Source organism: Hetaerina americana, unplaced genomic scaffold, assembly GCF_022747635.1.
Source record: "Hetaerina americana unplaced genomic scaffold, ioHetAmer1.1.p SCAF_1, whole genome shotgun sequence".
NCBI lineage: Eukaryota > Metazoa > Arthropoda > Insecta > Odonata > Calopterygidae > Hetaerina > Hetaerina americana.
The window spans coordinates 33,752,001-33,824,089 of NW_027286069.1; positions in this window are offsets into that span (position 1 = coordinate 33,752,001).

The following is a 72,089-nucleotide window of genomic DNA, read 5'->3' on the forward strand; positions in this document are numbered from 1 at the left end:
AATCTGGAATTAACTCATTCCTTTTTATAAATAATACACATACACACGCACGCATACATATGTTCACATACGAGAGTGTACAAGTCCGTGCGAACAGAAAAAGAGGACCGGAAAAGCTCTCTTTGCTGTATGCTCCGCGAACGAATGCCGAGGCCCACACGCTGAGCCGTGGCGTGCTCGAGGGCGAGGTTTCCGCGCGTGTCAAACAATCTCCTTCCCCCAAACCAACCTCCATCCCGACCAACCCCCCCCCAAACCAACCTCCAAACCAACCCCCCCCATCCCGAGTTTCTCGCGGCGCGACCCTCATTCCTTCCCCTCGCTCTCTTGATTTCCGCCGTCCTCCCTACAGCGAAGCAGTGTCGGGAGGAGCGGCCGGGGGGTTGCGAGTGGTCGTCGCGGAGGGTTCATCTTTCGCAATACCCTCCCTTTGTCCCTCTGCTCCACAAATCCTCATGATAAAATTTAACACATCTAGGTACTAGATCAATTAAATACCCGTAATGCCATCACTTTGTCAAAGTTGGTGAATCAAAATAACAGTTTACGTTTGCCATTTGTTAATCTTTACTTTTCAATCCATTTTCGCCTTATATTATCCTCAAATTACAATGTATTGAACAAGTTAGTCGATTAGTTTCCATGTATGTGCTATCAAATCAATAACAATTTATAACTATCTCCTCATTCTCGATTCACATGCAAATTATGATATTCTATTTTTCTCTTCGTATTTTTCATTTATTTCGTATCTTTTCTTGAACTTAATAATTTCCACTTGCTTTTTCCCTCTTGCTTGATGTGAATTTCTTTAATGAATTTTCTTCATCGTTCTTTTGCTTCTTGTTGTGTGTTTATTAAACAAACGATTAAGTTCAAGACCTTATAGTAAAACAGAGATGGCGGTTGGGAGATATTTGAAGAAGGAGCCGTCGGTCCGTGGGCCGCCGATCGTCGTAAGCCGCCTGCAGACCAGCGGGAAAAATGCCGATTCTCCCACCCAAGCACGCTGCGTTTGCGCGTGCATTCTGTCGATTGGCCGCGTAGTACTGCTTCGCCCTCCCGGTCAGTTCTCTCTAGGCACTCGTGGAGTCCGTGGGCCGATTCTTATCCCTGAACGCCCTGAGATTCCTCGAACATAACTAGGGAGAAATAAGCTTACAGAAATTCTATCCTACAATTCACAGGAAAATGTACACATTTTCATTACAGGGCTGGATTATTTCTGCAGGAGGGAGCATGCGGATAATTTGTCCTCAAGAAGTAATATACGATTGTCTCAAACCTCCAGAAGCTTCTAAACCGATTTATTTCAATGAATCAACGATTTCCACGCTATATTCTTCACACTGGTATTAGCCAATTATTGATTCGTCGCGCTACTCGAGCAAATTTTCATCAAATGGAAGGTAAAAAACTGCCAAAGGTTAAAATAGATACAAATCAGTAGGATTAACCCAGATTTGATCAGCATTTTACGTGGAAACATGAGGATTTTGTACTGCAAAAGATTTGATTTTTTTAAATACGATAATCTTTTTTCGCTGACTAGTGAATGCATCCATATCAACCATTACGATTTTTGCTAGGGAATAAGTCATTTCCCGATTAAAAATGTAGTGATATAAATTCTATTCAAATAAAACTGCCGACCTCAAAAAGTATCTCACTCTGCGTACATTCAAAATTTTCTACACTCGTGCTGCGGTCATCGCTGGTCAGTTCATGTACTGCACCCATGTGATTACGGAAAAAATTATACTGTCCACGAGTTAAACCATTTTTTTGACATCATTTCCGGTTACTCTAAATTTACTCAGGTTTGTTATACATTTTTTCTGGGAATTCAAATTATAACCATGCCCTCTTTCACTAGCGAAGCAAGAAATGAATAACTCTTTCAATGAAATGTCCACCGAAACATCTCCACGGGCTTCTCAGCGGGGAGGCCGACTAAAAATGAGGAAACAAAATCCCGCTAATGACCACCCCATGAAAGCAAATCAAAACTGCACAAACTAAAAAAAAAAGAAATCCCGAGTGGAGAATGAATGGGAGATTTATGCGTAAAGCAGGTATTACAAATTGAATCGCAAGGGAATTATGATGGAAGGAAAGAAAAATATTAATAGGAGCGAAATTAGAAAATGTAAATAGAAGAATTCTCAACGTAATCTCCATGATTACTTTCTGTCTAAAAAGGAGATATAAATACTGAGAGTCATAATAGTATTCCAACAGTCATAGTAGTATCCGAGTTCGTGATGAATTTATTGAATATACTCTGATTTTGCATGAGATTTCTTCTGCTAAATACCGAATCTTTCGATTTTTATGATTAAAAGCACGCAATTTTCAATGCGCATGAGAAGCCCTAAAAGAAGTTTGTTTGTGTATCACGTGATCCACGGATGAACTTGTATTAAATACGGGTTCAAAACCTTTATCACGTAGCAAACTAGGAAATCATGCCGCAAAGGAATCATCTACGACTCTCAGACAAAAATGCTAAGAAAGCATTTAAGTACAAAAGGCTTAGCTCGACAAGCCCCAATAGTCTAATTAACTGATCAAACGACGATTCACGCGGAATATTCAGATATCTTATTCTCCTGGCACCATCAACCTCACGGATTCTTTGAGGAAAATTTTCAAAACGAAATGTTGAATATTCACGCGTTTCACTTCGAGGGCACGCAAGTAGCGTTAACGTCGTGCGATCGAGTGGAATGAATTCCAGAGGGAATTAGAAGCGGACGCACGGAAGAAAAGGAAGGGAAATGATGCACAGATGGAATATAGAGAGACATTGGCAAAGTTAAAAAGTATAAAGATGGGGCAGGGGAGTGGCGATAGATTTGGAAGGCGAAAAATGAAAGGTGAGGCGGGGAGCGACTAGGAGGGATGGAGACGGAGAGATGAGCATCAAAGCGTTAAACGAAGAGTGTAATGTGGGAAAGCATCGTGGGCAGCAGCCATGGCTAACCCTATCTCTCGGTTGTTTTCCGCTGTTGTCTCGGGTGGGGGGAAGGGTAGCTGGACGAGGGTAGGAGGTGGTTGTGCGTGGGGAGGGAAAGGAGAGAGCAAGAGGGGAGACGTTGAACGGTTCGCCTCAGCATAACCAGGAGGGAATGCGTTTCTGCGTGTGGGGTTACGGGGGGAATGGGTGAATGGAAAGTCGAAGACAATCGAGACCGAGGAGGATTACCGTGAAGAAGAGGACATGCTGGTGCAATTAGACTGCGGAGAACGACCGCGACACATCTCAGGCAAATTCCGATTCCATAGATTCTCAGGAAGCAATTAAGCAGCTCGAAAAATAAAATGCCTATTCAGTGCACGGTCTAGCTGAACAAGGATCAAATGGCAAAGCAACCTAATGCAAAGAAAGCAATTGGAGCTCGTAGAATTAAATCCTTGATCTCAAACACTCGCACTTTTTTATGCACAGTGTTTCATTTGATCAAAAATGTTCTCTTAATTAGCATATAGCTTCAGTCGAGTATTCGCCTATGCACGTGAAAGGAACCGCGGAATCGGTTAATGTGACGGCTTACTCTGAAAAAACCAACGGCGCAATCAGCAATTGTTATGTGGAATATGGTAAAATGTAATCCTACGGGTGAAATGCAAGCATGAAACTCCTTTGATTTTTAAATCTCATCTTCCATTGTTTCTTTCTCCGAGTGAGCTTTGGAGTAGAGGTTAACCTGCCAGTTTACAGGAAATATTTCAGTCAATGTACCCTGAGTTACTGGTCCACTTAATAAAACTACAACAAAAGAATACAATTTAACTGATAGACTTAAATTAATTCCTTAACTGAAACGTGATACTGATAGCTAAGATACGGATAAATATTATGTGCTACTTCAAGCAATAATATTTCCAAGCAATCAAATTTAAACCTTACCAGACCAAATATCATCTGGCTGGTATTCAAAACTTATTCGCGAAGGATAATTTGTGCTAAAATGAAACTATTGGCGATTTCTCAAACGCAAGAATGAGAAGAATGCTTCAAAGTTTAAGCAGAAGAGAAGTGTGAATTTTCATCTGACACTGTCATTATATTATTTAATTTAATCTCTTCCATAATTAAAATAAATAGGGATAACTATATTACTAAGATTTCTGTAAAATAAAGACATTGTTTATTAGGCAACTTTAATTTGCCATTACAAACCGAAAGTGGAGATAAGCAATTTGGATTCAAACACGTATTCTGAAAAAATAGCATGGTCTCTTATATCAATTGTCACCCAAACTTTGACTCTCATAGAGGAACTCTCCCAGGCCACCATCGTTAATGCTACTCTAGCCTCATTTACTTCGAGTATGCGACCAGAATAGGAGAAAAAATTGGTAAGAATGAATCTCATATCATGAGGAAACCTCTTTTTCCGACCCGAAGAATTTTCTATTTGCTACGGACGAAGAAATAGTTCTTCATCCCACAACGTTAACGGGTTTACGACATAGAAAACTACAATGGATCGAATCAGTTTACTCGAGCGTGCCCAATGTGCGCACGCCCAAATCAGGGGAACGGGTAAGTAATCCCCTCGATCCCAGTCGCACATTCACGATGGCCGACGAGAGGCAACGAGACGGGTACGTCAGACATCCTGCCCGCTTGCAGACTCGCAACCGAACTGGAAGATCCTCCGAGGGAAACCCTGGGGGGAAGGCAAGGGGAGCCGAAGGGTGGGTGGGGACGAAAATCGGAGACAAAAACGGAAAGGGATGGATGGCACTAATAATGTGGGCGCGACGCATAAAGACGGGTGGAAGGGGAGCTCTTTAAACCGGTAACAATGACGCAGGACCCCACCCGCGACTCAAAAGGCGAGAGGAGAGAGACGCATCGCACTGGATGAGAGTCGGCCAGGGAGAGAGAAGACGTGAAAAGGGCGCTTTGTCGGGGTGGAGACCGTGGCCACAGTGGAAAGGTGCCGAAAACAAGGTGTGATCGCGACACCCCGACGGGACACCGCTGAAGAAAAGGGAGACTTAACCGCGGAGGAAGGGCGAGAGGAAAGGCAGTTTTAAATAGAGGAAGACGGCCGGCCGTCGCGAGGAAACGGAGTCGAAGGTGTCGGCGTCGAGGGAAGAAGTCTTGCCTTGAGCTCGGCCGGAGGGGGCGAGAGCGTCAATGCTCCCACCCCCCTCCCTGAAAAGGGGTTTGTGCACGGAGAATGAAAAGGAGACCACCTCCGGTGTGGGGCCGGATGGAAAGAAAGAACGGGGCGGGAAGGAGGAGCGGGATTTGCAGACAAATGCGAATGGGATCTCCTTGCTCACCGAGGTGTGCAGGTCTCATTTTCTTCCGAGAAATAAAAAGAGTGGATTTGGAGAATGGCCTTTCTTACGCGTGTGAAGACGAAGCAATGTAACAGTGATATCGGGAGGACGAGAGAGAAAGTGAGATAGTTCAAAAAATAGATAAAATACCAGTTCTCTCACCGCAAATACCGTATATCTATCATTGAAAAATTCGACGTCTGCTCAAAATCAATGAAGCACAAAAAAGCTCACGGAAATATCCTTACCTTTGTAATCGCATTGAACTTTCTCGAAATTTTCATTTTCAAACTCAACTTTCGATCCACCGAATAAATTAGCCATGCATAACTTCACGAGAACTTATTACCATCTGACCCGATGAAGTCACCTATACATTGAAACCGTTAGTATCTACATATATAAGTTAATGTGAAAATGCACATAGCTTACTTATTGAGTGAACATGAATGTTCAACAAGTTGAGCTGTTGCGGACAGTGCGGAGTAATGTAATGGGAAGGTGAAATCGAAATTAGAAGGGAAGTTTCGAGCTCTGAGGGAGTACAGTAAAGCTTTGATGGATTCAGAAATATGGTGCTTGAGGGAGGGAGAAGGATGGTGCGTGGAGTGGGAGAAGAGGAGGAGACGCGCGGCTGGAGAGGAGGGAGAGATGAAGGAGCGAGTCGAAGGAGATTGGATAACGGGAGAGAGAGAATGAGGGAGAGGAGAGGGCCGACACCCACCCATTAGTCTCCTTCAAGTCGAACTATCACCTTCCGAGTCACCCGAGGGCCACCTGTGCCTCCCACTCCTCTGCGCAACAATCCGCCCAGTGAACCTGTCATGCCAGCGTTTCAACGCTTCGATCACCCGCGGTTAAGCCTCTTTCACACCAGGGCGAAATGCCTAACCCCGACTTGTCGGATGTATCGGTGGGCGCTAACTCTGGGGCTTCTAGCATCCCCACGTGCTTGTAGGTGCCTACGTTCCTAAATAGTATTGGCGGGCTGAAAAATTTCCTGCATGATACAACCACACCTAGTCGTTTGAAAGTCCGCCACACGTTTTCTTTTGGGTTTCATACATTTTAACGAATATTACACGATCATTAACCACAGTAATTGGCATTTCTTAGCTCGTATTACTAGACTGCACTTCTTTACCAGTACCTGTTAACTCGTTAAGGAATGCACTGACTTCCTCTGCCCCGAGAGAGTAATGCCCATCTGCACTGAAGTCATCCGTAGGAAGAAAACACAATTAAGTGCGCAGGGAATAAAACTAAATAAAATGCACTCACCACGAGTGATTATATATATAACGTGTGGACATACTCAACTTGAACGGACTGATAAGTACAACAAAATTAGCGAATACTCATGCACATGTATATTCGATTTGTCAATTTAGTATTAATTAAATTATTAATGGTTACTTCTGCAATATGTCAGGTTGATTTCCTACCAATGCAAGGTTTTTGGTGGGCATTCATTTCAAGGTTTCACAGACGAAATATTCTCCATCGCGTCGTGCATTAGAATGATACTAGCTAAGACCAAAGGTTTTTTGAGATGTCTTCGATTGGCATATGATTGGTTTAAAATCCTTTAAATATATGTACATTTGGACAAATTGAATTTGATTGAACACATTACATCGAAATAGTTTATAGGGTACTAGTTGAGTTTATTCATGTATATATAGAAAGGTAATCTTAAGTTAAAAAAAGCTCTAAGTAACTCCGGTCATTTTTATAAAGAATTTTCTCAGCCGCCTAGCACTCACTAGTTCAATATGCTTTTAACCTAAGAATGCCGATATCACTCGCCGTTGGGTATGGACACCATAAACTTTCAGTTAAAATTCCTTCTTATTCCAGAGCCACCAAACTTATTTAATACTTTACAGTCGTGTAAAAGGGAGCACACCTCTTCCCTATTTAGCTCTCATGAAACTCTCCTCAGATCTATCATATTATATCATCAATGCCAGAAGCTACAAAGTTTTCAGATTCTATTCAAGCGATACCTTAACCACTCGTGCATGAACGATTCAGAATTCATGCACGATTTGTGCCATTTGAAAATGGGGATTTTATTCCAGCTTCACGTTAAGACCCAACATGATATACAAGAAACATAATTATATAAAAATAGAAGTTAATCCATTTCATATTATAAATACAGTTAGCTCCGAATGAATTTCAATCTTGCCAGGGTAGTTCGGTTGCAACGTCGAAATATACTCAATTCAATTTCCTACATATATGCGGACCATTGTAAAAAAATCTCTGAAATACATAGTAAAATGGTATTAAATTTATATTTAGGTAGAAAGCATTTAGATTTTTAATGGAAGCATTTTCTTGCAAAATAAATAATGGAGATCATCTTAGGGAAGATTCATGAAAGGTTTAAAACCCTAAGAATTGCTATCATGCACTAATGATATCTTTACCACAATCATGGCTCCGCTATTTTCCGTACAATGGAGTTATTTTCCGTGGAATATTTTGGTAAATTATGTTTCTTATAAACAAGACGCATCAGGATCAACGGTTATAAGTTTTAGCCCTGAATGAAAATTATTCATATTCCTTAGGAAACACTCCAGCGGTTCGATCTCACGAAACTGGAAGCATAATCTATATTTAACGACGAAACGTACCGGGCTACCATAAATTACAAAATGATATCCCTAAATTACTGCTTTAATGGGTCAGTGAGCGATGAACCACCTCAAAAAGTTACTCCAAGCTGAAAGTTGGACCACGACTGCAACGAGAGCACGAGCATTTTGATTTACGTTAATGATCTCCGACGGCCACCTGAACCATTCCCTCGAGCCTCCCGTCCTACCAACGAAGGAGTCTTCCCCAACTAATCCTATGATTGGGGAATTCGGAAACCACAACCCTTGTATGCCAGAGGAAGTTTTGAACGTAATAGGAGTACCCCGATGGACCGTTTCTACCTCACAAACGGATGCCTCCGTCTAGCATGGAAATTTGAAAAATAGCGCACCTGGACCAACATACAAGGCATTCATGTCTCTTGGGGGCTCATTCACTCATGCGCGGGATAATGTGACTCTTCCGAGCAGAACCCGACCCGCAACCCTTTCCCAGTTAATTGGTCTTCCCGGGAAGATGGTGTGAAGACCCGCTTAAGTCATGGGACGGGGAGAGGAACGGGAGGGCGGTGGGGAGTGGAAGGGGTTTTGGAAAGAAAGAGAGAGAGAGGTGAAGAAAGGAAGCAGAGGGCGTAGAAATTACTTCTCACGAGGAAATGGAGGAAGGAAAAAGAGGGTGGATTTGACGGGGAGGGGGACTTAATGAGACGTAAGGGGTTTGCCGCTCCGCCGGGCTGGACCATCCGCGCGGCGGTAATGCGATCACCGGGGGCCCCGACGTCGACGCCATTATGCGGGCGCGACGAGCCAGGGCCACACTCGGGGAAGGAGGCTGCGGTGGCGGCGGCGGTGGGGTCCGGAGGCGGCGGGCTGAGTAGCAACGGGCGGGGCCGCATGCCGGTGCGGCCCGCCTCCCGATCCCCTTGCGGTTCCCACGGGACCAACGTCATTCCCACACACACACCGGTGGAAGATCCGACCCCCCCGAGGGGTGGTGACGGGGTGTGAGGGGGGTAATGCGGCGACGCCTCCAAGGGCATTTTAGGGAGTCACAGGACTCGGAAGCGATCGGACGGAGGGTGTGGAGGCCGATTCCGATGCAGCGTCGCACGCGAAAATTTCGGGGGGATGGGGGTTATCGTGTGTGTGTCGGGGGAGGGGAGGGGGAAAGGGGGTTTGATTCTTGTGGGTGACTCGCGGATGGGAATGAATGAGGCCAGCCAAGCGACGGACGTCCATCCTCTGAGTAAGGAATTTGGACCATCCGCGGTGTGATGTATGGGAAACGCGGGACGAGAAGAGGGTTAAGGGTGCCGGGTTGGCCCTTCGCCGGCGAGGCACCTATTCATTCATCGTCCCTTGTCTTAATGCTCCGTTGCGTCTTCCAAAGTGATTCGATCGAAAAGGAATTTCTACCATTATCGTCCTTTCATCGTTCCGATGCTACCCTGGGATCATCTATCGCACAACGGCCGCATGACTCCGGGCAGGCGTTTTTATGCGTGCTACTGAACGTCTGGTCCAGGACCGATTAATGTCGGACATTTTGGAGATAATCTCATAAATTACTTTTGGAAACACATCGATAAATAAGAGCGAGCTAGTTCCAAGAACAAGCGAGGGAGAAGATTTTCTAAAACTGAATGAAATGGACAATGTACTTAAGTTCTACTTGAGGAGAGTCGGGCACGATGATTAAAAATGAAAACACAAGAGGATAGCAAATTTTCTACAGTAGGTGATGTTTTGCCAAATTATATTAATAAATAACATCACTTATTTAAGGATCAAAAATTTACACTCCAGATTTTCACATACGAGCAAATTATTTTAAGCTACATTTTATCTCTGGGTAATGTATTGTTAGACATTTATTTTCCTATTATATATCTCGTTTTCAACACGACCTAGTTGTCTATGTCAAAAAACATGAAAGGTGAAAAGCTGAAATTTAATAAGTAAAATTTTACTCTGCGGAGATTTTCCTCACTATAATATACTGCAGTAACAGTTATAATTAGCCAAATGAACGAGATATATTGTTTTGTCGGTCCGCGAGAATATCTCTCTAAGAAACAAGATATTCATTTTCTTTCGCACAGGTGTCACTTGATTTAATTACTTGTCCTTTTTGTTCGACCATTTTGTAATTAACTTACGAGTTACAAATACGACAGACTGGAAAAAGAAGCAAAAAATGAATGTTGTAAATGAATCAATTATTTTCGGAATCACCAAGTTGAAATTGACTACATCTCGAAAATATTCCCAAATTCGCCAAAGAGAATAATTTCCTTGGAATGACTGGCAACTGATTTAACCTAATTGAGTTAAGTGTGCCGAATTTCCTCCGCAGAGATATCTACTAGTCAGATATCACTAGTGTCTCCATGATAGCAATTTCTACTCATTATTATATGGCTTTTCATTCTTTCAATATAACTCTAAAATGAGTCTCCTGTGAAATATTTGCGAACTATTACACGAAAGAATCGGAAAATGGATTTTATCACCGACGAAGAGTTGTAAGAAACAAATTTAAATTTATAAAGATAAATGACAAAATATATTGCTGGTATTTAGAGGTTGTAATAAAGGATCAATGATCAAAAAAGGTCTCTGAAAAGTATAATAGCCAAAATATGATTTATGGTAAATCTTGAGAAAATTATTGCCTACTTTAATCCTGGAAATTTGGTATTAACCAAATAAAGGTTAATAAGTTATTATACACGATCATTTATTGTCTGTGGCGTTAAAGGAAAGAATATAAGGCCAACAAATCATGCGTATTACGAGGAAATGAGGTATAATACAGAAGGAAAGAGGATTTGCACAATTCGCGAGGGTGAAAGAAGGTGGAAAATCGTTTCAGCGGAGTTTTCTAAAGAGAGAAGGGAAAAAAGGAACTGTTATCGAAATTCATCGAATATGGCCCACTTATACGAGGCAATTTAGAGAGGAAGATAACTGGAAATGCTGGATAGGTGGAAGTTTAAAAGAGGGATTACAGGTCAAAGAAACTCAGACAATTGAGGATCAGAGATTTCATCGCACGAGTTCTTAGAAAGTGAGTTAGAAAGACCAAATTTAATAAGTGAACTTTATTAAAGGGTTTCATAAAAGAGTCTTGCAAGACATTTTGACCGCTCGCTCCCGTCTGAAGCCTATCTCAAATTACAAGTTTCCTTCATTACCGAATAAACTGCTAGCAGGCGTTAATTTGCGGAACTTATTCACATCCCGAATTGCGTCAGCCATGCTAATTTCTGAGGACAGGAGTCTATTGAAGATAGCTAAAATTTAATATATTTTAATGACTTTTTTGGAATAAAAATATCCTCGTATATTCCACTTATAATTGTATATATCCTTTAGGTTTCGACACTTTTTACGCCGTTGTCAAGGATACCAAATATAAGGGTCGAAACCTGAGTTAATAAATTTTAAATAGACTTATGCAAAGTTATTTTTATTTCTAAAATGAGTAATAAGTTCCGCAAATTGACGCCTGAGATATTTAAGTATAATTCAAAGACTTGTCAAACCAAATTATCCCTAATGACCTAAAGTTTGAGAATTTACGTGAAACTGAAGACATTATTTTGGCTCTTATCTGTCTCCTGTAACCTTATAAATCTCATTAAGGCATAAGACACAGATAGTTTTAAATATAGGTTTTCCGTAAAAGATATGAAAATGTTAAATAAAGAAGGCCAATTAAGGGACGCTGATAAGGAGGGGTTAATAGATTTCGGGAGATTATTGAAGGATGAACGTGCAGGCTCATTAGGTTTGCTTGAAATGTGTCATTCGACATGAAATATGTGCCATATAGCAATACCACGTCATAATCCAGAGTTGAACTCACGAGGGTCTTAACATCCGGATTCATTAACCACTTACGATAAGGGGATACGAAGTTTAAATAACAATTTATGGTAGACTAGTGAGTAAGCGATTACGAAGAAATGGGAAGACTGGTGGAGAAGACTCACTGAAGAGTTTCATTTAGCTGGTAATAGGATTGCACGGCTGTTGGAGGAACCCAGTAATGATGAAACTTTGGTATCACTGCCACTGAATGAGTGTGAAAAAAGTTAGCATGGAAAAAGTATCGTGTATAAAAGTGGCACAGGAAAGTAAGAATTATTATATCTACTAAGACTGCTACAATATAGCGAAAGAGATATGAACAAGTAACGCTTGCTTATCAAGTTTTTTATACCTAAAAGTACGAATAACATATCAATTATTCAGACTACGCGAAATTTCTATTCAATTTTCGCATAGTCAACTGTCACTTTTCTAGTGATAAAATGTGAGTGTTCATAGTGATATACAGAAATCTCTTCAGCATAAATATTAGTATATACTGGTGCTCAAATCAATAGATTCTTTAATTATAAAGTGATACACTTACGTCTTCTAACAATTTTTACAATTAAAGCCATGAAGGCCTCTCTTACTTAACATAGATAGAGAAAAAGAGAAACAATGAAGACCTCTATGGGATTCCCTCCTCAACATTAAGACGATTTCACTGATAATGTATTTCCTTGTGGTTCAGCTCTTTAATGGTGTCATGCACCCAATATGCATGAAATATGACAACAAAATGAACGAAATAACTATTGTGCCGCAATACTATTCTCAAGCAATCCTAACTAGTCCTCACGAACATTAAGAATGGGCAATGCAATTCGAATTTAGAATTAGCCGTTCTCAATCATCTATAAAAAAAAACGAACATGAAACCTCAAAAAAACGAAAAACTTCTCGTTTGAAAAAAAAACACCCCCTTAACGCACATCATCGTCGAAAAAACAAGTTCCACGACTTGCCGTAAATCTCGCGCACCCTTCAACCAAGTGAAGAAATGAAGATCCCTGGCGCAGAACGAGGCTCTCTCTCCCTGGCAAGCGTTTTCAGGCTTTAAGATGGTGATCGAAGGGATGATGATTTAGTGTGGGGAGGGCCATGTGTCGCCGGCCATGTGTCGCCGCCGATGGTCGGCCCCGTAATCGCCGCCGCACAAGGCTCTCGGGTGAACGGGCGCGGTCGACGGTGGGTGGATTGGGGGCGGGAGAATTACGGGATATTAAAATTTCGGTGACAACACGGCCGGCGATGTGGACCCACACACACCCTGTAAGGTCAGGTGACGGTCAGGGGACGGGGGGCGGGAGGAGAGGATTAGGACTGCGCCGATGGGCGCGGGAGGGGAAAGAGAGATTGTTGTTGTCACGGCGAGGGGCACACGATCCGGATGGAAACAAAACATTCCCCCGCAAACACCCGTCGAATAAAATACACTCCCGGCCGGACCGGCGGCGGCGACCGCGGGTCTCCCCCACGCCCTCTCGCTCCCCCCGCACCCTTCCCATGACGGCCTTTCGCGTCCGACTCCCCCCACCACGTCCCACAGGACGACGACAGGGATGAAGGAATTAGAGAGAGGGTTAAGGTACGTATGCCTGGGTGGTGGTGGTGGTGTAACACAATAGTGCGATTCTACGAGAGAGAAAGAGAGACGGAGAAAGAGATGAGGACGGGCGGGGTGAGTGGGGCGAGACGAAGTGGCAGGTGGGGGCGGTGTGACTCGGCTCTGCGGTGAGGAGGTTGGAGGGAGGGGGAAAGGAGGAGATGTGAGTGGGCCGGAGATTCGCTGGCTGCTGCAGTCATGTCGACAACGTGACGCCGGTCAAACTAAAGATCGCCCGTTTGAAACCCACCTCGGCGGGGATGTTGTTTATCATAGGATTACTTCTATTGGTTGGCGGGCAAGATATAACTTTAGGAAGAGAGTGAGCGTAGATTGGAAGCTTTAGATATTAGGGCGTGGGAAGAATGGGAAAAATAAATTGGGTTCAAAGGAAACAAACGAAGAAGTTCTACGCATCGTTGGGTAGGAAGGAAAGTTGTTGGGAGAAATTCGAAGAAGACAGGTAAAGTATTTGGCATGGCATATTGAGAAGAAATGACATGTTGAAGACTATGATAGAGGAGAGAATTTTGGGTTAGTGAGATCAACGGAGGTAAAGATTAAGTTTGATGAATGGATTGAATGGAGGTGGAAATTATGCTGATTTCCAGAACGGCTTCTAGTGTACGGTGAGTAAGGATTTAAGATCGCATCAGTGCTTAGTCCTTGTGACAATTAAAAGCCTACCTTGACCGGCATACTACCCTTAAGTATGCCCTCCTTTGTCCGAGTAATTTTTATTCCCTGGCGATAAAAATGGCAGACGTGAAAAATTGTTTCTAAAAGGCATTCTTGTACAACTTTTATCTCCTTTGTTTTCGGTCGTTCTTATGACCGACAATCGACTAAAAAAATCCAACACAGCAGTAAATATATTTACCAAGTGTGCAGTGATGCATTTTACGTGGAGCCTATTCGGAACGTAGCAGCGATGTCCACTCTTTTAACGAAAACCCCATGGTTCCGATGGCCCTTAGTTTAAAAATCCTACCCGGACGGAATCAAACAGCTTAATGCAGTATGACAGCGTGGCAATCAATTAAGTATGGCATTCAGCCACTGACGGGATAGTCCCGGGTTGAAAACTCAGGTGGTGCCTTAGAACATCAACTATAAGTACAAGCCGTAATATTTTTGATAAAAACTTTTAGGTAAATCTGATTGTGGCACAGGGAAAGTAACTAGTCCCCATATTGCCTTAATGTGATAATCACACAATTTAGGACATAAAGGGAGTGAGCTCTCCTCCCATCTATCAAAACCAACCCTCGGGTTGACTACCGAGGTTAATAGAAACATCATACAAGAAATTAGCGCTGATAAAGGAAATTTTTCGTTAATGAAATCAGCAAGTTCCGTTTGAAAGGAGCTTAATAAGACATTTCGCGCCTCACTGTGGTTGACGAGAAGAGCAGTCAGTGCTCGCGGCTGAAATGTAACAACAACGAACCCACTGGGCACCATCGACGGTAAAGTTTCGTAACAAACTCCCAAGAAAGAGAAACGTCCAGTGGACTAATGAAATATCTGGCAGTTGAGTCTTCAGAGGCAGTAAAAGCATCAATTCCATCATACCCCGCAAGAAATCACACCTATCTGAATTGCCGGTGGATGACGATACTGATCCCGTCCATAAAGCGGACAGGATCCAGAATCGAAATGCACTCAGTACTGAGGGACGAGCTGCATAGATGGGTTGGAGGGGCGTGGGTGAGAGACGAAGGGTGATTCGGGGAGGCGGGGGAGGGCGGCCGAGGGCATGCCGAGGTCTCATCTGAAGACAGCGAGGGGATGCGAGAGACGTGGATAGCATGTGTCCGACTGTCTGCGGGAGGTAAGAAGCCCTCCGGCCCTGAGAGGGAGGAGAAGGGGAGAACGAGGGGTGCGAGCTCCTGATGACGGCTGATGAAGTGAGGATTAAGGAGAAGGAATTGGGAAAAGACTGAGAGGCGGGCGGGGGTTGACAGGCAATAGGACAACCAACCAGGAAGGTGGTAGGGGATGAGGATATGGTTGCCTGCGTGACGGCGAGGGGAGGACGCCAGAGGGGTTGGAGGAAGGGCGAGGTGGGCACGTGAGGATAGCAATTGGGTACGAGCTTATGAAAAAGGCGAGATGAAAGGGGCCTCGAACTAGCGGCCCGCGGGCAACGTGCGGCTCTCCTGATTGTCGTACATTAACTTTAATTCCGCCGTGCTCTGTTATTCCCACCTGTATATTTACATTGATTTCATTTGGGCCGTATGGTTGTTAGAAATTTTATCTTTTTAACGGCAGGTTCGTATCCACCTACCCACTGCATGAATCAATCATTCTACGCGGTTATAGCAACGTTCTACCAAATTATATGAAACATTATTGGACCAACTATTCTTTTAGGTGTTTCATAGGCAACTCATTGAGGATTAAAGCGATGTTGACTTTGAGTTACCTGCTTTGGGTCATAAATACTTCAAGCTAAAGAATGAGTGAAGTGATCCATCATCAAGCATTGTGCGTTTTAATAAGAATACAGCTTACATAATGCAATTTAATAGTTTTTGAACACACATTTGCTATTGAATTGGTGGATAATTAGTTATAAATCCAGGAACGTCTGGACAATTGCCTGCCATCCATTCAGTGATACGTAGCTGGTTTAGATGCATGTTAAACAGCCATGATGATCACCTACTACATCGATGGAGCCAAAACCACTGTTATTATGAAAAACTGGAAACTTCCAGTAGAAGGCAATTGCTAATAGTACCTAGTTAGCTAACCTGTAGCGATTCCAATCATTAGATAATAAGTATCAAACACACTGATAAGATTCAATATCTAATTACTTAACCAGCCACCTTTTCTTTTATTAAAATAAAATTGCCAAATCTTTTAGCTCACATAGTCAATATGATTCTTATTTGCAAAAAATTACATTAATCAGGCAAGAAAAGTCATATTCTGAGACTAAGCGATTCTATTAAATACTAATGGGGATAAGGGGAATGGAAATGAGAATTTTATACGGCATGATCCAATCCTGAAATAACCTATCGTGAAAACTTGAAGAAGAAATAGACGAAATTACTTATTTAAATTCATCCATTTGCATCCCGATACTCCGACCGAAGAAACAAGGATGCAATGGTGACGCTGACATTCTGCCCGCAGGATCCCGCTTCTTACCCGTGTCTCGAGAGGATTCTGTCGTGACGAATTTTCCCAGCAGCTGAACCTAAGTGTACGTACGCACGAAACCATTGTTTGAAGAGTCTCAATCCCACGGCCTTTGAATGAAAATGTATCGAAATGCGGCGGCGCTAACCATCATTAGAAGCCATTCGGCTCATTTAAATATTGGGTATAACTGCGACACACCACCCTCGAAGCCGTTCCTGGGATGTACTGAGATAGGAAATTTCGTGATGACATTCTTCTTTGGGAGAAAGGAAGGCTACGTGAGTCGGAAGAAGAGGGACTGTGAAAAGACACGGGAGAACGGAATTGAGGGCGGTTCTTAAAATGAGTACGGCTATATTCGAAATTCTTAACCACTCATTGTAAAAACCCGTGAGATACGTACGTTCCTCTCCCGGACTAATGTAATTATCGGTTTTATCATCGGCATATCAAACAGTTCTCCAAAAAAAGGCGCATTCACGTTTGACTTTCCACTGATACCTTAGATTCTTGCACTGCAGAAAAAGTACACTACCATGACTGGTAACTTGTTCTTTTATTTAAGCAGTATCGGAATGCACAAGTATAAAGAAATGAAAGAAATATTTCAGAATTTGTTTAACAGTTTGATAAATAATTAAATCATCTTTATTGGGACTGGTTCATTGGTGAGTAGTGTGTTATGTGGCATTCAATAATAATTGATAATATATCATCAGAAACAAATGCTGAAATAGTACAATAATAAATATTGCATAATATTTCAACTAGCTCCCTCACTCCCAGTAGTTCAACGTAATGAAATTGCAGCCTACCTCCTTCCTCAAAAGCTTTACGTCATTAAAGACAGTCCCTAACTTAGTTCAAAAGCGGTGCAATGAATCGATTGGTTCAAACTCTCCACGCAGTCACGCATTCCTTCGGTCCATCAGAGCCGAATAAAAATTTAGTGTGTTTATGTCCCAACCACAGATCGCCTGAGGAAAAATAAACCGGAATCGTACACCCATCTGTTTTGCAATCCATTTATGATATTTTCGCACTGATATTTGTATCCGCCAATACCATTTCTTGGGGAAGCGGGAGGTTTAATTTAAATCCAAATCACTCCAAACCTCCCTCCCGCCATCGCCCACAAGGCTTCTTCTATCAAAGTCAATTCACTCAAAACAAATCCGGCACACGTCACGTCCCGCCTAGGACAACAAATCGCGTGACGCCGAGGTTTAAAAAACACACGGAGAATGTCAGTCCGAGTGGTTTATTCACCGCTTCGGGGTTAATCCACAGGCTAATGACGAGCTACCGATGACCGAAGGAGCAACAGTTCACAGCCCAGGCGCCAACCACCCCAGGCACAATGATGGATCAGATAATAAGGCCCAAAAAGTCACCGCGTAAAAATCCCTGCGGCATGATGCGGACGATAAAACGATTGGGTCGCGAGCACGGCCGCCAAATAACCCCAATCATCTCTCCCCTCTCATTTAGTCGCAATGGGTAGAGAGCCGTAAATCAGGAAAATTTTAATTCACGATGCGCCTGCGCTCTGCACGAGTATACCTTTAGATCCACGCATCGCGAAAGTGGAGAGGTATTTGCAATCGGTAAAATGTGAGACTGGATGCGTGGAATATTTATTTTTTGGTGTTCCGACGAGTTTAGTGTTTCCATGTGGTCAGATAAATTCATTCAATTCAAGTAATCAAATAGATGTAAGATTAAAAAATACATAAACTAACAAAAAAACCTGCGCCACTGAATGATATGCGGATCAACAAACTATGGCCAAATGGTTACGTATTAACTGTAGCATCAACTGAAACAACTAGAGGGAAGGGATATATGAGCATTAGCGATTAAAAAATTAAATTACTTTTTCATTTAAAATAATTAACTTAGGATTTTAAATAAGATTTAAATCTACAAATATACTGAAAATGGTTGAACAGGTACGTTAAATACTCAATCTGAAAGTTCTGCACACAAAAAAGTATCAAACAGATAAAAGGAAGAATATAAAAAATGTTGGTCACATAAATATAAGAACTGGCACAAATGTAAACCCCATACCTAGACGATGCTAATAGGCAAGTATCAGATGAAACAAACACTGACTTGTTTCACTAAACCATTCATAATTGCTGAATCTTAAGGGTTTCCTTTGCTTGCAGATATACCAATGGGTAAAATATAAATCTCGTCCGGTTTTAAATTTGTTGATTTTACCATTTAACTCTGATTGCTAATATTTTTCTGCCGGACACTTAATAGCCGTGAAGCTGATTACTCGCGATTTCTTCCTGTTCGTGAATATTAGTGAATTAGGAGAGCTGTGCAGTGCGTCAGTGACTTGTTTCCACAGATAGTTTCCAACTGTGTACCTGAGAGTGTATCTTAATTCCATTAAAATAAATATATATGTCTAATATCATTGATAAAGATAAGCCCCAAGATTTGAACAATAAAAAGTTATACTATAGAAAGAAGTTCCTTGGGAATTGTAAAATTTACCAAAAGGAAATATATAATCAACGACTGCATCTACAATATCAACTCTTCCGTATGTTAAATCCACCTTAAGACAGTAATGTAGGGTTAGGTGGAAGAAGGGACTATTAGTCTCAACCTCGCCCAATTAAGTCGATAAATAAATAAGACAAATGGTAACATCAACTAATTACTTTGGTGGGAGCTAATTAAACGTCAGCCTTTAATTGGCTTTATCATGTTTTGATTGACTCAGGGTATTCTTTCGGCGAAGAAAGAAATTATTATTTCAACATTATGATTAGGGGATTATTTACTGATAATAAAATTACCATTAAAAGCGAAGGAAGGTTTCCTTAAAATTATGAGTTGCTATCAATTGTTCAGAAACGTTAAATTCAGTTTCAATTGAATCAACCAACGTTTCAGATTTTATGAATCATTAAAAAACTAAGTGAAATCTGCACACAATTGGTTGTTACAGCGTGAACCGTTAGCAATAGTGTATTTTTTTCGAACCTACGAAATCCAGAAACTGCCAATCTGCTAATTTCCACCCTGACACACTTAAAAAAATTTATGCAAAATGTCTGTGAACTAATAACCACCCAGACGTGGTCTGAGAAGCAGCGAGCCTCGTGGAACCACGAGCCGAGTCTACGGGCGGGGACGGTAGGAGACGGAGGGACTCCCTCACTAATGAGGTCCGGGAGACCAGCCCCCGGCAATGACGTGTGGGACGGTGAGCCACGCGGAATTGAATAATAGGAGAGAGTGGAGGGAGAGCGGTGGAATGGTGGACGGGGTGTTAGGAGAAAGGGAAAGGGGAGGGGTATGGGAAAATCCCGGGGCCGAGGAGTGGGGAGAGAGAAATGGAGATTGAAGGGGGGGAGCAGACCGCTGGGAGACGGCGAAGAATAGGAGAGGGTTGGGTTGGGAGAACGTGGTCGGGAGGAGGAAGTAATGAGGAGTTGGGTAAGCTACTTTTTAACGTGGCCATCGCTAATTACTCTCCATATTGCCAACCTACTTGTGTTCTCATAAACGGACGAACCTTCAACAAAGCAGTGATGCTCACTAAAAGTAACGCGAGTCATCCTTCTTCGTTACTTGGTAGGCATTCCTATGCAACATTACTGTTATGGTAGTCAGTCTAAGATTTTAGTTAGGTTTTAGATGTACATAGAAACTGTGTTTCTAAGCCTGGCCTAACATTTAACAATCTGACCTCCTACAATACAATGGACCTCCGCAAGCCTTACATCTCCTTCCATACAGTCCAACATACCTATTCCCTTTCTCCTTCTCCCTCGCTTGCCTAACGTTCTCCCCTCTATCTCATCCCATCTACATCCCATCGCCAATTGGAATGCTTTTCATCCTCCTTTCCTGGCACATTTGGATTCCTTCCAACAATCCTCTCCCGCCATGTTAATACATATTCGTTTGTCTTCCTTTCCGTTCATTTTACTTTATCCATCATTCTCCACACCGACATCTCATAAGCCCCCATCTACACATATCATCTTGCTTCAATGACCAAATTTCCGCGGCGTACAAAAGCAGGCTCCATATCAACGTTTTAACTAATCTTTTCTTAACCTCCTTACTCGTCGTCCCTCTTAACTCCCTCCTCCCTGCGAAAGTTTCTTTGCCTAATGTAATTCTTGGCCAGATGTCCCCAATGCTTGACCATCATGCTCCTAAACACTACCAAGCTAGGTAAACTATTCTACCTCGAACAAATTGAGTAGTTTCAAGCGTGAACCTGGAGCCTGGGGTAAGGGCCTGAAGATGAAGTAATACATCGAAACCCGGTCGTACAATTAAACTTATCAAGTGGAAAATTGTCACTATCTGTTCCTTATTTTATTCTATCTCGTCTAGCTTTTGCCCTCTCATTTTAACGTTTAACTTAGCCTTCCTCCTCAAAAACCTCATACTTATTTTGTTTGCATTGACCTCCATCCCATACCTTCCACCCTCAGAAATGTTTGGAACTCCTTGCCTACTCGTTAAATAAAGCGCTATTATCGGGAAGTTAGATATTGATACCCTACCTACTTTCACTCTTGCCTCCACCCTTCCCCATGCTTCCCTTGCCCCTACCTGCGCACATATATTGAAAAGAGGAGATAATAGCGGGCATTTCTGTCTCACTTCCCTCCCTAGCATTGAACATCCCGACCCTCCAACCGCCACTTGCAACTGAGCAGACTGGGGCATGTACGGGTTGCGGATAAGTCGCCTATCCCTCCAGTCTACTCCTATCTTCTGTACATATTGATTGTACCCAATTTACACCACACGATATATGAAAAAAATATCAAAATAAAATATTTAAAAAGTCTATTTTTGACTGAAATCTAAATTGGTAATTAGAATTTTCGATAATTGCACAAAATCATCTCGTCGGAAACTATACCCGCGTAACTTCATGTTATTATTGATTGTGTCTTTGAGACGCTGACTAATGCACATTTTCCAGAAGGCCCCAACCGCACGCACTCTTAACTGATAACGAATTCCCAAGACTAACTTCATGAAAATTAAACGACTACCGAAAAATTCTTCCTGGGTAATTTTTGGGAACACGAATAACGAATTCATGTCATTCAGAGGTAGCAGTGGGTCAATTGGATAATCTCACCTTAATCTCATTTCAGTTATATTTTCTAACGAACATTTTACAATCACACTAATCTCCGCCAGTGGGTAGAAAGCGAGCTCGCAATCTGACTAAATCAACTCGGTCGGCTAAAATCATTTGCTCATATGCAGAGGATTTTTTTTTACATTAGCCGTAAATTCTTGCTATTGAGAGCAGCAGGGAAGAAGATACGGAAGTGGACCGCCACCGTGAAAACAGGACCTTGCGACGTCAGGAGGAGGCTGAGGGCAGAGAATCCAGAAAGGATCAAGTATGACGCGGGGAGAGGCAATGTAGATATGTCGGGACTATGCGAGACGAGATTCAATTGAGTGCCGAAGTGGGCAGCCACGGAGCGAGGGGGGACAGAGCACTGGTCCGTGCCGACGTTTGACGAGGGCGATGCAGTGGCAGATAAGCGCGAACATAAATGTAGCCGGCCGGCTCTATGGTTGACTCCCCCAGAGAGAGGGAAAAGGGGAAGGGGGACTGGATGATGAAAGTGATGCCCCCGGGTTGAACCATTCCCATTAGTGTCCCAGGCCAATCACATTGTTTAACGACATTACGTGACATGCCCGGGCGCCAAGGGTAACCAACTCTCGCTGGGGAAAGCCGGGATTCCCATCTTAATCTTTCGCCCTCCACCCCTCAACGGTTCGCGTCAAAAGTAGCCGAAACGGCGCATAAGGCTAGAGGGGGGGGTGAAAGACCCTGGGGGGCGGGGGGTGGATTATTCGACGGCGCACACATCGTTCCACACTGCCTGTGAAAATTAAGAAATGGGTTCCATCCACCCTGGGAAAAGAAAGGCACGCACCTGTCCACGGGGTGATGGGTCAACTTCCCACGGTGACGTGGACACCTCAACGACGCAACCAATCAACAAACGGTTTACCGGTTTTTCTTCTTTCTTTGCATCAATCTGGATTTAATTAGGGGGACCAGATAAGCATCATCAAATATTGATTGGATATGATTTTTAAGTAGCGACGTGAAAAGGTTTTTAATTGGCTAAAATAAGGGCTGAAACTCTTAGGAAGGTCTTTGTATCTTGTATTAGGAATCTACTGTTACTGGTTTTGAATCCATAGGGGCTAGAATCACATCTCCCAAAACTGTTTACATCCCTTTTAGCTTGGTTGGACTAAGACAGGAAAAGAACTTACTTTCACGATTTACAAAATTCCTCCATGTGTGCAGCAGGTGGGTAAGGTAGATCATACTACACGTATATAATAACGCCTGGCCTAGGGGAGCACGAATTAACGAATGTCAAGGGGGTTATTTCATAAATTTAAACTATCATTCAACCAACATTGCAATGTGTAGATCTTTTTTCTTTTGGGAATAGTGGTGTTCTGTTTTTAAAATATCCCATGGGCGAATTCCATCTCGAAGGAAAGGCACGTAATACTACTGGAGGATTAATCTCACCATCTTCCAGCTGGACCGGGTAGGCGAGTGTACAATCAATCCCATACGATCGAACAGTTGTGTACTTTTATTGCATAGAAACTTTCACGGTGTAACGTACTTTTGCAATTCCTTGGCAGTCGCAATTCAATTTCTAAATGCTCTCAATCCGGCATATTAATTTCTTTTCGTTTGGAAGACGCAAGAGAGCTTTGGCTAATGCAATCGTTTCACCAGCCACCAACTGCCTTGAGGTGCACAATTCTCCGATCGCTCACCGCATCGCGTTTCCAACGCTCTCTCTTCCATCTCCTCCTCCCAGCCCTCTATTTTCACGGGCTCTAGCGTTCGGTCTGAAATGGCCGCCGGCGCCAATGTCTTCGTGTTGGATTTCCCCGCAGTTAGAAGTCAGCTCCCACCTTTTGCCGGACATATCAACTCACTTCCTCGCTCCAAAGTGGACAAACATCGGCCATCCGAAAGGCAACATACAAACGAGCTCAAAGGGAAATAGTGAATCTATATTTGCGAGAGCGATGCCGTTATTTCGTCCATTTCGAGGACCAAATTAGATCCACTAGCTCGAAAATTTGTCAATGGGTTTGGAGAGTTAGAAAAAAGGTCAATCTTCAAGTATAACGATTCGAATTTTAGAGCATGCAAATGTTTATCTTCTACTAAAAAGGTAACTGTCGGTTTTTCCACAAATGACTCATTGTCGGACATGGTAGTAGTCAGTATAGCTGAGAATAATTTTATCAGCGCAAGTAAAAAAGGAAAGAATTTCATGGCATACGATCAATAAAAATACTTCCAGTAATAAAATAAATCACAAGTGAAAATTACTACTCGATAACCATATGTTTAATGAGAGATCAAAATGAACTCTTTCGTATTGTTTGTGACTTTTTTGGACAGTTACGTTGCATGCCCAATCTCTCTGGCAGAAACACGATAATGGAAAGCGTCTTTATATTATTCTACGAGGTTGGTGACCTCAGGTTTCACAGTTCGAGAAAAACTCGCCACAATTTCGAAAGATGTTTTGGAATTCTCCAGAGAATCGAGTGAGTGCACGCCTACATTCATCCTCCGAGATGAAATAACATGAAATGGTACATAGAATTACTTCAAATTTAATACTTATTCAGTACTACATATTTAATAAGACTAAGATTTAATCATAAGAAAATTTATTCTTCTCTTAGTAGGATTCCTATTGTTAGTTTACGTTAACAAATACCCTTCATTCCACCATGGGGATATGAGCCATTCAGGAGAATTTGCAATTTGATTGCGATATTTAGAAGATGGTATAGCAACATTTGACAGTAGGTCAAAGTTTGAATGGTTGTGTCTAATGTTTTCCATTGCCATGATCACGAATTGAGCGAGGAGAAAAAAGATCCCTTGTATCCGCTTGAACAACAGTCTGTTTTCTCAACCATTTCGTCATGGTCTCTCCTACTAATGGACATTACATTTGAGGTTGAGTTATTCCCACGCTTTCGCCATTTAACTCGATCCACTTGCTCACATGCATCTATCCGATCGTCTAAGTCTCTAACCCTTTGCTCCATCAGTGGCTCCTGTCCCAGGTTTCAAAGTAATCGCATACCGCCTTCTGTCCGTCCATGCATTTCTTTTAAAGAATCGAGCCACTTTATATGTTTACTAAATTTTAGGAATTAAAGTTTTATACAGCGAGTCTCAAATTATCGAGGCTTTTTTAGGCTATCTAATTCCAAACAGCTCATCGCATAAAAGTATTCATTTTTCCATATTTCTCCATTATTTTCTGGCAGCAGATTTTTTTTCGTCCAATTCGAAAATATTTTAAATGTTCTTGGATCCGATGTTGTCGCATCATCCAAGTATTTTACTCATTCTGACATGTTCCTTCAACCTATTTTCTCATCTACCCTTCGATTCCATTGATGCAATGTTGGTAGAAATCCATCTCATTTCAATGCACCTTTAGGAATACTCTAAATTTTTGCTTGAGCACTTTTGGTAATAAGTAAATACCATTGAGATCGCTGAAAGAACATCACATCCGTTTTGTTTCATTAGCGCTGTTAGAGGACCACACCGTCAATTAAATATTGTTACTTCATTTAATCAATTCCATCCCTTTCACAGAGGAGTAAGAGAAGAGAGAGACTCTTCCCTAAGAGATGCAGGAGGTGCACCTGCACCAAATCAAAACTTCTTATGCTAATTATTACTTTCCATTCGATTAGTAAACCAAAATCCCAATTAACTATGACATTAATTCCACATGAGTGCAGTTTGTGTATTAGTTTGTGTGATGTTGATGAAAATCTTTTTAATTAAATTAAATCATGTCGCAACTACTTGTTGTTTTGGTTCCCTCCGATTTTAACACGCCGTAAATGAATAATCCAAGTTGTGCCAGCAATACCTCCTCTCTTGAAAACCTTTTTGCTTGTTTGCGAAAAAACTGCGACTCTCCACGAAGCGTATAATGTTACTCAAAATTGTATGGTCAACAATGGCACATCAGAGGGCTGTTATTGATAACGGTTTGCTATTTCCCACGTACCTGTTTACCACTACTGTTATATGTGAATGACCGCGACTGTTTTCCAGTCTTTGCGACTCTGTATTCAAATAAGGATTTGTTGGATATGCTGCCTAGAAAGTGTGAAATATCTGAGGCTCAGCAGTTTAGTCTCCGCTGCTGGTGTTTTTCCGGGTCCCGGGGATCTGTTTCCTTTTAATAGGAAATAGCTGTTGACTTACTCTTTAGAACTTGCAAATATTTCACTCATTTGCTGAGTTGGTTTGATTCTATTTCAATGTGAACGCGTAGAAAATAGTTGAGACATCAACTGCGTCGATACTATTTGGTAAACACTCAATACTCTTTGATTTCCAGTGACTAGGATGCTGAACTTTCACCCTGCAATTACCTTGATCTGATGGTAACCTACAAGTCATCGAAAGATATTTGGCAGGGGGTGGTTGATTTCATTCATTTCATTCCCTATCCACAATTCCGATTCCTGATTCTAAAGGATTAGAAATGAATTGAGAGTTGAATGAATGAGTGAGAAATGTAGTTGAAAGGATAAAATTAAGTGGAATTATAAACAGCTTTGCATTTAAACAATTTTAATAATAAGCTATGCAGGCGAGAAAAATATTTATTAGAAGTTATAATAAAATAAAATAGACGCATGAGAGAAAAATGGCAAAAATCCTAAGCAGAGTAGTAAGCTGTACCCTAGACCGCTCTGATTATGCGTAATCTGATCCCTTGTAGTACGGGGAATAATATTTTAAAAGCATGTTCAATATACAGTCTATGTATCTAATAATATATTTTTATTATTCCTATTGTCATATGAAAGGGTCTATAGTTTTGTCATCTACTAAAAAAGTCTTGCTCAAAACGTACGTACACGATTCCGCTTTTATTAGTTCTTAATTTTCGACCTGCGAGTAAATCACACCATAGTTCAATTAGTATTTTATAACAAGAAATATGCGTAACATTATTATCTATAGTATTTACAACCCACCTCCTACTGATTCCCCGTGAAAACCTGGTCGAATAGAAGTTTAATTTACTCTCCAATTTAACACGAGAAAACAAACCATTTAGTGCATACTCCATTTTATTTGTATTATGCGAAATATATTGAAAAATAATTCATGATTACATCAGTGATGGCTTTAAGAACACTAGTCCGGTCATTCAGGCAACATTAGAATCACGCCAAATACGGCGGTTAAGAGTTTAGAAGCATGTGCAGGTGGAGAAATCATTTTTAGCTGTACTGTACAGGTTATTAGTCTACTACGCTAAGATTTCGTCATTTGCCCAGCGAGTCGTGCGTTCTTACGGCACGAAAATAAGTTAATTATCACAGTAACAGCAAGAAGACCACTCTGAAATGCAAATAAGTTTTCGGAGGTCTTTGGTTGAAAACGTACGAATCCATCCATATTTCGTCTTCTGTTAGTTCAGGTCACAAATTTTGTCCCAATGTTTGTCTTACCGAGAGTATTATAGTCAATTGCACAAATTCTTTTCTGTTAACCAACATGAGATGGTCTCTCTCTTAGAAATTAAACAGCATAGGACGAAAAATAGCCCCCAACACACAGTGAGTCGCCTCTTTTTCTTTACTTGAACAGAATTCCTTTCGCGCCTCAAAATATGAAAATTCACAGAAGCATAGGCATTTTACTGATAGAATCAATTTGTGTATTGCTTAAAAAACGTCTCCATTACCTCTGTATTCTTTTTGTCCCTCTATTCACGAAAATATTCGGGACAAAAGGATGGAAAAATTTGACGAGAGAAGAGATGAAGGGTAGAAGTCGAAGTGCTTGGCTCTTTCACGAAGATGCAATCTTCGGAAAGCAAAAGGCTCGCGCGACACAGAGGAATGCCGCATTTCCCTCGAGATTTCTTTGAAATCTACATCTACATCAATGCCCTGCAAGCCACCAAAAAGGTGTGTGGCAGGGGGCCAGAGCAAATCACATCGGGCCAGAGCGAATGATCGATCATTTTCCCAAAATGAAAACAGAATAGAATCCAACGTTAAAATACAAAAAAAGTCAGGATTTAATCTCATGAATGCGTCGATGGAAAAGGTCAGTTAGCCCTACACACAGCCTTGAATTAAATCAAAAATGATTAAAAATGCAGGAAATTTTATTATGAAAGCAATAGTAATAAGTCGTATCGGGAAATAAAGTTAAAGTAATAAATATAAAATTACACAGCCAGTTACATTTACAATCAACGTCACTCGGCTTAGACCATCAGGGTCATACTATGGAACGTATTTTAGGTCTCCCCCTGAATACTAGCCTTATGTGTATATTCCAGTATTAATCGCGTCCCGTCAAATGATGCCCCACAGCATGCGATGCAGCGCAATTTCCACGGCGGGGTAGCTCCTCCTCTTCCGTGAAGAGGAGATACAGAGGGCCGGGCGTCGAAATCCCAAACGTGAAGGACGAAGTGAATTCACCTCTGGCTTAAGGGCAGGACAGCCCTTAGAGAAAGATATCGAATAAAGGTCGAGATCCAACTATACTTATGCAGGTAGACTTAGTGAACGAATTACCTGCTAGACTCATGGTCAGAGCTAAGCATATTTTAATCAAGGCCCCTTATAACACACGCAATAGCATAACACGCATCACTATAGACATAAAATCAGAATATTACTATATCTCTGAGGAAAAAAAATCAGACACTGCTGGATTCTGACTGCACTCCGCAGCTGTCGAAGAGTTTGTTACAAATGCCATCATCAGTCCCTGAGAAGGAATCAACAAACTTGCGGAGGACCAAAATGATACACTGTGCATTAATTTTACTAGCCATCTTGCCCACAGAAAATTCACTTTTCTAAATGATCGCCAATGACGTATACTCCATACCCCATGGGTAATCGCATGGTTTCATCCCTCATGAAATATAAGGGGCTAATTTTTAAGCGTTAGCAAAACGAATGCCATATGAAAAGAAAGCCTTTTTATCCAAAATATTTGGTTCCGCCAAGCGAGAACCGTTTGGGCAGCTGAATTTAATCAATTCTGGTCATTATTAACCGAAAATGCCCAAAAAGCGGCGAGCAAACGAAGGTGAAAAGGAAAACAGGATATTTCACGAGCATACGGAGTAACAGCTGGAGGGGTGGTTGATGGGACGGAGAGGTGGGAAGGGGGGAGGGGATATTTGGCGTCGCGTGACGGGGTAGGCCTCCTGTTAGTGGAGGCCTCTCCCCCAAAGTGAATAAATTAATGGCGTCAGAGTTCACCGCGTCCCCTTAGTCTCCCTCTCAGCGCAGACACTTAAGAGCGAATCAACTTTTTCCACGTCCTTTAGGATCCAGCGGCCCGTGGACATTCGGGTAGGTCGACGGATGAAAATCCTCCCGTGAGACAGATAAACATGCGTCCGAACGTCAAGTGGGAAATTGATGTCTGAACCTAAAAAAGACCCACGACAACATTGCTAACATCCTCGAACTTAGGCGACACTTTCGCATAGCATTTATTGCGAATGGAACACGTTCGGGCACCATAAGTGACGAGTGTGAACGACAATTTTGCACTTATTACCTCTATCCTCGGAAATCCTTCCGGCTCACCAAACTCCATATAACAGATTACATTCATAAATTTTAATGGTAAAATTTATTCAGACTTGGTCATATGCCCTAATTCTTCATTTTGGAATATTTTTAAGCCAGTGAGACTAATTTCAATTTTAACAAGGCTTTTACTTTACCGAAATTACTTCTCTAAACACTCTCCATCTTTCAATAATGCTTTTCTGTTGTTTCTTCGTGCGGCAAGGATTTTGAAACAAGCAATTGACTCTCATAGCTCTTCTGTAGATTTTGTATACCTAAAATAGATATTCTGACGAATAAATAATTAATAATAAATATTTAATAATCTCATTCTCAATGAAGTTCCTGATTACACTAACTTACGAACACCACAACTGTCAGAAAGGCCAACAAAGACGCCAATGAAAAAAGCTGATGTATATTAATTTGTTTATTCTTGTGCACAATTTCAGTGTTCATCTACATCTACATCAATACCCTGCGAGCCACCAAAAATTTGTGTGGCAGGGGGTGCAGCACCAGGAGGTGTTAGTTCACCGTAATTTACTAGAGCTTTGAAAAGTCACAAAGAACCCTAAAAAGAACTTTCTACCGAAGCCCTTGAGGTAGGTGTACTTTATTATTCTGATGTATCGCCTAAACTATCGTCCTATAATTATATCACTTAAATTAAACAGAAATGTAACATTATTATCCTGATTCTGTAACCATATACCTTAAACAATTACTCTGCTCTCAAGCAATGAGAAATGGATGAATGTTGTCTTTTGCAAACAACTCTTGATTGTATTTTTACCCAAAGAGAAACTGAACTCTACCATATCTGGCTTTCTAGAAAGTACTTCGTCCATGATTACCACGTACATGCACTTTTTTACTGAACCAGGGGATGGCTCAGGTGGAGGACGATGGGTGCCACTACTGTACATCTCGGGCCAAGCAAAGAGGTCCAAGGGAGCAGATCATCATTCCGCTAAACCACCCGCTTTCATAGGAATGCGCTTATGCGTGCGGATTTTACATTACAGCAATCATTCTGTTTGAGAGAAATTTTATCGCCTGACCTGCAAACTGGCAGGCGGGTGTGCTGGTTAACTGAATTTCCTGGCCATTACCATCCGATAAAGTAGTGATGAAGAACCTGTATCTACGGACTATATGCTGCAGCCGAGTTTCCAACAAATCACTGAGCTTACTAAACCGGAGCAATTGATTTTATACAATATTCCGTTGCTATTTTTCCTCTCAATATTATTATCAATTACCTAATCTCTATGTCGTCGATTCTCTTACATTGAGCTGCTCTTTGTAACTTCATTTGCCTCCATCACATGCATATACTTTTGGATGCATGCCCATCAGTTTCTTGTATTTAATAATGCTTCCTAATGAGAGTCCCCCCCCCCCACAATCACCAGGACTTTTCGGTCTACCCCAAACACCTGCACCGTTTAGTCTTATTTATTGTACAAGTATGTTTGAAAGCTCAACGCTCTAAACATGACCAAACTAGTGTATCTTTCACCGCACTAATGTAGTGTAACTTTCATCTCCCACTCACTCCTCGCCCCATTTTCTCTGCCTTTACGCCAAATATCCTCAAATACTCCATACCCACCGCGTTTAGTCATCATTTTCGTTTATCCTGGAATACATTATTTCCATTTCCTTAACAAAATATTGGAAGCAGTAGATTTTGAACAACAACAGCATTTCCTCCGGCATTCTCGCACCTTTTAATTTCTTCGGTAAACTCATTAATATTTAGAAAACCTTCAGCCAAGAAATGCAAAATGATTTTCATATGATCAACCCCAACGATCGAAAACGATTGGTAATCCTTACTTAAAATAGGCCTGGGCACGAGTTATTCCCAATCCTGAATAACTTATACCAACGTTTTCAATAAGAAACAACTAAATTTCGACAAATGTTTTTTTATATTAAAACATTTCCCACCGGAGTAAATGATTGATCTTAAATCTTCCCCCCTCCCTTTACTCTTTCAATAAGAGAAATATCAGAATCCAGCCCTGGTTTCAGTTGGAGAGTGTGGAAAGATGCCGATGATAACATGAAAGTTGCACGAATTCGATCGCCCCCTTTCTTCTCGGTCTAGCCACTCTAGCAGCACAGGGTCGAAGAGCAATCGAGTAGAGCTGGTTCCATCCCCATAAAGAGTGTCTTCCTCGACCCCCCATACCTTCGAGTATGACACCGCACGGAAATCGTCAGCACTCAGGGCTCCCAGATGACATGATTATCGGTAACAGATTACGCCTTTGGGGGGCTGAGGGGAGTGGAGGTCAAAGGGGAAGATGCGTTCCTTTCATAGAGCGGAGAAGATACTTCCTGCAACAGAAACATTTCCAAGTGCTTCGGAACAGTTCGTATGCACCAGATATCCCAGGCTTGAGGCCAATGGATTAGGGCGGATTTCCCGACCGACCCAACTTTGACGCACGAACTGTTTACGAGTCTTCAACGAGGAACGGCGGGTAATCAACGCGCGACAGGTCGCCAGTGGTTATTTTAACGGATGGCATCTCAATTTTCTATCGTGAGAAACGTTTTTCCCAATGAAAATGAAAACGAAGACCGCCAGGGTAATGCGCACGATCTCTGTGGATGTGTTTTGACACCCATCGCATTGCCACAGCAACTTATTTTAGAAACTAAATGAATCGATGGCAAAATGTCAACATATTTACCTACTCGTCAGGTTCAAGAATGCAACGAATCTGTCTGCATCCGTTAAAGTAAATTCCCACGCCCAGATATATACATTGCTATGAGAGAGTGACAGCATATCATATGAACTATGGGAAATCATTTATTTTTCTCTACTTTTGTGGAAGCCGTAGGCGATCTTAGGTAAATCAGAGAGCAAAATAATTACATTATAACAACTTGGAATAGGGAAAAATGCGAAAAAAATGAAGTTACCCAAGAACACCACCAAAATGCCTTTTATTACAGGCATGTATCATTTATTCGCTGAATATTTAACCAAACTTTTCGAGGCACGAGTGGCTCCTGGGACAAAGGTCAGCGGCAACTATCGCTCCCCTTACACCAGAACAGAGCTACGCGAGATGTGATTGCACGCAAGTATTACAGACTCGGAAAAACAACTCGGTCACGAGAACATGTGCTTTGGCATCCCGGTGAGACGCAAACAAAACAAGGAATTCAGTAAGAATCCGCCTTTCGCAAACGCCCCAGGGGGAAGTGGTTGATAACTAGAATGACTGCGCAGAAGCGCACGCGTGTTATAACTCGTACCCGCGATCACGAGGACCCGCCGCGCCTCCGGAAGGTCGTTGGCCGTGATTCTTCTACCCTTTCAACCGTGTTGCAGAATGAAATGAAGAGCGTCCCGGGAGAGGAGGGCAATCCATCCCCACATACACGCCCATGCGGCACCTTCTCGGATATATCTCTGTACTCGGCGGCTTTCTGGTGGAGTTGTAGACGGAGGAATAAAGGGAGCCAGCCAATTAAATCGGAACAAAAACGTTATGTAATTTAATTTCAGGATGAATGGTCTGAATTTAACCGACTTATCATCTCTTTTGAAAAGTTCATTCGTTTATTCGTTGAGATCAACCAATTACTGCAATTTGTAAAAGTAACTTTCTCAACAATCAAGTTTTCTTAAGTTCAAGCAACTTCCTCCGACTAACACTTTGCAAAATGAGCGTTTGCATCGCCATCTAAATTACCAATTCTGATTGGGATTTAGTACTAATTCTAAAGATTTGGCAAAGAAGACATTGTTATAGCAGCCTTGACTTGATAATGGAGCTCTTAGACAGTGAAATATCAAAATATTCTACTTTCTTTTCAAATCAATCAGATCCAAGTTGAACAAGAATTGTCCAAAGGGTGTGAATTATTTGAAATTTGTACACTTTTCAACTTGTTAAAACAGTAATTTTACCCTGCTACAACTCAATGATTGGTCCTATAAAACAATGAATGTAAAAAGTACTAGTTTTTATTTACTATGAAATGTCGCCTACATTCTTATGATATTCAGAGCTGGTTTTGCTATTTTGGTGTATCATTTTCACGTTTAAGAGTATTTATCACCGTCTGTATAATACTATACATAGAAATAAAAAGCAGAAACGAAAGAAGTATATTTTCACACTCCAATATTTCTCACAGTTCATTTCAGAGACGTAAGTATTTAAAATGAATTTAGAATTTGACTGGACATAGGAAAACACTGAAAAGGTTATATGATAAAGGCACTGATCCAATAAGCATTGCTTATATATTTTATGCATAACTAGACAATATCAATAAGCGTAACCTGACTTTTATTGATGCAAAATTTTCACATGATAGGAACCAAATACCTTTTATTTACGATGAACAATATAATTATATATTTACGGCGAAAATACATACCTTCTTCTTTCTCCTTCTAGTGATATTTTTAATGCCGTGATTTGTAAAATCAGATAAGGATTATTTCAATTGAAGAGGGAGAAATAACAACTATCGTGAATTGGACTTTGGGTCAAGGAGATGAATGCAAAGAACCTGCGATTCAAACGCGAGCCAACATTCTCATATGAAAATTAAGTAAACAGCAGGTAGCTCCTTACCAAAAACTCTGATAGGAAGATATATGAGGGGATACATATATATGGCAATAATAACTCATTCTTATGGTGTTTCAAAGTAGATTATGAAGTTGGCTATAGTCTTGATCCTTATTCACGCATCCAATGCCAATTTATAAATCTGTCGGACTTGTTCCTTGGCAAAACATAATTATGAATATCCCAACAAATGTTAAACTTGCACTAAAGTAGGGTTAAGAATGAGTGATTTATTAACGTCAACAAATGCAAATACTTCTAAATTGGTTATAGGCACATCAAGTACATAGTTAAATTTAAATAAAGTCGTGTAGTGAAAAACAAGTTCTCAAATGATCCAACCTTCAACTGATAAACATACAAAATCAGTTGAAGACATCCGTTTGCTATGAACTGAATTATTTCTTCACATTTTACAATATGAATACATTGGGAAATATATAAGCATTTCATATAAACAGAGTGATAACTCCTTCCGTTGTTGAAGCCGTCTATAAGCTTAGCCAAATAATTGCAAAATGGTGAGGAGACAAAATTTTCGAGACAACCTCGCGCAAAATTCATCAAAGAGCGTCGGCTTCATCACAAGAGCGACAAATATGGAGAAACTGCCATTGACATTTTATTTTTGTCACGGAGGTCCTTGTATACAGGTACTACCGAAATAGCAGTTGCGAGAACATATATTAAACCTTAAGAGGCCCACGCTAAACGTGACCAGTCAAAGAAAAAGAATCTAGGAATCGATAGGTTAAACAACGCCAAATGTTTATTTCCGCTTGGAGTAGATCGAGTATGAGCAGTCGGAAATTCGCGCGTTCGCATCCTCCAGGGACCTCCGGGGATCCAGAGGGTCGCGCGTTACCACGGTAAGTCCCAAACGAAAAGGGAGCTCGAACCCTGCTCCGCCCACGGACATCGTTATCAAGGCGTACGTTCCTTTATTTCCCTGAGTGTCACGAGATTATCCGACAGGGTCCTCCGAATGCATATCAGTCCGAAGTACCATGCAATCTCCTGAGGCAAAACAACAAAACCGGTTCACTTTTAAGTTTGGAGCCGAATCTTAGAGGTTCACATGACGGTTTCATGTAATGTGAGATTCTTATTTGCCTTACGTGTGCATCTTTCAGCCGTACCGCTCCGGCATTGTTCATCGAAAGCGTATACATTTCACTCACTCCTATTGACAATGATCGAGATGATCTCACTCTTCAGAGTTTACTTTAGCCATGGCAACACAGAGAAAGCACAATTACACGAATAATACCACTATCACTACTCCTATGAACAATGTTTTAGACGAAAGCTTGGACATTGGTTTGACAACCCCACGGCAAAATCCCCCTTCCTGAGCAATGCTAGCAAGGACGACCTCTAACTAACAGAAATTTCGGATGGGAGCAGGCAGTTCTTATAAGTTAACAATTTAGGGGATATATCTCACACTCACCGTCTCCGAAGCTCCGGCACCCCAGGGGGACGCCCACGGACGCTGGGTGGTGGTGCGGCGGGGAGGAGGAGGGCGGCCGGCCGAGGATTTGGTCTATGCTGTAGACGACCCTCGAGGACCTCGGTGGGGCGGCCGTGAGGAGGGCGGCGGAGGAGGAAGCAGCAGCGGCGGCGGCAGCCTCGGCAGCGGCCCGGGCGTGGGCCGCTGTCGCCCTGTCCATCATCCCGTCGGACGCGGAAACCAAGATCCGGGCGTCGACGACGTCTTGCCCGGCGGGAGGTGACGCGGGGTCTCGCGGGGAGGAGTCGCCGCCGGAGCCCTCCTTACCGGGCTCCTCGTCTTCGCTTTCGACCGCCGAAATTGGGATCCGCCCTCCTCCGCGGTCTCCTCGTCCTCTCGCGAGGTCGCCGACGCCGGCCGGAAGGAGTGACGTCCTCCTGGTCAACTCTCCACCGGGAGGTGTTGGTGGTCCGGTGCCGCCGTCTTCCCGACGCTCGTGGTGCGGTAGCGACGGTGGTGGTGAGCCGTCAGACGCGGTCGTCGCCGTCCGGGAGGCGCGATCTGTCGCCGGCGCAGCGAACTAACTGCCGACTCTGGGCAAAGCAGAGACTCCCCGCCGAAGAGGCCGCGCGATATATTTTTTTTTTTTAACTGCCCACTTCCCACACGAGAATAACGACCAGGACGGAATCCCCCACACAACGAAGTTTCGTCGCCCTAAAGATCGGAGTCCCGTGGTTGAGTACCGTCTGTGGCGGCGGCGAGTGTTTTGACTCTCGCCGACGACCAAACGCGTCGACGGCGTGCTGGCAAGTGTGGACGGGCTGGCGAGAGGAGCTGGAAGGGCCGGAGGGGAAGGAAGGGGGGAGGGGAACATTCCTCTCCCTCCCTCCCCGCTGCCCCTCCCATTCCAGTCCTAATCCCCTCCCCCTCCCGGCCTCGACTAAACGAACTCCATGGCGAGAGGAGGGCACAGCGCCGGCACTTCCACCACCCCTACCCCAGCGGGGCTAACCTGGATATAATGAACCCCTCCACACATACACTTGCGAGTAGAAATGTAGAGAGGGGAGGGTTCGGGGCGGCAAGGGAGCACATAAAGAAGGTTGGTTCCCGCTTCCCCCCCTTTCTGCCCACTTTCTTTCCTCCCTGCTTCTTCTCTCTCTCACACACACGCACACCTTACTCACACCGTCCGCACCCTTCCCACACACAATTTCCCCTCCCTTTACCGCGCTAAATCCTTTCATCACCCCTTTTACCGACCCGAAATCAAACATCGCCCTCGTATACCACCACCCTTCGCGGTCCTCCCCCTCTACCCCCGTCCATCCAACTACCCCCTACCCACCCTCGCTAAACTCCCATAAATTCTCACTCCTTCCCGTTCTCCATCACCCCCCTCCCCACCTCGGAACAGAACACACAAAAACAGTAATATAAAGAGAAGATCTCCCGCGCGGTATCTCCCATATTCGACACGCGCGTCCAATGGCGGATTCGCTTACAACCCGCCCTGTCCAATGGCGGACTACGAGATAGGTATCCCAGGGTGGAGGGGATGAGGTGGGGGGTTTGAGCGCCGCCAGAGGGGAAGGAGAGGGGGGTTAAAGGGCTCCCTTACCCGCACGGTTGGCTGACTCGTTAGGCTGCTAATGGGGTGTTGACTGAGGCCGATGCGAGAGCGGCCTCCCCATTGGACGACCGAAATCGATGCTTCGAGTACTTGCATTGGACGGAAGGAACGGACAGCTCCCCACTTGTCCCCCCCGTACCACCCCTCTCCGTAAACCAACCTCCTCCCCCTTCCCCTCTCCCTCCCACGCACCCGATCTCGCTCTTCTCTCCCTCTCCTGTTGCCTCAGTTGCACGAGAGATGGCATTGACGACCCGGCTGCATCCCCGCGCGGTGTCTTCGCCACTCACTCGGAGGAAGGAGGAGGGTGCCGGCCGGTCGGCTTTGTCGCTCCCCGCACGCGGGAGAGTGTGGTTAGTCTCTGAGGGGTGTCCGGCTCCCATCGACGTGCTGTTCCGGCGCGGGTGGGAATGGGATTGCCGTTCCGATACGAGATTCAGAAGAGGCCGTTTCCTATTACTGAGGTGCGGGCCGGATTTCTTAAATCACACCCCAGGGCACAGCTTTTTAAACTAATAATTTTCCTCGGAGATAAAGAATTGACTGGTCGGAAATAATGGCCGCACGATTGCAAATGTCCACTAGATATTAGTTTCCTACGATCTAGGTTTCGAAGCCAATTCGTCCATATCATCCTGAATGATAGTTATATTAACATCGTTAGATGATCAGGTCGTGAGAAAACGAACATAAAGTTCTCAAATGATGAAAGCAGCAGAGCTGCACTTTACTCAAATCTCAATAAGTAAGTATATGTATATAATCACTAAATATAATAACTCAATATATACGCAGAAGAATACTCGCCCAAATTCTTCCAAGAACTCCTGTAATTACTAATAACTATAAGCTACTAAACTATGAAGTAACACTCAAATGATTTATTATTTTGCCAATTAGATCTGAATAACCCATAAATATAGGCAATTAGTAAGTGCAGTAATCAGCAGTGCCTAACAGATTACTGCATACTCTTGCGATTTGGCAAATACTTACTGTTAAAGATCAAGATTTCTCTGTGGTTAGAGCGACGGAGAGTAGTACCGAGATTGGACGTCCTTCACAGTGACAAAGAAGTGATGGTGTAATCCAAATGATATTTGAGCTAATGCACAAGCGTTTTTTCGACCCATTTGTTGTGCTATAGAATTTAACAGAAGTTGTGAATTGAGTAATGCGAATAAAACTTAGGAACTATGCTGCCCAGCAGTCTTCTGTCGTCTATAGTCCCCACTACAGTGAAAAACAGAAAATAATATTTTCGGAAACCTTTCTTTGCTGCAGCAGATATGGAACAATCGACCTACCCAGTAGCTAGAAGTTTTGCTACAAGACAACAGCTCCGGCGCCCAGAAGAAAAACAAGAGGTCCCTTCAACTAGAGTCACCGGCATTGTAGATAAATGGTTCATGGTATTTGGCCAGCCACGCACGGCTACGTGCATTGCGCACGCACAACTTGCGTGAAAAAATCATTATTTTGTATGACTCGGAGCGAAGTTGAAAAGTGCAACCCATGGGCAAAGAGTATGTGACTATTCAGTTTTCTAATGAATCCTCCCAACAACGTTGAAAAAAGCATTAGTTCAGTATAAAGTACGATATCCTCTCAAAAAGAATGGGTCTCATTTCTTTAGAGAGCACAGTTTTCCATAAGAAACAATGATCCGCTTCATTCAACTTTTTGATTCCCAGGCTAAGTGCGATTACGAAGCCAAATATCAATAGCAATGGGGTGCAGAGAGTCATCAGCACCATTATTAATCGGCTTCCGCAGGTACAGGGTTCATTGCTGTCCCAGTGCCTCCAGTCCACTACCCTATTCCCTCTCCATTCTTTAAGCTTTCTATCATGTTTTCACTCTTCTCCTTTTCTCTCTTCTCATTGTCACTCTTCTTTACTTGTCTTTGTAGATATTTACCGCATTTCTGTAGTATTGCATGAAGCTTCCTCATCATTTCGTTCGTCTCACGTAGAAAGGCGTCTCGAAAATAAAGGAACTATTGGTCAATGGACGAACCGGATTCGGTAATAAATACGTATTGAAGTAATTATGAAACACTTTAGGAATCAAAAGTTTTTTGAAAAGAAAATCAAGTTTTCTTGCTCTAGACAACACACGAAAAAGATGTTGTGTGATCACTGAAAGGAGCCCTCACCTTGCCGATTGAAAATCCGAAGCAAGTTTAAGCAATATAATATGAATGCTTATATTTTTTTAGATTCACCCTGGCACATTATAAAATGAACTTTCAGATTTCGAGGCTTTCAGGCACTTATAAAGAGGTCGGAAAATTGTGAAAAAGTACGCTAATCAAACGTGAAATATATTAATTCAGCCATATATAGAGAAAATTGCAAATACCTCACCCTTCGTCGTCTCATTTTGTTCACAAACGATACTGCCTCAGTTAAGGACATCCTGTGTTTCCCCACCGTCTCATATGCAGGGGAATGGGACCGTGAGAAATAGTATTTACGCTATTTTAGTTCAATTTTAACCTCTTAATTATGAACCTTGACACCAGCTACATAAAATTCTTCCAAAGGAATTTATTTCTGTAGAATTTCTCTTCATGGTATAAACAGGAAGAAAATAATTTTCCACTGGTTTTGTATTAAAAAATTAAATAACGATATATGTGCAAAATTTCAGACTGAATACATCCGATTTTGTTCAATTTGCAACAGAGAAACACCGCGTATGATTAAGGTTGGAGGATGAGCGACTCTCAAGAGGTGTCGCTCGCTTAGCCTCTTGCACAACTAAGCCACCCAAACTCACGATTATAGATCCAATGTTATGACATACGTCAAGGTGCATCTTCCAATTTCCGGACAAGACAACTCAAATCAAGCTTTCTCCACGATTACACATAAATAAAAATACCTTAATATTGGATGAAGGAATGGATGAATGGAAAGGGAGAAAAACGTGTAAAGAAAGGAAAAGATTCCTAAGAGCACAATATTCATCGGAAGCTCAGGAAAGAAGGACTTTAATTATGCTTAAATTAATTCTTAAAAGAATGAAAGGAGCCCTATGAAAAAATCAATCCTACCTAAATTATGAGGAGGTTTAGAAATTTGGCAGTCATCAAGGCAGTTGGTAGTGACGTTCTATTTCAATTGTATGTATTTCGTAACGGCATAACAGACAAATTCGCAAATCTGGGGGATACGCCCAAATATTTCAGACTGTTTTCAAAAACATAAGATGAATTGTCATTCAGGAAAGAAAAGTATATTCCTATCTGGTGAGGGCAGTCAGAAATTTCACAGAAAGTTCCTCGGTCTGCGCGAAACACGCCAAAGGAGCTCTATAATGAATTTCCTGTTGCATCTTCCGGAACATGTATCCATTATCCTCTCTTAAATCATTATGGGACGCAATATAAGGCATTAAACAACCGTAATTATTAGAATTTTTGCGAAACCTTTGTACAGTTTTACCCTACAGGTACCCCTGTAGTATCCTTTCGTGGGATCAAAAGCTACCATAAACGCTACATGATATTTTCCCCTGCTCCGGACGTGAAATTATTCTTAATGAGGGATGGCTGAGACAATAACGTGTGCCTGACTAGAGCAAATCTTTACCATGAACCTGTTAAACCGGAGTAAACCTTCATGACCAGAATATTAGTTACTTTGAGCACAAGAATTCTGGCCAATTCGAGACTTACCGAAGTTCGGTCGATTGTAACTAAATATAATTGAAACTGGCAGATACGCATTGCAGTTTTTCTAAGGGCCTCTATATTTGAGGCGTTACTATGTTCAATCTATTCCCGACCCATTGATCATAAGAGTCAACTAAAAAATGTTATTATACACACCATACGGGTATATTTCCACCATACGTATATCCAGGCCTGAGAAAATCTGCTATGAAAACAAATATATACATGCATGTATATATTTATGTAAATATGTGTAATAAATCCAGATAAAAGCAATACTTTTGGTGTTTAAGATTCCAATACAATACCATAATGGACAATAGGATTCCTAACTGCACACAATTCACCACAAAATATTTGAGGAAATAAAAATAATACCACTTGTTTTATGAATAAGAATCGAGGCTGCCTTTGAGAGATCAATACACAACTCCCCTCGCACCAGTAGGTTAAATCAAAATGGCAAACAAATGCATATAGTATAAGCGGACGACTCCGTTAAAAGTTACTGCTGCGGCATCTCCCGCAGTTTCTGGGAATTTGTCAAAATGACAAACTGAGGAAAATTGATTATCTGGACATCCAGGGAATAGTTTTTCTTCCATGCACAATCCGTCAACACAGGAAATAGTCTGTAGTTTTTGAGAATGAGCGGAAAATACTTAGACGCTTACCTAATTTACCTATGCCTATGCCTATTATACCTAATTTTATCTATGCATTCACAAGTTCTTCTCTTCAATATACCACTGAACGATTTTGTATCTTTAAATATAGTATCTTTATGAATGACATGCGTACATTGATATATGTCCCTTTGATGAATTTCAGAGCGATAACCAAATCCATGTGAATGCAGACCCGCATGTACTCGGTATTGCTCGGATACATTCATAGGATATAGTCATCGATCACGATATAGGTGTACTGTTGGAAGATGAAGGTGAACATTACTCACTCCTGGGATATACATTAATCTAGGCCTGATTAAAATTGATTTCATAGCACATATATCAAATTAAAGCCCTAATTAATCTCTCTATTGGTAGCATGTCGTATTAAAAAATTTCGAACTTTAAAAGGTGGAATGACTGGTATAGATGGGGTGACTCGAGACATTCTGCATCTGGAGGCTGACGTTGAGGTACTTCAAAGATTTTCAAACTGGAAGTATTATAAGGAGAGAAAATCCATAAGTTTAAAAGATACTGATTCTGCTGGAAAAGGATGGAGTCACATTTTTTTTGAACAATTAGCAAAGAGGTTAAAGTGCCTCGCATTCTTGGAGGGTATGCGTCGGAACATCAGAATTGTCCGTCGCAAGTGCGACTCGATCCTAGACCGTACGACAAAAAAGTGATACTTCTAGAAATCGTACTCAGTTCCATGTTTTCTATCGGTTCTAAATATTCGTAATCGGATATTTGAAAATATTGGAGATCGGTTATTGGCTGAAGTGAAATTTAAATCGAATGCTTAAATATCGAAATGCTTGCGTATACCGTTCGCATCGAGTTTGCATGCAAGCATGGTATACGTACCCAGTTCAGCGACTCAGAATTTTATAAAAGCTCTCTTCAATAGAGTCAATCATATTACTTTCTCTATGTCTTAAGCTCGGCACGTCAACTAGAGAAGATGAAAAGACTCAAAGTAATTTCTGCCCTCACTCAAGATGGATAAGCTCCTTGGATGTTGTTTAATCGTCTTAGTACCACGTATATCCCTTGTTCGTGTAAGGCATATTAATACTTAAGAGATTAAATTTTAAAGCGAGACATTTAACCAATGTTTTCGTAACTTTGACTCGACTAAAGGAATGACTTAAACATAGTCGCCGGGCATAGTATTGTTCTTGCACGGATCATTTTGCGCAAAATGCTGATGGGGCACGACAAAATACCAAATAAATCTGCACACTAGTAAACTCTTAGCTATTAGTCACCTATAGGCTGAGGCTTGGAAAGCCAATGGGATTTATTGAGTTGATCTGACTTTAATGGAAAGAGAAAAATCCCTCTCTTTGAGGATAAGAAAGGTTCAATCCGAAACCAATTGTAGGCATTCACATCAATATGCCTCCTGTATTGGGAAAAAATATAGGATAATGTAAATTTCCAATAGCCGATAAAGATTCACCAATCAATGATTCAGGAGAAGGCATATATCCAATTGTCAACCAATACAGCTGGTAAATATCCTTCGTCAACTTATTTATAACGCTTACCAGCTCTGCATACCTGCAAGCAAGCGAAATTTTTCAACGAGTATATTTTGGTGTATTTTATCATCCATTTAAATAATATTATTTTTGTACATGACGTAAAGCAAAACAATGGTGGAAGCTAGGGTCGCGCGCTCTATTTACCTCGTACAAAGAGAATATTATATATTGCATGAGTATTGCCGATGAAATCTAAATCGCCATTCAAGTCACATGCTGATGAAGACTCTTCCCTCTCGGGAGAGTCGAAGAATAATGCTTTTTAGCCCTCGTGACGACGTCACCTACAAATTGCCGAGGGAAGGGATCCGGTATTTGTCAGTTGCGGTTAAACATCGTCCTCGACCGTTGGCATTTCCGGGAAAAGGGAAGGGCGTTCTGCAGAATTGGGCAGGAGCAGGTCAGGGATTATCCTGCCCAGCAAACCCTCGATCCTCACGGTTCCTTTACTCCTTCGCTAATGAGAGGCTAAAAATAAGGCACCGGGTGTCGGAAGGGAGAGACGACGCAAAGAGAGAGAGAGAGATTCGAGACGGGGCGTCGGCATCGGCCTCCTCAGACTCCTCGGGTGAACGAACGTCCGAGTGGCTTTCTCTTTCCGGTCGAGGTGACCCCGCACTCCAAGCCCCGTGAGCCTCTGACAGTCCATTCACGAATCCGAGCCTGAGCTGTCCCAAGAAAATCTCCAAAAAACACTAGCAAGTACCCTGAAAGCTAAAAAAAAATTATTCCGTGAAGCATAATTAAGAGTAATCTGCCACACGAGCAAATGAGCGTTGAGTTTGAGCTTTGAAGTTTCATATGGTTGAATGGGATAGCAAATGAAAATATGTTGCATTGCGAAAGACTGAATTTTCAACGAGTGGTTCAATAATTCGATTGGCCGGTCGGTCGGATGAAGAAAACCTTTATTTATAACGCATCTGCATCATTAACAACATAGTTTACCATTCCTCGGATTGCTATCTATGTTATCTCATAGTTTACCTTTCTTCCCATTCACTCCCAAATTACATCTAGAGATCTTCCAATCTTAGCTGCTATTTTCCTCTAAGACAAAGTGGTTATTTCATTGTAACCTTCAAATATTTTCTTTACATCTGAACTCGAGTTGCGGTCGACCCTGCCATCCTGTCCATTAATACTAATATTAATAGTGGCATCTACATAATGCCCCGCAAACCGCCGCAAGGGTGTGTGGCGGGGAGGGGGGTCACCACCCGTCAAAGAGAGAGGTTTCGGAGATAACAAGAGAAAGGTGGCAATAAGGATGGGAAATTTGGGGTGAAAATAGTTTTTTTTAAACTTCATCGAAGCATTAGGACCACTGATGAAGGAAGCCGGAGTAGTTTTCCTCTTAAGAATTGTCACTTCTTAGTTTTCCTTGAGTCGAAGCTTTCACGATTAATATCGCAGAAACACTGACATTTTTCTTGTCCTCGTGGCAATGGCTCTTTTCAATCTAAGCAATACTAAAAAGTCGATTTATTGCCACATTGCTCGGTGGAATGTTAAAAAAAATATAGCAATGGTGGAGGAAGGTGTCCGTCGAAATATTTTACGGTTACGCTGACAGATGTAACTTTAAATTTTCATTTAACAAATACAGATATCGCCTACTCCTAATTATTAACATATTAATTAAGTCGTTTTTACCCATTTATTTAAAGAAACACTTCATAACGGCGATTCAGCAAGAGTAAACTAATGATTTCAGGGTTACACAAACGTGAACTTAAAGATTGCACCTATTCTCGGCATCACCTTGTTAGCTTTCCGCATATTGTGCAATCGTACTATTGAACTTTGGAGGCGGTTGAGCTAAGGGAGATCAAGGGGATTGTTTGCAAGCCGTTAAGGGGGTGAGGTACTAAAATTAAATATTTTAAAGTTTCTTAACCAAAGGTTTCGGAAAGAAACATAAAATTATGGAATAAGTTAAAAAATTTAATTTAGCAACAAAGCCTAGATAAAAATATTTAGCTAAGGTAAATAGAATTGCTATTATTATCAGTGCTCTACTGGGTTAGGGCGGATTTTCGATGCACCCTGTCACTACCACTTTTCTCCTAAGCTCTAACTAATGATACAATATATCCTTTAATCTTATTCTACATATAACAATAAATTATTCTCTCGCTGAGCATAATTTACACCTCCCTTTATTTAATTCAAAATTATGATTGTTTTCCTCCCTCCGCCTCGATTACGCAGCATTCTCTCTTTTCTGACCGTCTAAAACCCTCCAATGCTAAGCAATATGTCCACTCCATCTACTTTGTATGCCTTCTACGATTGCGTCCAAACAGAAGTCTCTGTCTCCTTCCACCTATATTTTATTTTCTCCTTTCTTCTGCACAGACACATCTCAAGATCCTCCGATTTGTGCTTATCCTCTCTCATAGTACATAGAATAATTGAAAATATTATAATTTAAACAACTTTGCTCATAATAATTGCGGTCAATAAGTTCCCAAACTTTTTTTTGCTGTAGGCTTCCACTTGACTCTATCTATCGGATGACTGTTGAGCTATACAGACGTCGAATATAACCTGATGGTGTGTGTGTTTGTGTGTCAGACACGGGAGATGTATGAAAAGGGGTAACACTAGGTATCAATTAAATATTGCTGACTAACTGATTATTCAGTGACGAAGGTATCTGAACTGATTCAAAAGATATAAGAAGAGTCAGCACTGAGTCGGAAAACTGTCTTTGAGTGGCACCAACGTTTTCATGTGGGCTGGGAGACCATGCAGGGGATCAAACACATGCGTCAGCCGACAACAACTCGGACCTCCTAGAAAATCGCAGCTGTCACTAAATTGGTTCAAAGGAGTTGAAAAGTGACGTCTTGGATGGTAGAAGAATTGCTGAACATCCATGAATCAGTGAGTTTTTGGATCTTAAGTGAAGATTTGAAAAAACAGAAGCTGTGTGCAAAATTTGTCTCACTTTCCCTTACACGGTGGCACAATGGACAGTCGAGTGGAGCCTTGTCAAGACTTATTATCCGTGATTGACCGCGGTCAAAACATTTAGACAAGAATATTATTCATTGTGAGACTTGGTATTTTACCTATGATCATTAAACAAATTTTAAAGTTCCAAAAGAGTCCAAAAGAGTCTAAGAGTTCCAAAAGAGGAAATCTTTCCCAAGGCCAAAAAAACCACGCTTCAAAAAATCAAAAGTGAAGATGATGTTGATTGAGTTTTTTCATAGCAGTGGCATCGTTTACAAAGAATTCGTGTCACCAGGTAGAACAGTGTGTAAGGAATTATGTTGGGAACATTTCAAATACGTCTAGCTTGCATCCAACAAGTTCGAGGACACGTCTTTACGTCTTGCGATTTTCTCCTGCTGCACAACAACGCATTCTACATTTTGCAGCAATCAGTCATCAGTTCCACAGTAAAAAGCGTTCCAGCGCTTTCTCACTCACCTAATTCCCCAGATTTTTTTCTCTTTCCAAAAGTGAAAATGCACTTTAAGAGTTCAAGACTCAACTCGATAGAGGATATACAGAAGGCTGTGACCGAACAATTCAAGACGATTCCAAAAGAAAACTTCTCTTTGAAGAGGTTTCAAACTCATGCTGATCCAATTAATGCGTCAAATGAATCCTTTTTTGAGTAAATAAAGAGTCTTATTGCCTTATTCCGAGACTTTATGGACCACCAATGTCCATAGTTACGTGATGCATGTGGTGAATCTCACAAATAATTCTTTTTCACAGGATATTTACACGTACGTTAATGAATAAAATTAATTGTTCCTCGCTACTTTAGAACTTAACGTTTTGAAATAATAAATATTGTTTTTGTAAAAACTAGTTATTTCTATGCTTAATGTTTTTAGACAAAACTTTGTGGAAATCCATTATCACAGAAGTAAAAAAACCTGAGGATGACGCCGATCCTTTGAACCTAGTTGTACCGAATAAATAGTTTGATGGAAACATTAATTGGTTTTTTTTACTTCAGTAGCTATTTCTAAATATGACAGTTAACTCTTTTCGTTATGATATCCTCTTTTTCCAGAATTTCTTCTAATTCCGGCGAGATACTATTGCTCTATATATCTTGAAGAATTCAAAACACAAATCTCCATGTAAGCTTGCCGGTAAAATCCATTATTAAAGGTATAAATTTAAGGTTCACATTAAACCTTTTGGGAAAAGCTATGAAACCTTTGCGGTGCAACAAACGGCAATGGTAATATAGTGAATAATTATACAAACAGAGCGGCGTAAAAGAAGTGGGTATCTGTCTTTGCAAATATTGCAAGCACCCGTCAAGATTTCATGCCACGATGGACCAGGGTAGAGAATTCTGCCTTTGATGGTAAGGTCATAGGGTAAGCCAAATGAGATTTTTGGGATCTGAGGAGGCACACGAACTAACAGAGATGTTTATCGAAAGAAAAAACATTTTTATGACAAAACGGCACGATGCTACAACGCAATAACACTTAATTGCATACCACTAAACAAAGTGTTTTAATCAAGGAAGCATGTTGCACATGTTTCCTTGATTAATTGGGTTCAATAACGTTATCTTTTACCTCACAGCTGCTGCGAGGATATGAGTATACGTACAGTTTAGTTTTGGAGGAAGGGATTAGACGACAGCGATTCCGACATCCAATACGGTTATCATCTATAATGAATTGCTCGTAAATTTCCTGTCAGAACATAATAAAGAGTACGAGATAGTTATTTTATGTCTCGGCACGGTTGCCGTCAGAGAATAATCCAGGTCGCCCAAGGGAATGATAAATATACCTTGGTGCTGAGGCTTATGCCGTAATGTATTCATGGCATTCATATTTAGAAGTATTGCCTTCATCAGTTGATAATGCCGTGATTCTCGGGGTGTAACTGTGCTGCCGCTTTCACGAAATACTTTCCGCGTTATTTCAACTGACGGGGTCGATGGGGAAATAAAACTTCTGTAAAGATAAGCTAGACACAATAACCTGACTTATCTCAAAGAATTAGGTTATGGCACTTCAATCGGGGCAGGCTGAAACACACTTTGAGTTTGACGTCTTCATTGAGTGTAGTTCATGATGTTACCCAGTTGAAGAAAGGACATAAAAAAAACTAATATAATGAAGGCGCGTCACAAACCGACACGAATGGAAGAAAAATGATTTACTACGTCAACTCAAATTTATTTTTTTAAACGTTAGTAGTTAATACACGTGTCTCTCAATGATAAATTGATGTATCAGGATAAATACGACGCTCATTAATAAGGTGTACGAGAGGGAATATGACTATGATTCCTCCACGAGTCATTCTGTTGTATGCAATCAATGGCCGCTCACCATGCCCCTTCCTCAAGCACCCTGAAGCAAATTTCATCCGAAACGGAAAATATATGAAATCTTAACGAAATTACGAAAAAAAAAATAAACACAAATGAAGTTGGAAAAAATAAACCATTTCTTTTATTTATTCATAGTCATAATATTTGCGTCGGCATTTTTATGTATATGAATACTTATTCAATAAACAAGACCGACGTTGGATTGTTGTCTGGCCCGTACACAGTGATTAACAAATTTAGTAAAATGTCTGCCTCCTTTATTCTAATACCGAAAGAAACAGTGTTTTGGCACCCCATCATTTCGACGGATGCCCGGTCGTTTTTCTCGTCGGCTGAAGCAGTTTCTCCCATTCTTTCCATGACCTTCCCACCCTCGTCACGCCGGTATTTGAGATGGGAGAAGCGGCGAGGAGATTCTCCGTCCTCCGCAGGCAGCCCGCCCCTTTGATTCTTGTGCTCCCCCCCCTCGGCCACCCGAATACCACTTCACCCCCCTCCATGCGGAGGCGGCATCTGAGGAGGAGGCGGGGGGCGCTCCCGGGACACGCGAGGGGATCCGTCCCCATCGACCGCGGAGACACGAATCCGGCTGAGGGAACCACGGAAATTCAAATACGCATTGGGCGCAAGACAAATGCCGAGATTTTACCGATAGCTCCGCCCGTATCGCCAGCGGGCTGAAGGGTACTCCACAAAGACGGGAGGCGGTGGTATTAGTGAGGGAGAGAGAAGGAGGTCGTATATCTCACGTCCGAATTTCATGCGCTTAAATCGTAACTTATGCTTCTGTTACGGAGTTAGGGCTTCGTTTTTCTTTTTTACTTCCCACTGCACGGCCCTGGCATAAAGGATCCTCTGTAGAGTCAATGGAAACTTGCCACGATGACATGAGTAAATCTGAATCAATACTATAAGAACTCAAGTGTTTTTGCTTCCGTGTTTCAGTTTAGGTTTAATAACATTATTTTACCCTCTTTTCCATCAATCATCGTTGTTGAAGGTTGAGATTCAGTTATATTTCGAAGTCGGAGTGAATTGGAGAAGATTTGTCAACAAGAGGCATATATGGGTGTACTAAAATAGATTTATCATTATTAGATTTGGTTTTAGCTTCGTTTATTTCTCGATATTAGATAGTGTTTTATGCAATTATTTTGAGGACAATTTAGTGTCTCTTAGGGTGCGATTTGTAACTAAGCAAAGGCTAGCGGTATTAATGAAATTATCGATACCAATACCGTTAAAAGAAAGAAGTGAGAGACACAGAAAGGCCTTTTGCCATTGATTATATATGTATTGAGCTCTACCGGTTCAATCGACCATACGACTTGTCATCATAGCTGAAGTTAGTGCTCATCCCAAACTAAGCTTTAAGACTTGTGAAATTCACATATTCAGTATAATAGCGGAGTTTTAATAATGAGAAAATCGCAATGGATTAGGTAGATGAGACTGCCAACCGATACCATCCAGGATTTGAACCCGCTCCATCCAGTCGATAAGCAAAAGATTATTCCTCGCGTCTACTCCTTCGTTTGCGAGATATTGAGAGCTGTAGATCTATTGTGATGGTTCTCCTGCTTTACTTAAACAGGAAAATAGAATTAAAAAAGAATTGCGCAGATATGAAAGCGCTTTTATTGGAATAATTACAAAAAGGACGAAATTGGTAGAAACGCAGAAAGTAATTCAGATGCCAAAATTAAATGTTAATAAATACGAACGTCGTTATCCTCGCACGAACTAAAACAAACATAATTCATCAAATGAAGTGTTTAAAATTTAAGTTCATCGAATTGTTCTTTAGTATAACTTGACTCAGAGGGTTATTGTTATGAAACCATTGAATGCAAGGTGAGTTCCCTTTTTAGGAACATTGTGGTAAAAAATGCTCAAATAACAATATTTCTGTACTTACTGAGCGTGTGGAAGAATATCATAAGGAGATCAAATTGGAGTCTCCCTTAAATCTTTGCGCCAACTTTGCGGCTGCGTGCCGAAGATTTTATTACGGCGGAGACGGATGGCGCCCCAATTTTCGCGAAGATGATTACGCGAGGGAGTCGATTTCAGGGGTTCACTCCCCTTAATTTTACCGCGGGCACGGCGGAGGGACTCGGCCCACCAACGACGGCAGTCACCCACCCTTTCACCCGCGGTCGTAAGCTGAACAGCACGTGCTTCCTCGGCGAGCGAATCCCAGAATCATAATGACTGCAAAAAAAATGAATTAGGTAGATAGGAAATTTTCACGAACCCGTCTCCAAAATACCGTGGAATAGGTCAAATCCCTCTGCTCTCCTCAATGTGCCCTTATCTCCACTCCGGGGACTCCACCCACCCTCCCCAATCCATCTCCGTCTCCCTTCCCCGACCCACACCGCCCTCTCCCACCCTCGCACATGCCTTCATTCATTTCCTCGCACTCTCCCCCTTTCCTTCATTCTTCAAAAAATTCCTGGCTCTCGCTCGCCAGCTTCCACCCTAAAAATCCTCCAGCCGAATGTGGGTGTATTGTTTTGATCCGTCGAGAATTTGATTTTCGATGTAAATTTTGCCACGGCATATTTCTGCCAAAGTCTCGGAACGATTTTCATAAATCCCACCAAGATTTACGGAGAATGATCAATGTGAAGGGAATTGAGACCGCGGAAACACATCCTAGGATTTATTCCTTTAAGAGTACTTTTCCGTTTGAGAGCGGAGTTTCCAAATTTTTTTTCTGTTTATTTCCTATTTATGAACTTGATATATTTTAAGGTAATCTACAGGTTAAGGTAGGTTTTGGAAGGACACAACTATCAAATAACTATCCTCTAATAAAACATAATACAGCATCCTACTCTACAGTGAGTCCCTCTTCATCTCCGTATATTTCCTACCTCCCTTCATTTCGTCCAACATCCCTATCCTATTCCTGACCTTTCCTCGTATGCCTAATATTCTCCCCTCTATGCCTCTATTCCGCCTCCTTCTCCCAACAAACTCCTCTCCTCGCCCACCATACCAAGTACTTCTTGGTTTGTTTTCCTTTCCGTCCATGTCATCTTCTCATTTCATGCGGGTTCGATTCACGCCTAGGTGGATTTTCCTCCATCTAGGGCTTGGTTGTATGTGATTGTCTTCAATGTAATGTCTGTAATGTAAAGGTCAGGTGGAAGAAGGGACAATAGGTCTCAACCTCGCCCAATTAAGTCGATAAATAAATAAATCTTCTCCATCCTTCTCCTCCCCCACATTTCAAAATCCTCCAATCAACGCCTATCCTCCTGCTTCGGTGACCCAGTTCCGCGCCGCACATTACTACGTTCCATATAAAAGTGTTCGCGATCCTTTTCTTAACATCTTTACTCAACGTCCCATTCATCCACTCCTTCCTCCTTGTGAAAGCCTCTTTCCCAAGTGCAATTCTTCTCCTTAAGCCCTTACTACTTCGACCATTTTGGTACGAAACACTTAAGAGATACGTAAACTGTTCCACCGGCCCTAGTTTTTTCCCTCCTATTTTAATGTTTACCTTAGCCTTTTTCTTTCTGGAAAATTGCATAACCTTTCTTTCATTTATATTGATTCTCGTCCCATATCTATCGCACTGAGTTTCCAATTCACTCAGTAATGCCTGCAACCCCTCGGCTGACTGACAAAATAGAGCTTGCCTCCACAAGGAGCAATCATCATTGTTCCCGCCAGCACTGCTCTAAAGGTCATCGAACACATCGCACAAGCCCTTCCACCACAGCTAGGTAGAAGTCCATAGGAGGGGATGATCTTGAAAGTACTTGTAATATTACTATCTAAATTTGGGATTGGCAAAAAGGCAGTTCATATCTGGATCACGAAGTTAAACTACCAGATATAACGTGAAATGATTTGGATTATTTTATCTCCAACGTAAATCACCTTTTAACGCTAAGGTCAGCCGGAAGACAGTGGTCTCTTGGCTACACTACCCGCATTCGAAACTCGGATATTGAAAGGTTTCAGATCAAATCGTGGGATACTGGACGATGCCCTTTTAAATTTCGAGGAAACTACTTTTTTCAATCATGAAAGCGAAATAATTGGATATGTGAGCCGCGTCCAAAATACTGGAGCTTCGTATTCTAACCGGAGGCTAAAAAGGTTCCTGAACCCCCATCTCTATTTTCCTTAATGTATTCTCTGTAAAATATCTCCGTTGCATGAATGGGAAATGTGGAGAGATATTTCAAGTATTCCTCCGGTTAAAAATAAATGAAATGATGTCCATCACTAATATTATATAGTGTGAGGATATTGAAATGGGGAACGAAGGAAGGAAATTGACGTAACATTAAATTCTTTTGGAGAGAAGTTTTGGACACAAATAATTCATTGCTAATCTACTATCGGATTTAATGCAATGAGAAAAATCCTTATTTATGGATAATGTGTGATTGAGGTAGCTTTATGGTGATGGTCCAACGTATTGTGGGTCATATTTATTTCCTTCTTTTTTAATACATCCGTGGACTTCTTTAGAGGGTAAAGTTAATACTTGTTCACAACTAATTTTTCCAATTATATGTACAAGAGTAATTTGAAAAGTTCTCGGAACGGAGAAGAAATAAATGCCTCACCTCAGTGAAACTTTTTTATTTTTCAATGTAGTCTCCCTTCACACTAATGTACCTGGACCAGCCATGCTCGAATGTCTTGATCCCATCTTGAAAATAACAATTCCCTCAGGCCTGAAAATACCCGTCTAATTCAGCTGTTAGGGTTTTGCTTGAAAAGAACCTCTGTCCACCGAGGAAAATTTTGGGCTTGGGGAAGCGATGGGATATCTGATGAAGGTGAATAAGGCGGTTGTGGTAACAATTTGTATCTTAGTTTACATAGTTTTGCCAAGGCAATGATACATGTGTGTGGGCGTGCATTGTCTTGATGAAATATGACTCTTCCTTGCCAAATCTGGCCTTTTTTTTGTGTATCTTTTGCCGTAGTTGTTCCTGTTGGTTAGTGTAGTGTTATCCAATAATTTTTTGACCAGTGAGAAGATAACCCATCAACAGAATCCCTTTCGAATCCCAGAAAATCAGCCATCAACTTTCCGGCCGACCTGTACTATTTCAGTGTTTCCTTTGCTTTCTTTGGTAGTGGTGAATTAACATGTTTTCACTGCTTTCACTGCTGTTTTGTCTCTAGGGTATAGTAGTGGACCCAAGTTTCATCTGTGGTCACAAACCGGCGCAGGGGATTTTGTTAGTTGCTCTTCTGGTTTGGTGCTCTCAAACGGGTCAAACATTGTTCGGAAATTTCCATTCTTATTAATTTGTGATATTGTGAGTCGCGGAACACACCTAGCACATAATTTTCTCATTTCCAATTCCACTGTTAAAATGCGAGATGCCCGTTTAGGTGACATTTCTACAGCATCAGCAATTTCTCGCATTTTCATTCGGTGATCCTCCATGACCATTTTATGCGTTTTCGCAATAATTTCTGGGGTAGAGGCACATTTTTGCCACCCCCTATGTGGATCATCATCTAAGTTGTCCCGACCAAACTTAAACTCGTGCTTTCCCTAAGCAACAGTTGAATATGAAGGAACAGAGTCCCCCAGAGTGTTCTGAAAGTCGGCATGAATTTCCTTAGCTTTCATACCTTTCTTTACGAAGTATTAATCACTGCTCGAATCTCAAATTTTTCCGTCTTCGCAAATCACTACACGGGAACAACAACAGCGAGGGGCGTCCGCACCACAGGTCTCATCCCAGAGCACTGAAGCATTACGTGTTAACTCATAAAAGATTACCTATTAATACTAGGGAAATTCGGAGCGCCAGCGATGATATCTGGTGGTGATTCCGAGAACCTTTCAAACTACCCTCGTATATGGGTTTGCACCAACATGCACGTTTTTCAGGGATTTTTGAGTGGATTTCCTTTTCCATTTCCCTTTAAATACCCTTTTTCTACCTTATCACTTACCATTCGCAACTGGTGCTTGCGCCCCTTACCACACAACTTTATGGGAAATCGCGGTACAGATATTTCGTAGATGATACGGTAACCATGTAGTAGTAGTATTTAGGGGAGGCGACCGACAGCTGAGGACATTTGCGCCATAATGGATAGACAGGAAAGGATGAAGGGTGAAGAAAAACCCGGCGTCGGCATTAGCCCACTCTTTACGAAAGGCGCCAAGGGGTCCGCAGCTTAACGTCCCATCCGATGGACGGCGTACTCACTCAAAGTGCCCTCCACAAAGCACCTCAAGTAGGGACCGAGATACCTCTGATAAATATTCAACACTATCGGGATTTAAACCCGGGCCTTCTGGGTGGGAAGCCAGTACGTTAGCCCCCGCACCATCTCGATCCCCGCGGTAACCATTGGCGTCGATTAAGACTTTCAAAGAGGAAGTATAAGGGCTGATGAGGACACAGTTACATTGGTAGCAGAGGAAACTCTTCTTGGTGAAAAGCATCAATGGGAATAGGATTACGACGTAATTTGTATGTAATGTACATTTATATGTAACATCTTTTGAAGCTATTACCTTCAATGTTATAGTCACTGAAAGCCAGAGTCAACCAAGAGAGATAAAAACACAACGCATTTTGGGGCAGGTAACATAGTTTCCTTGAAGTACTCTTAAAGTTTAATTTTTAACTTCGGCCTGCTTTTTATTTCTACGACTCTTTTACACCCCGTTTGCCTCCAACATTTCTCCCTCACGCCACCTCACCTCTGTTCCATGAACTGAGGTGCATATGTATGGGTTGGGGCAGCATTTCCCTTTCACTTCTCGAATAATAGTTATCTGTTGAAATCATGGTTAGTTTCAAAAAAGAAAGTGAAAAAATACTGGTTGATTACTCATTTATTACGCAATTCAACCGAAAAATAAGTTCAGAGATAATCACATACACCAGTTTTCATAACAACATGTAGGGATTGAAACGTATCATGTAGTTTTTAATAGAGAAGGAGTAGATCTCAAATCAGTGTGATTAGAGCGGTAAGACTCAATGTTGGCATGGTTGTATCATTGAAAAAACATTTCTAATTCGAGCCTTCTCAGAATAAATCAAAATCGTTGCCATTTACTTTCTTCTGCCTCAATATTTTACGTTCTATTTCCATATTGACCGTAATTGAAAAATTATCATGACCAATAAGGAAATGGCACCGAAAAACGCACCCCTGCTAATTTAAATGGAATGCTATAGCCTTCCGAAACTGAAATATAATCACTCCAGGAGAGGATTACCGAGATAAACAACGACTCGAGAATGACCGTCTCATAAAGAAAAGTGTCGGGATTCCATATTTAAGATTGTCATTCGACGGACGATGCACGGCAATCGATGTGTCATTCACAGAGAGCGCATATTGGGATCAGAATGGTACGAGAAAATCACTCTCAGGGAATAGAGCCTGCAAAGTGCGTGTTTACAATCACCGCCGAATCTATCTTATCAACCACCACCTCCAAAGTTCTCAATTTCGCCGGTGAAATAAATCAAAAACCCATCCGCAAGTCTTCGCACAATAGCATTCCCTCGTACAAAAATACTCCGCCGATACAGTTTACCATACCTTAACCTTCTCGCTCCGGATTCATTCCACAACCTCCTCTCCCCAGTCGAACACAACCGAACCCCCCCATCGCCGAGCCGTATCGCACGCCTCCTCCCGCTCCCTCAAACTCATCCCCTCCGCCCCGCCGCCAACTCCGTAGGTGCTCCCTTTCACGCCTAAACGATTCTAATCGGGAGGTGTCACGTCGCGGAGTGGGCAGGAAGGGGGTGGGATGGGAGAGGGGGTGACTGGGGAGGGAAGAGGTGGAAGGAGGGAGGGATGCGGGAGGATCCGCCGACGGGAGAGCAGCAGCCGCTCATCCCGAGGCTCCAGTGCTCCAATTAGACGCCATTTGTTTCCCTACCATGCGGAGCCCTTGCCACCCGCACATACACCACACCACGCGCCCTTCCCTTCCCATCCCCTCCACGCCCGACCACCGAGCACCACATGTCCCCCTGCTCCTGCCACGATTCCTCCCACTCTCCTTCTCCCCCTTCCATCTTGCATCCCCCTCCTCATCCTCACCCCGTCCATGACAACAACACTGGCCATTAGCGTGTTCACCCCACCCCTAATTCTCCCTACCTCCCTCCGCCCTCTCCGAGCCCGCAACCTTCTTCCCGGTAACCCCCTCCCGCCCACCCACCCTTCCGCGGCTCCCTACCAAAACTCCTCTCTCTCTCACTCTCTCTCTCTTTCTCTTCCAGCCCGCAACCCCCTCTCCCAATGTAGAACACATTCGCTTCCCTCCACTTCCAAATCATCTCCATTCTGACACTGCGCCATCATCCGATTATGCCTCGGGATGCCCCACCCTCCGCCTCCTCTCCCACCCCCTCTGCCTCCACCCCTCATACTCCGCCCGAGGAATACTAATCGGCGCCTCGCTCGACACGCACAAGTTCTCTCGCGTACCCCTCGGGAGTCCCCCGAAACCCTTTTCCCCCCGGCGCAGTCCGTCCCGGCGAGATCCCTCCTCCCCTTGTCCTACCTCCACCTTTCCCCCAGCTTATAAAGAGAGAACGTGCACCTTAAGTGGTTCCCCGACCGACTCGTCGGGGAGGACTGACAAGCCCTCTCTCTCTCTCTTTCTCTCTTTCCCTCCCCATAACTTCTTAACGGGAGGAGGTAATCTGTCGAGGGCTCCGTCTCCTCGTTCTCCTCCTTCCTCCGCACGTCAGGATTCCAGTCCCGTATCAGTCCGACTCTTCTTTGGAGCACCGCCAAAAGACCCTCAAGGTCCAGGGGACGAACTAAGGTGAATGGGGGGAGGGGGATCCCACAAAGGACCACGGCAGGCGCTAATAAACCGAGAGTGAAGTCACGGCGACAACTCCGAGGTCTAAGCGGGTGGGGCAGAATTGAATTACGGTGCCGTATGGCAAATACGTGCCCAAGTCCCTTTAACCGTCCGCCAAGTTTTGAGGAACGGAGATCGTAGACAGGACAAGCCAGGAGAGACTCCCTACTCCGAAACAACGCGTTGCTGAGCGGAAATGTAACGTTAAGAACATGGCAAAATATTTTGTGGGAAATCTGGGAATCGTGAAAGCGGGGATCCCCGAAATATTTCGGGGATTGCCATTACTGTGGTCAAAATGGGTAATTTTTCATTGTCTGGGGTGAGACGGCCTGTTGACAAATCAATGACCTCGACAAATTTCACTTTCAACCATAATCAGAGCTTAAGAATAACATTAAAAATTTCTATTTGTTGTGGGACAATGGACAACTTAGACCGCACCGGCCAGGACAGCAACTTGGGCAATGAGTATTAATTTTCAAAATATCCCAAGGTTTGCGTCTTTGCGTCGCACTTAAAGACTAAGTCTCGAACCTTTGTGATTTATCTTGATGGTCTTAATTAATTCGCCATAAGCCGAAGAATGACAATTCGCATTTAGTTTTACATTTCCATTCCGTGGATTTGCATTCTCATACCGCATTTATCGACGGCTGATCTCAGTCTCAGGAATGGACATTGTGCCTTGCTGTAAGTCTATTTTTTTCTTTATAATTTCCTTTGGTGGCGACTTCCCCCAATCATTGGATCTTATATTGGATTGGATTTTAATGATGGCAACGCCGTATCTCTCTCCATTAAGAGCTGAATGTGGGATGGGGTGCAGGAAAACAAGAGCTCGTGGGAGTGAGAGACGAGAAGAAAGCGGGAGATATAAAAAAATAGACAGCGAAGGGTAAAAGATCTTTGCGTCATTAGTTGTAAGGTAGCACTTACATCTCCGCCTGCAAGGTTCAATGGCAGCAAGTTGAGTCAACAATATTCTTCGGCTATTTCTGAGGCAAAGGTTGAGAGGGGAGAAGTCATATCAAAGGAGATAGAGAAGTCTGTTCACAGGAAAAATTTAATTATCAATTAGAATTTACCACTTTTTGTTCAAAGGAAAGGTTTCCTTGGAAGTTGCCACTCATAATCTTCATAACTCTACTGCCATTCCCTGCCCTTCCAATGTAGTGCAGCTATACTTGTACAGGGAAAATCGTACGATTGATGAATTTGTTAAAGGTATATCCCGGAGAAGAGCATTCGAGTCTCTAGAATTACCCATCTCAGTTTATTACAAAATTGTTAAAAAATAGTGTTTCTTCTTAGCTGTCTTTCAACTAATGGTAGAACTACTTCTACCAAGATTACTAACTCGTTAAAGAGTCCATTAATACCACTGGAAAAATGTTTTGCTCGTAAAAATGTTATCTCGGCAACGTACTGTAAATTGTACGAATTCATCGCAGAATTCAATCTTAAATTAATACAGGTGTTATTAAATTAATACAGGAGTTTCTGAGTTATCTCTGCCATCAATATAGTTATCCCTGCTCCACTCCCTCCCCCGTCGGCCCAACCCTTAAATCATTCCGCATCGGAAGGAAACAAAAGAGGCGATCTTTGTGCCGTGGGGCGTTTGGGCGGGAGGGGTTGGGCGTGGGGCAGAACTGCGATCTGTTATTCCGAAAATACTTGTCACACCTCCTAGGAAGGAGGGTGGGTGTCGCTCGAGGTCGTTCTCAATTGTAGAGGAGCTTCTGGGAGGGCTGACCTCGGCTCGCGAGGAGAGAATAGAGTTGGAGGTTGTGCCTTGAGGAAAACGAAATGGATCGACTCCACCGGCCGACTCCCGTCGAGATACTTTTCATGTGGTACGACGACAAACTTCGGCGAGAGATTCAATGGGTTCAGTGGGCTTAACATATAACTGTAGCCGAAACTCCTGTATATCAATCATAAAATTAACCGTAGATATTTAGGTAAGAGAAAAGAGGAGGAGCGAAAAGGATATAAGCATCCATTATCTTCTTCTATAATGAAGTGTCTGAGAGACGCGATATGATAACTTTCGACCGACCAGACCTATCTGTGCGCTGGAAAAATTCATCACGCGGCACCAATGAAGATCAAAATGCATAGTGCCGGGGAAAATTTGGGCATCTTACATAATTTAACCCAGTCCATCAGCTCTATGAAGGAAAGCCTAGGCGTCAAATAATACCTCGGCCGTTGGACCATCAACAGAAGCATTACATTTCAGAAGGAATCGCCGAGTAAGAAACTCAAAAAACTGATTTAACGTACTTTTTTATCGAACTCCAGTGATGTATCCATTTGAAAAGCCCTAGATAGCCCTAGTCTACTTGACTAGAGTTGGATTTTGATAGACTATAATACCTACCTACCAATAACAATTGACAGCGCTACACATTACTATTCTCTTTATCTCAACCTAATATGACACAAAATATTCTTAAAGCCCATATTGCATATTAGGTTAACCCGTTCTTTGGCTCTCCGCATACCTTCCACCTCCCTTAATGTCATCCAAAGCGTCTATTTTTCCTCCCTCTACCTTGCTCTCCCAAATTTTCCCCTGTATTAGTTAGGAAAACATTGTATTCATAGTCGTTTCTTAAACGTTTTTATGATATACTATGTAATACATTGTTAAACACAAACTTATTTTATACCCCACAGAATAATTTCGGCATGCGCTGAGCGATGGATCACTGTGGTGAATTTTCCTGCATTAAAACGTTTAGGTGCTACGCCATTTTAAATCCGCATCTCTAATTCGTTGTACTTCATCACTTGTCGACTTAAAACATTCATATTCCGAGTGATGGTCGTTGATTCTCAATCCCCGCAAATCGGAATACGATACTGAAATTCCTACCATGAAATGGTATTGGACATGTGGTGAGTCCTCCTAAAGGTGATAACGTCAGCAAAATCTAATTCCATCCGAAGGGGGAAGATCCGGTTTACCAACCAATAGAAACGTCCCGTCGGCGTTAAGTGTCTTAGCTACTCGCGAAACGTGCCGGATCCCTATGGAATCCCAATTTCTCCGTCCCCGCGATGTAATTAATTCACGCGGATCGAGCCCCGGCGGGGAGAAAATTTCTCGAAAAATGAAAAGTTTCCCCCGTCATCATCCCCCCCCCGACCGCCGCGCTCCCTGAATATTCCCTCCTCCTGCTCCCCCCACCCCTCCTCCTCCCCCTAGATTCCTAAGCGGTAAATTCCATCATTGCAGACAGAGGGATAGAGAGAGTGAGAGAGAGAGAGAGAAAGATCGCGTAATACTTTTTTCGAGTTCACTCACACTACTACTTCCCGCCCATCCAGAAATAGCAAAAGGAAGCCAGGGGCCATTTTAGGACGCGTTATGCACTCCAAAATGGGGCAGCTCCCACCCCACCCACCCACCCACGGCTCCCGCCGCCGCTTGCTCCTCCAAAAGAAAAATAATAATAATAATAATGGCATAAAAAGGAATCCACCATTTCACACTTCTCCCCCTCGCCCCCCCCTTTTATTCCTTCCTCTCCTCTCCCCGTTCCCTTTCGTTCCGCCCCGCACACATTTTATTACTCCCGGCCCACCTCCACCACGCCACCCTTGCGGGAGAGAGCTCCCCGTCATCCTTCAAAGGGATTACTTCCTCGCCACCGGCTGGCTCCCACCCGCTCTCCCTTATGAGCATCTCCGGCCCATTCTTCCAATATGTCTCCCGATAATCTTTTCCCTTTCTTCTCCCCCCCCACCCACACCCCCTCCCACTCCCATCGGGATTCTTTTCCCGTCCGTTCGCGCTCGTTTAATTCCTTTCAATGCTTTGTCAATCCTCCTCTCCTCATCCTTCTCCTCCTCCTTAAACCCCTTCAAATTAATATTCGTCCGAATCTCTCCCCCTCCCTCCCCTTTTTCCGCCTCGGCGAGGAGCGTCATTTCTCCACGCCCCTCCTCCCCCCCCTCTCCTCCTCCCCCTCTCCCTGGCGACCGATTTCGATAAACGTTTGACGTTCCCACTGTGAACTAATGATTGCCTTTATTACACATTCCTTATATTTTGATGACTGTTAAAAGTGCGCACGGCAGTTCGGTTACCTCCAATAAAGACAAGAAAAAGGCTTTTGATATCAAACGGAGCAGTTCATTTTGAATTTGAGATTTGAGAGTGAGTAAGGAGACCGATTCCGCGCGCAATAAGATCTCTTCCGATCCCCTTTGAAGATTCCGGGAGGGAGATATCAGAATAACAGAAGATTACTGGATATAAGGGCATTAAATCATACACTTTCGATTATGCGCCACGGTTTTGACCGAGCAGAAAATACGCGTCTTTCAAATCGTCTCCATTTCTGCTGAATAAAACCGGCGTGTGTTCGGATATTAATGAAAGTGCAGACAAGTTCCTGAACGAATCCGAGGCCGTTCATGAAGTCGTTCTGTACGCTGGGAGTAGTCAATCTTTTGTGCAAAAAGTGACTTTTAGTGATGTGCGTGGCATTAATAATGCATGAACTCGGGAAAAATAATCAATGCCCCACCTGTGCAGTAAATTCAATCATCCAAATGCTGTTATGATCATTTTAGATAGTCAATAGATTGGATTCCAATTTCGTAATACCATCTTGCGTAGTTTTGGATTTGTGTACCTATGGGCATAAAAACATTATGGACATTTTAAAATTTCGTGACTATTTTTTCCTTCGTTAGATACTTTCTAGCCCAATTACAGTGAGGGAACCTGCTTATTTTCTTCCTCCTGGCCAATCATCTCCCGTCAAACGGAGCCTTCAACATCGGTATTCCTCTCGCTGTTTCCCCCACCTTCTATTTCCCTTCCACCAATAACCTCCCTCTCTTCCCTTACCAGATCTAACGCTTCTTTGCTTTACTTCTTCTGTATTCAGCATATTTTCGCCATCTTTTTCCACTCTCTCATCTCAAAACTCCCCAATCTACGATCAATTTCTCTCCTCAAAGGCAATGTTTGTAAACCACGGAAAGCTGCGCTCCACATCGGCAATATTTTCATGCCTCCTTAGTCTTCAATTTTCTTCTCAAAAGAAATACACATTTTGCTGAAGTATGCCTTCTCCTGAATTCCCCGTCACATTTCCGTTTTCGCCTAAAGCACTGCCAAAAAATATATGAGATGCCTCAGCTGCTCTAATCTCCGCCCTCGTGAAATAGTTTAAGCCCTTCCTTAATACTTTTGAACTTACTTATTTCCTACACGATAGTAATTCAGAAAATCGTTATCTTCGTTCAATTTGATTCATAGTCATCCCATATGTCTCTCAAACTCATCCGGTCTTCGCTCAACGACTATTGTAAATCCTTGCTGACCAACTAAATACAATTTGTCTGAGCACAGTCAACATCAGCCGCGGGTATTACTGCTCACGAGTATTGATCAGCAAGCTATCTATTTCCATTCCGAGTCCATCCGATTCCTTTAATCCTTTCGTCGTCATAGAAGTGGAATTGCGGGGTAGATGAAAAAAAAACTTTTCTCTCCCCTGTCGATGTCTTTACTTTAGATAACCCTATATACAAGGATGGTCTATTCTCCTAGTCTACTTCTATTGCATGCAAACATACATTAACTATGTGCAACACACAATGCTCTAAGCTTCCATTGCATACCAGAAGCAAACCTAGAGGAATCGATTTTTCGTCATTCTCATTGTTGCTGTTGTATTCTTTAGTCTTCCCTTCGCTTTTTTAAACTCAAAACTGACCTCCACCTAAGTAAGATTTTATCCTATTTTTACATCATTTTTTAATGATTCTCAACGTCTGATACCTTTGCCGATTGCTAGATACAATTTTTGGTTCCATAAGGCTCCCGTATTGCTTCTTCATTCTATTTCCAGACGAGCCTTAAATTTCTTTTGGTCAGACAACTTCGTCATAATTACTACCAAATAGATGAAATTTCCTCTCCCGCTAGTTCTAAACGCTGAATAATTCTTTGGAAACATCACTTATTCTGTCATTCTCATCTTTTCACGAAATTCATGTTCTGACACATTATCTAGTCGTCCTAGATTTGCGCATACGTAATCTAATCCACTTCGTACTCCCGTTTGTAAATGTCTCCAGATGATCACATCATTCATTGTATCACGTTATCTTCCATGTAAACTCCACAGTTAATTAATTTTATTAAACTCCCTGATCTTTTCTAGTTACTTCAACGGTGTGAACTTACTTCACTTTATAATCCCTACCTGCTAGATAATCAGTTCTTGTAATCTCTAAATTTTTTTCGCGTTGATCATTCCTAATGTCTCCTGGTATCCATTTTATACACACTCTGATCTTCACATAAAGGTCATTGACCATTAACGGGTTTACTTTTCTTTTTATTTCATTTAACCAATCAAAATTTCAATTTCTCATCCTTCTCCATCTTTCAATCCGTTAGAATTTTAAGTTACATTTTGTAATTAATAATATTTATGCGAATCTTTATTCATTCCGTGCATGCTGTTAAAATTGTTGACGCTGTTCCAAAATCTTGCTTTACCCGTGTACCAATGTAATCGATATCTTATTCCGGTATTCCGGTATTTACTCTATGTAATTACCACTATGCTGGTGACTGAATCAGGGGTTACATAACATTAATCCTGCCTCCCTTGGTTTATCACCATGATTTCTCTTTATCCCTACAACAAGGATTGTCATCTCACTGCTTCCACTGATTTTTTCCATCATAATGTTCTAAATCCACGTTCATATCAGGTGTTATTCTGATTTCCACCAATTTATTTTCCATAAATCCTCATAATTTCCTAAGAAAACTTTAAACCATGTACACCTGACTTAAGATTTGATTTGTTGCATCTTTAATCCTCATAAATAGTATGCACACTCAGTTCACCTTGGCCATTTTCGTACATTATATTTAATTTACAGAAAATTGCGGTCCTTTGTCTTTAACTTTCTTAAATGTAATTTTATTGTGAAGTTATAGCTTTTGGTTTCACCTCAATGAATTGTAAACTCTAAATGGCGTAACTCTCATTTGACTCCTAACCTTTGATCTATCTGTAATGTGACCACACCACAATAAATCATTTATGCCATTATTTTATTTTCTAGGGTCGTTTAAACGCATATATTCTCACAGTCACGCGTATGCCATCAAGGGTGGCACCCCTGTATACTGAATTCAATTCCGTCGGCAAAAAATACTATAATATTTTTCATTGCCCTTCCACCGAGGGAGATATTGGAATTAATTATTTTCTTCATTTCGCTTTGTTGGCCGATAGCGCTTCTTTGCTTGGGCTATTCCCTTTGGGTAAATCTTCCCCACCCTTTTCATTGATGATTCTGCTTAAAACCTAAAAAATTCTTACTCTTGTTTCGTTCACAATGTTCTAATATATCAGGTGAAACATTTTCCTTCAATCTCATCCAAATATGAATGATGGTTTATATACGTTAGATTTTGTAACCATATTTTCATATAGCTTAACAATGATCAAAAGACAACTTGATGAGCTCATCATGATTTCAAATCTTTCCTTCCTGTAAACATTGCTGTCATTAGTCGATTGTAATATACTGACTGTCTCTACGTACAATCTTAAAATAGTTATTTAATTTTTCTTTTTAGCCTCATTGATTACTTTCTCAGTACAAATACTGGAAACAATAGATTCGAAAGCAGCTTTTTCCATATTTTACCATGGTTTTCGGCTGAAGCCAAGGAAAAATTGGGAAGAAAGCACCAAGGAAATAGTTGCATGTGAAATTTTCATTCAGGACAACAATAATTCTATTTTATCCAAACACATGCAATGCACATATAAGTGTAATTGCACATGAAGAACAGCAGTTTTTTCTCCATTTCTGGTTATCTATTAGTCAACAAAGTAATAATTTTAGCTATTAACCAAATTACGAAGTTCCAGAATTTTTCTAAGGTCACTGTAAATACCGATACATCTCCCTAATTAAACTTTGATTTCGTTTTCATTATTTGAATATTGTGATATTAGGTATGGCAGTATAAATGGAAGGCACCATAAACTAATCAACTAATTATCAACGAGATTAAGTCACTATTTCCGGTTAACAATATGATATTGCACAAAATGTTTTTTTTAGAATCAGAAGAAACAATTAAATTGCTAAACTTTTAGAAATAAAATCATGAGATTCCCATTTCATCGTATGGTCTTGATTATCCTGTGAATTTTACTGATGATCAGCTTTTATATTAACAGATTTTCGCTTGACAACTCACCAGCAGATGCATAAATGATATAATGAGAGACTGATTAAACAATGTCTCTAAAAAATTATTTGATGTAATGTTTGCAAGAGTAGGAATCTATTAATTTTTTAAGATGAAATCAATCTTAATGTGCCAACTACTTAGGTCTGACGACTCGAATTTTAACTGCCACAAAAAGAAGTGCATTGATCGGTGAATTTCCGAGATGTCTCGCCGCTCGATTTGCTCATCTTCCGGGTATGCATTGTCTGAAACGTGCATTTACTGCATTCCTGTGATTTTCCGTGATAAAAATTGTTTTGTTTCAAAACAATTAGTAGCTGGCTCCGAATATGTTCTTAGCTAAATACTGTCTAGAGGATAAACCCAAATTCCTTTGGTCAATGCCATTACTAAAAGGTTAATTTACACTGCATCTGATTAAAGGGGTGTTCATAAACACCAAGCCGAACAACCAATTGATTCTAAACACTCAGAGAAAAGGAGTGAAAAGGTATGTGAGCAGTGAATTCACTCGTGAGACAGCGGAATAATAATTCGGGGGCCACCGTGGATCAGTCATATGCCAAACCTATAATACGCTACTGCTGATTTATAACTCCTGGTCGTATAGGTGGTTTGACATCTCCAATTGAAACGGATCACTTTGTGAGTCCACCCACTGCTTTTCTGGTCATTCGGGGAAGAGTGCCCCAGCGAGCCGAGCCAACAACCGCCGTAACGAGCTCAATGACGCCACCAGATCCCGCTCCTTAGTCTACACCGCCGTTGATTGATTTCCAGGATGGAGACCAGTTCAAAGGCCATCTATCACGGTCATTTCCGGGGAAATGACACAGATTTAATAAAATATCCAAGGCAAGAACCGTGCGGCGCATATTAAGACAATCGTCCTTGTCCGTGGTTCTTCCCATGGATTGTATAAGTGAACCAAATCACACACACCCTTTGAATATACGCTAAATACAAAACCACATTCTTCAGGTAACATTCAGAATATTCCTCCACTACTCCCTCAAAAGGAGGTTGTTTTTCATCGAAGAAAAATTCCGAGAGAAAAGGGCCATGGTTTCGTTTTTGTTTCAAGTAAATGTTTACCAATTTTCTACTGTGTACCCACACACAGACATCCAAATATGCATATATGTGTGTAAATATGATTCATATATATATATATATATATATATATATATATATATGTAAATACATTCATAATATTTACATGTGTGTGTACGTAAATATATATATATATATATATATATATATATATATATATATATATATATATATATATATAAATGTATTTACACACACACGTAAGCCCACCAAACGGCAGAAACAAATCATACGAGTAAAGATACAGGGAAAAGGTGTAAGGCTGCAGATTACGAGCAGAAAAAATTTCCTTGACCGGGAAACAGGCCTACGTTCTCCACGAACGTGGTGTTTGTTCTTCAAATGTGTTTCTGTATCTTTCCCCTATATCCTTGCATCTATAACCGTGCATATATGTACATAATTATATATATACATATATATAATATATATACGTACATATATATATATATATACACACACACACGAGTGTGTGTGTGTATATATATATATATATATATATATATATATATATATATATATATATATATATATATATATATAGCTAGGTACGCACATATACTGTCTCGGGATCGGCCAACTATTTCTATTTGAGAAGAAATGTATACACATGGAAACGACCCCGGGGAATTTTCTCTCTCCCCAGTAACACTGTCCGCGCGGCCTCTCGTCCAATAAAAGTTTCCGCGGGATCCAACCTCGCACCCCCGCCGCGCCGTCCACACTCCTCGCGGGTAGAGAGGAGGAGGGTCGGCGGCGGACGGGCTAGCTAGGGGACGGGGGCGAATTTCGATTGGAGACGCTGTGCAACCACAGTTCCATTATGAAGTAGGCAGGAACGCGGATCTGGAATGCGGAAAGGGCCGACCGGTGGAAAAGAGGTCTCGAGAGAGAGAGATGGTGGGCGGACGAGGGTGCAGGGGGTTGAGGAGTGGGTGGTGAAAGAGGGGAAGGAGGATGAGGGTGGGGGTGGGGGTTGAGGGAAAGGGGCAAAGAGAACAAGGTGGAGGGACCGTGAAGGGGGGAGGCCTCGTGGTGGATGTGGGGTGAGAATGGACCCGAGAGTGTGAGAGAAGGAAAGGGGCAGAGCGATTTTTAAATGTTCGGCGGGTGATGTGGGTAGGGCGGTAGTTTAGGGTGCGACGGAAAAGGGAGTCGGGGAAGTCATGCGGAATCGCGGAAAGGGTTAAGGAGCGGGGAGGGGGACCACTGCCGATGGCGGGGGTGGGCACGGGGGTCGAGTGAGCAGGAGGAACAGAACGGGAATGGAGGGGAGATGAGAGGGAAGATGGGAAGTGGAAGATGGCGGCGAGTTTTGTGGGCTTGTTTGCACCTGAGCAATGAGCTCGCGAGTGAGCGAAGGTTTGCCGTGTGTGTGTGTGTGTTGGAGAGTAGGAGAGGAGAGAGGCATAGGGAGAAATGTGAGGAGGGAGGCGCAGCGAGGGAGAGAGGAAATAATAAGGAAAGTTTGGAGCGTGAATCGGTTCGGAGGAGGAATAAGTCAAAAGTGGTTCCATCTGGTGGGAAAGAGAGGAGTGCCGCATCGGACGCGGGGGCATAAGTGGAGAGGTTTTATATACGCATATCTGTACATATATGTATATGGAGAGTGTTGGGAAAGGGATAGGAATGAGGAAGGGTGAGAGGGGATGAAAAGCGTAAAATACGAAAGGGAAAAAAGTGCTTGGAAAACAGGGGAAGGGAGAAATGAGGTAGGGGGGTGGAGAGGAGGGGAGAGGACACGTGAGAGAAAGGATGGATCAAGGGTAAGGGTTGGTTCCCGACGAGATATGGCCGATATAAAAACTACTTACGTATTTTTATGGGGGGGTAGCAAAATATCTTCAAATTGAAGAGAGGGAAAAAAACTATCCGTAAGGATTTCTTTGGGAGGCGATCGGCGAGGCTTGAAACTTAAATGAAAATGATTTTGTATAGTAGACTTTGGAGACTTTGTTTCGGTCTGTATAAGTTCCAAAGTAAAACACTCGTTTCTTGTTTCCCAGAATCAGAAGGCCCTGCTTGGAATCCCTTGAGAAGGTCTTTCGAATGCAACAAATATTTTCGGGACTGGTTTAGATAAGCAATTCTGCGAAAAGAAAGAAATCCAAACCTCCAAACCAATACACTCTATATGTCCACGTGGAATGGCGACGTTTTCTTTCTCCCCGTATCATTCAGGAGTCCCACCAAGTGACGCCATATAACACTGCAAAGAACCAATTCCATTGATGCCCATATGAAAGGCGAGAATTTTAAAAACTAAATGTTTTATTTTTACTTACTGTGTTCATATAATACATTTTTTTTTAATCGACGCGAAGCGGCTGCATTTAAAATTTTTGGTGGCGACTACAGCGTTCATACTGAAGGAGTCAGAAGTTTCACGATCAAATCAAAAATTTTCACATTTTCTACAAACCTGTAACGTTTAAATTTAGCTTATGGATGTATGATAATTTTACAACGGTGACAATTATCCCAGAAAATATTAATAACAACCTCATGGTGACGTTTTATCTTTGGCCTTTTTTTCTCCGATTTGAAAGCTTCGACCACCCAATTTGGTCAGCCAAATCCAAACCTTGACGAAACTGGTCTTGGTGAAACAACCTTTGTGTACCTTTTTTCAGAAAATAATCCCTTCGCAAAGTAGAGATGGGATCCCTTGATGTACCACCGCATTACCACCAAAGGCAACATTTTCGTGAGTTACTTACCTACCGAAGCACCAAAAAACTTATTGCTCGGCTTTATAACGTGTAGCAGGCGATTGGGAAAACAAAATCGGGAGGAACGGTTATTACTCGGGGTTATGGAAGAGTGCGTTGACGACGTGAAAGGTGGGAATCAGCCGGCATCAAGTGAGGGTAACTCAGGCGTGACTCATATCTTAGTATACCGCTAATACCTTCCTCTTCCTTGGATTTCCCGAACGGTTAGAATACTCACTCGATTTCGTCGCTCCAAAATTTGGACGGTTGCAATCCGTTAATATTTCACGCCCGATGAATGTTTAATATCACGTAACTAACGCCGCGGATGTGGTCAGGTCCGGGATAATCTAGCCATCGGAAGTAATAGCCGCTTCTGAGAGGAGGGAGTGGGACGGAGGATGGAGATGAAGCTAAACTGAAAGATAAATAGAAGACCCAATAACCGGGTTGTCATTTCGTCGGCATCTCAATTCGGGCTCTCATCAAACACGCTTAAGCAACTGAGGACATCTGCTTAAAGCTCCCTCCGTCGTAGTTCAAGTTATGAAGCATTCATCGTCACGGGTGATGAGGTGGTGGAGTTGGGCGGAGGAGGGTATGGGGGGAGCGCAAGGAATGGGGATGAAATCGACCATTCTGATTCAACCCCTTCAGCATCAGATGGCAAACTACGTGTAGACACCAGTCAACACAGTCTGTTATGAGTTCTTAAAATATAATTCCGCGTCGGTATCAAGATAGTAATTAATTTCCCTCCAATTTCCCTCCCAAGTTCTCCTAATATGGTAAACAGGAGGGGGTATCTAATTACCTACTCTTGTGTCGCGACGCGATCGTGGATTGAGGTTTTGCGTTTTCATCGCATTTCTATGTAAGTACTTACTTCGCTGCGCGGAATTTCTCGGGTGGAATTTTGGGCATAAGGTGAAATTCGGCTGCCGCTGGATATTAAATCCACGAAAGTTAAATTCCGCAATAAAAACTTTCAGGTAGCAGAGAGCAGAGCGCTTTTGCGATGGAGAGCGCAGAAACCTCGCTTTTTAACCCTTCAAAAACATGAGTTAATATGAGGATATCTTGATAAAGTTTATAATGAATAAAAATGCCTTTCGAGGAGAGGCAAAGTATTCATAATCTCGATTGCAAATTGACGCCGAATGCTATCCAGCGTCACAGGATTGTCCCGCCCCTGAAGGAAACCGAGCATTCTTCGACGAAAACTTGTAATAATCAGAGAAAGAGTGGAGGGAAATGGGAACATAAAAACGATCTAAATGAGCAGACCACGTAGAAGCAAGCGCAAGCAAGCGATGGCTGTCAATGAAACTCACTCGAAAAATAAATACCGCGAATAACATCCCCCACGTGAGCGCATGCTTCTTTTTTTGCATTAAACGGCGAGCACACATTGAACCACCGTTCCCTTCTCGTCGGAAAATATCCGAAAGGAATTCAGCGAGGAACCCATCCCTTTGACTTCTCCGATTTTAAGGTAAAAATATATATTTATATAGAGAACTAAATGCTATCAAAAAAAATATTTTCTCGGTTATTTCGGATAAATCAAACACAGGCGTGAACAAAAATTGATCATCCCTGCGAATAGAGAAAAGAAGTCCGCGATCAGTAAAAAGTCTACCCCCCCCCCCTCGACCCAAAACAGAAGAAAAACGATCTCCGAAAGCATGCAAGGGGCGGCATTGCCGTAGTACTCGACATTCACCCTCACCCTGGTTTCCCTCTTGGAGTCCATTGGATCGAGAGGAAGGGAGAGTAACGAGAAAAGGAAGGGGCCTCTGCCGTGCACGACTTCTGACCGCTTCGATTTCCTTTGCCTCCCTTCCGGTGACCCGACCGAATCCGCCCCTTTTGACTGCCGCCGCCAAAAACATAAAACCCCTTTTTGCATCCCCCGCGACTCGCAACTCCGGGATCGAAGGTGGAGGAGGAGAGTGGGTTTTTTTCCCTTTCGGAGGTGGGTGGGAGAATGCGGGGGAGGTTTGGAGTGGGGCGGTGGGTTAGGGGAAGGGGCAATAATACGCCATCGCGACGTCTTCACGCCGAATGATCAAGAATGAAACTTATTTCGGGCCAGGAAAAAAAGCCCAAGGGAGAGCGAGAGAGAGAGAGAGAGAGATAGAGAGAGAAATAAATGTGGGACGTATGAGACCGCCTCCCGCGTCGAGACAAAAGGGCAAGAGGGCGAGAAGAGGAATTCGACGGGCATAACGCTTTTATACACTCATCGTAATTAATGTTTATCCAAAAGGGGGGCAAACATGGTCTGGAGACAATCAAAGGGAAACGGGTTTTAAATATATGAAACTGAAGCCTAGGGATCAAGAAACGCATTTGGTGGTGCGGAAAAGCGGAGTGAAAGAGATAGAGTGGGAGATGAGGGATGGAGGAAAAGTAGGAGTGGGTGATGGAAGGAAGGAGTGAGATGGGAGTGAGGAGAGATGCGGAAGGGAAGGAAAAATGGAGAGAGAGAGACATAGAGAGAGTGGGGCCGAGTAACAGCGCCATCCAGCAGTCGCTCCCTGAATCAAGTTTAAACAAATAAAGGTTTGCCTCAATCTCTGGCTCTAATCCGAGCTAACGTTATTGGTTTCGGTCGGAGGTGGAGGAGGAGTCGGGGGCGGATGGGAAGTAGCGGGGTACGGGGGGAGGGGACGAAGTGTAGGAGGAGTAGAGGGCGGGAGGTGGAAAAATAAGGGAGTTAAGGGAGAGATAGAGAAAGGGGGTGGAGGTGGCGTTCGGGGGAGGTGGGGGAGGGAGAAACCGTGTACGTGAATCCTCCCCACCACACCACCCCTCCCCCATCCACCTCACGAAATGAAACGGTCGTCCCCCTTCGAGACCTCCACCCCGTCCCGCCTTCCCACTCCCTCTCCCACACTCTAACCCCTCCCCCCCCATCACCTACACCACCCCCCGATTTCCCCAACCCAC